The 72,089-nt window shown below is 40.5% G+C and overlaps 2 protein-coding genes and 1 long non-coding RNA gene across 4 annotated transcripts; all 3 read right to left on the bottom strand.

Annotated features, from left to right (window-relative positions):
* Positions 1-37,910: 37,910 nt before the first annotated feature.
* Positions 37,911-43,535, bottom strand: LOC146644112 (uncharacterized). Its single transcript, XM_085395408.1, has 3 exons — positions 43,349-43,535; positions 39,402-43,307; positions 37,911-38,934 (listed from the first exon to the last, which is right to left on the bottom strand). The coding sequence occupies exons 1-2, from the start codon at positions 43,533-43,535 to the stop codon at positions 40,099-40,101; spliced, it is 3,396 nt and encodes a 1,131-aa protein (XP_085251534.1). The 3' UTR covers positions 37,911-38,934; positions 39,402-40,098.
* Positions 43,277-46,942, bottom strand: LOC146644111 (uncharacterized). The gene is made up of 2 exons (XM_085396282.1): positions 46,723-46,942; positions 43,277-46,255 (listed from the first exon to the last, which is right to left on the bottom strand). Exon 2 carries the CDS (start codon positions 45,943-45,945, stop codon positions 44,455-44,457), a length of 1,491 nt encoding a protein of 496 aa, XP_085252408.1. The 5' UTR covers positions 45,946-46,255; positions 46,723-46,942; the 3' UTR covers positions 43,277-44,454.
* Positions 46,943-52,796: 5,854 nt separating this feature from the next.
* LOC146644110 (uncharacterized) lies at positions 52,797-57,360 on the bottom strand. 2 transcript variants are annotated; one of them, XR_014909414.1, is made up of 6 exons: positions 57,297-57,360; positions 56,493-56,561; positions 54,782-54,852; positions 54,626-54,663; positions 54,382-54,543; positions 52,797-53,851 (listed from the first exon to the last, which is right to left on the bottom strand). It is a non-coding gene; the product is annotated as an uncharacterized LOC146644110 (long non-coding RNA). The 2 variants fall into 2 exon arrangements; XR_014909413.1 differs by having other exon boundaries at positions 57,062-57,355.
* Between the last annotated feature and the right edge of the window lie 14,729 nt (positions 57,361-72,089).

Below are 72,089 nucleotides of genomic sequence, written 5' to 3'. Positions count from 1 at the left end.
CGACTGCACCACATTTTCTTGTTACTAACGGTAACAGCGTTGTAACTATAGGAATAGTAATTAGTTAGATTACTCGTTACTGAAAAAAGTAACGCCGTTACTTGTAATGCTGTTATTCCCATCACTGGTTTTCAGTGGGCAACCAAAGAAGTCGCTTGATGAAACACTTTTTCTCACTGAAAATGCAACATTCAGATGAGCAGAATTGACTTCTGTTATAAAGGAGAGTTAAAAGAACAAAAGCAAGAACTAAAACTTGCTGAGAGTAAAATTAAAAACAACAGCATATACTGAATAATCCTCCTTTCTGTATAATAATTATCATTGTTTATAAAATAAACATCTTGTTGTTTACTGTTTGATCTGAAACCAGTTATTGAGTCCTTAACATCCTCTGGAAGTTGTTTAACTGAAGTCGCAGAAAAAGAGAAGCAAGGGCTGTTTTCCTGTAGATAGGCCTCAGTCTGCTCTGTTGGTCATTAAAAAGTTCAAAGGACTTCTGTACTGGCTTCACGTTTCAGACCTGGTAGCTAGGTCTATCTTTATATTGTATTTGGGAATACTGAAGTCAGGAGAAGCTAGGAATGCAACAAATCTAACAAATATAATAAAAACACAAAAAAATACAACAAAAAACCCCAAACATGAACCATGACAGTGCATTGCTGTGGGTTGCTTTTATTTAAGAAATATTAATGACTTATTTTGTATTCTGTATATATTCTGGAATATTCCCTAAATGCATTTTCTTTGTATTATTTTGTAATAAAGTAAATTGTATCATCAGCATATTGTATTAGATAGTCTTGATAGATATAAGAACCCCTGTTGCTATACATCTTACTACTGTATAAAGATAGGAAAGTAAATTCAGGTACATGAGGTCAAGATATGTTAGTTTTCAACCTAGATTCAGAATAAGGGAAGACTTTTATATAGACTTTTAAATTATTCATAATATATTGTGAATATTAGTGTTGCAAATGTAAAAACAAAGAGTTAAAGTAGCTTTTGTTAGATTGTTATATTGCTGATGGAATGGATGCTTGCCAGCAGTGCTGCTTGTATAGTATGTGTTTTTGCTGTGGTTAAGCTTGAAGTGAGGCTGCTGAGCAGGCCCTCTTTGCCAGTTGTGCTTTGAGCAGCCGTTAGACAGTTGTCAGGGCACAGAGTGTGAAATTATCTCTCACTGTGGTGATTGTCCACTTGCTCTGTCCCATGCTCCACTGCAGCATCTAATTAGCATTTTACTGATGCCCTGTGCCACCACACAGATACTGTAGCAGCAATGAGAGTTTTACAGAGGGACGATTGTATCTTTGCAATACACATCACACACACATGCTTGCAACTACCAATAGCAACACACATATATAAAAAGGCCATAAAGCCATACTTTTGTTTTTTTTCCCCAACATGCTAACAAAACACAGCTGCTGTTTGATGTTGTAGGTACGCTACAGTAAATGATGGTGACTTCTATTACCAAAGCTGAGCTGACTCAAGTACTTCAGTTTTTGCACTGATGATCAAGTGTCACTAATGTAAAATGAAGCTCTCATAGTAAAGAAATAATAAAACATTTTCATATATCACACTACTGTCTTCTCCCTTGTCCGATAAGACTACAGTTTAAGCATTTATGAAAAGTTTTCTGTCCAGGGTAAAGCTTACTAAACATTTACTATTGTCCATCAGTATTTTTTTTTTTTTTTACAAGTGACAAGAAAATGGGTACTTCCCTTATAATCAAAGAGGCATATGACATTCTAATACATCATGCATGAGATGATTTTGCTTGAAGCACTTGCACAAAATTCTTCTGGCAAGCTGGTATTTAACTTTGTAATTAATTAGAATATTTTTTCTGGCATTAATGTAATCTTTGACATTTTGAAAAATTAATCATATTGTTGTTCGTGATTCACCAAGCAAAAAAGTAACCAGAATTATAAATGACTAAGTGAAATGTGAAACTAGGTACTAAACACATTATTTTATAATACCTTTAGTATGCCTAGTTTATTAAAAACATATGGAGAAGAATGGGAACAAACAAAACAGAACATTAGATTTTTAAGAGAAAATCTTACCTATGTAAATTTATTGGAGGTTATAACAGAGATTTTAAGCAGTAACCAAAAATGGAACACTTCACTGAAACACTGGACATTGCTGCATGGTTATTAGTGTGATGAACGAATAATAGTTCCAGGTAAGAGCAGCACAGTGGTGCAGTTGTTAGCACACAGCAAGAAAGTTCTGGGTTCAAAACAACCAGCCAGCTTGGGCCCTTTTTGTGGCGTTTTCATGGTTTGTGGTCTGATGCTACCAGACAGGAATGCTTTTTTATTTTTTTTGCCAGCATGTTTTTTTTTATATCCGTGTAGCTTGCCAAATAAAGGACTGAAACTTTGTTTCAGATGTATGCCAACTTTTTGAAACATGGTTGTGTTATATGTAATTAGTTTCCAGTTGAGACTGAAATGAATGGTAACTTAATTTTGTATTCACATCCTCACTGCCCCAGCCAGCTGTGAATGTTTTTATTCTGTTAAAAAGAAAACAGAGCCACTGCCCAGAGAGAACCCATGCAAGCACAGCATGGATTCTCTCTGGGAACTCTAGCTTCCTCCAGCAAAGACATGCACGAGAGGTTTATCACTGGTCGTAAATTGGTGTATCTTCTCTGTCACCCTGTGACAGCTAGGACAGGCTCCAGCACCTCTGTAACCCTGAACTGAACAACTGGTTAGAAAAATAAATGGATGGATAATTACTGTAAAAATTACAGCCTTCTCATTTGGAGACTTTAAAATATGTATAAATGATTTTGTGAAATTATTACTGGGAACTTATTCTTGTTTATGATATGATTGTGTAAACTATTTCAGTGTTTCTTTTATTAATTTTTATTGTAATTTTCATATGTTTGTCTAGTTTGTAAATGAGGTATGAAGTCTCATTGGGACTACTTGTATAAATAAAGGTTCAAAAACTCTGTGCTGTAATGTTAAGTAACTACAACAGGCAGCTACATATTAATACTTTTAGGCTAAAATTACAGACATTGTCTAGCAAAATGTAGGTGCTAATAAATGACAGTTTTATCTTAAGCAGGTTTTTTATATTTTACATTTGGTTACAATCTGTTTAGATATTTCCAGGACAGAGAGGAAAAAAAGGAAAAAATCGTGGATTTGTGTTCTTGTGAACAGAATTGAAGCAGCCACATTTGGCTGGGCAGTGGTGAGGTGAATACAAAATTAAGCTACAATTAGGTTTAATTTCAACTGGAAACTAAGTATATACATTCACAAGTTTCCGTTTTGTTTCTGAAAGTTGGAATACATCTGAAAAAAAGTTTCAGTCCTTTATATAGCCCTTTTTCAGGCTATATTGATATTAGAATGCATCTCACAAAATTTTAAACATCTGTCTGGTGGCATCAGACCACAAAGAGTTGCACAGTACCAGCAGAGCTACACATAGTCACACAGCGTAAACAATAGCAAGACAGAAAGATGACAAGAAATGGAAATAGAAACAGCAAAGAGGTACATGGGACGGACAGCGAAGGACGGGCAGAAACAGGGAGATGAATGTATATAGATTTAATGGAAGTGGAAATGAAGTTCAAGAACAGTGCATGCAGTGAGAAGTGAAATGGAAAAGGAATAGAAGAGCAAAGCTGTTGCAGAAAAAAGAGATGAGGAGAGGATGGTGCTGGATTAAAACAGTGAAAGGTGGGAAGAAAAGAGGGCGAGATAACAACATGCCAAGTAAAAGAAGACAAGACCACCTAAAGAAAGAATGGAATGGAAATTTTGATCACAGAAGAAGACGTTTGCACATAGTGGTCTTCTCAGTTGGGAAATGTCTTTAAAATGAATTTCTGACATAATGTCCTCTATTGACAATAATATATCCCTAACAAATCAAATTGTTAGCCTTAATGATTTTCAAAAGGTCATATTATAATGGTTTGTTATGAAATTAGTTGCTATCCTCTTGTATCTAAAGTCTGGATGTGTATGTGAATGTGATCACATGCATATGAGGTCTGTGAACATGCAGGATGTCGTGTTGTGTTGTGTTGTGTCAGGTAAAACCGAATGTCATAACTGACTAAAGAAAGCAGCGTGTGTTAATAATTCCAACCTTTTTCGCTTTATCTGGATTGAATTGCAGTACTCGTTTGTGTAGAATGAATAATGATACTGTGACACAATGATTTTACATTAAAAGTAGTCAACATATTTTCACAGTTAGCAGAATGAGAAAAACATTTTTGTGTTTTGTCAAGAGTTTTTACAGTCTGTCAATAAAGTCATGGTGTGGGTTTTGGGTTGTTCATTTCCTCTAGCTTTGTGTCCTATCACATGCTCTTCAAAGTCCATTTCAGCAGACCTGACAAGCAGTAGTGATGCATTAACACTGAATTTTGCTCACTCAGAAACCATTAGACAAACACAAGACAGAGTGATAGAGACACCAAGAAGCCTGGAGGACCAAAAAAATTTATGAATTCAGCCAACCGAGAACGACAGTAATATACTTTTTTTTTGGCCTTTGGGATCAAAGTATTTTTATGATTTTGTCTTCAACAAGATGTGTTGCTTAAGACAAGAGAAAATTGTGGACACTTGATAGCAGCGGCAAAGAGCTCAGTGGTTTAACGCATCCTCCATTCCGCTCTCTGCCGCTTCCCATTTTGCTAGCCCATAACTTGCATTTTCTTTTCTCCTCCTCCTTTTGCCTGGAATGCAAAAGGGTTGTTTGTGTTGCTAATGGCAACATCCTATTAAACGTTGGTGATGAAGAGACAGGTCAGGTAGGATCACAGTGACCGCACTTCTACTGGCCATTAATCTGGTCGGAAGCAAAGACCATAATGTGCAGAAAGCTAGTTCAAGAAATGAAAGCAGAACTTTCACAAACAAACAGCATTTGTCAGAGGAATACAGTTAATTAGGGGGCAGCCTTGCAACATTGTGCAAATCCCACAGGCTTCTATGCCTCATCCACAGATATTGGCCTTTGGTTACCATTTCTTTCTTGGCGAGAATAAGTGTTGGGGGGTGGGGGTGTGTGTGTGTGTGTGGGGGGGGGGGGGGGGGGGGGGGGGCTTGGTTGTTGTGCACAGTAAGCTTGATTGCCACAAAGTGATTTGGATAGTGCTGTTAATATCATTTCACGATGTGAAACTCTGTTGAGTCCTGCAATTTATTGTTTTCTTTTTTTGCTCATCTTCTTCTTCCCCCCCACACTGGAGATAGATGTCATGCAATTATTCTGAAATATGCAAACACGTGTTTGCTGCACGAGTCACATTCTCCAAATGTAGCCAAAACAAAGAACTTTGTCACTTAGTGCCATGGGAGTGCTTTGGACAACAAGCGAAGAGACTGAATATAGATGATTTATTTGCCTCTGTTAGTCATTTCTTACGCCTGGATTTGTGCTGCTGCGAATAACAGTGGACCCATTCTCATTCAAATACGTCAAATACTGCTGTTCTTGGAATAGGCACACCAGCTGTCCTTCTGTGACCTTGTTTATGGACATAATAACACATAATAACATAATTACAACTCCCAACACTCAACATTTTAAATATTCTTGTTGAGTGTCAATTTTGAGTGTGTTGGGCTAATATGAATAGGGACTGTTAAACCAGGTCATAGCCTTTTCCTTTAAACTAAGAAGTTAGTCATGTCTAAATCAAATCAGCAAGAGGTGAAAATGAAACTAGCTGACAACGGGCAAAACACAGATCTCCCAAATGAGACACATACTGTACACTTATGACTGGCAAACTTACCCTGCATTCATGTTCTGCCCTCCTGGTCAGATTTCCTGAGTCAGCTAATCATTCCAGTGACTTTGTTAACTTCGTGTTTTCAACAAATAATTACCTTTCTTGAATTGGTATTATAATTACTGCTGATAAAAAATCTTTTCTAACTAAGGCTTCAGTCACAAAGGCGTAGAGATTGGTTGGTTACAGCTTGGCAACGCCCAGTTGCCAGGAAGAAAATTGTAACGGTCGGTTGCGGGCTGTTGCCAGGTGAAATCGGTCATAAAGTGTTTGCTGCACCAAAAACCTTGTGATTGCTTTGGTCATCTGCTGTTGACACGGAAGCCACTGACTTGTCTGCAAACACTAACCATTACCCCATAAAACTTGAGAAACTGCAACGCAAACAGAGTAACAGAGAAAATTAGCCTTCAAAATAAAAGTTGCCCCTGAGCTGAAGTCAAATTTACTTTAAAGGCTAATGCTCTCCATTTCTGGTCCGTGTGACACTTTTCACAGTTCACCAATATTGCGCCTTGATGTTTATTATTGAGTGACTTGTATATATTAGTGCTATTTCTTGAATTTGTAAATCTGTAACATATTGTATTATTTAAATAGTTTAGTCTGTTACTGTCACTGTATTGGAGCTACTGCAACCCACATAATTTCCTTAGGGATTAGTTGCTGATTCTGTTTCTGAGACTGCCAGCAATCTCCAGCAACCACTCTCCAACTGGTCGCAGAATGGACATTTTTCCTGACCATTTCTGAGCCTGTGTGACATTGGAATAAATATTTTTCACCCATATCTGTTGGTCACCAGATGATCACCCACAAGGTCTCAAAGCTTGTGTGACTGAGGCCTAATCTAGTAATGGAAATCCTTGCTTTAAAATGTTTAAAAAAATGTATTTGCAATGTGTTAATCTACTCAAACTTCTCTTACAGTTGACCAAATATTAACCTTCATCTGACTAACTCAACCCAACTCAGCTTAAAAAAGTTGTATTTTCTGCCTGGGCGTCTATTGTCTCATGTAGTCTGGAAGATGAGTGGATGGTGGGGTGGGTGCAGTTTTCTCTGTGGTGGGGTTGGGTGGACTGTCCCGGGCTCTGTGGGGCCGGGGGGCGCTGCTGCGCTGGGCCCCGGTCTGGATGGGCCTGGGCCCCCTTTCCCTGGCGGGTCGCGGAGTATGGGAGTGCCTACTGGGCTCAGCGGGGGAGCTGGCCCCAGGGAGGGGTCGCCTGCCCCTCCCTTCCTTCCCTCCCCATCTCCAGCTGCCTCCCTCTTCCCGCTCCACCACAACCACCCACACATGTAGGGCCTTGGAGTAGGGGTATGTCACCAGGGTGCAGAGGAGGCTACCCCCCCCCCCCTCTGTCCCCTTCTGGCTGCCTCTGCCTCAATTTTATCCCACAACTTAGACATTCACATTACTCACCCTCTCATTACACATACATATAGGATCTTGGGGGTGGGCACGATACACGGAGTCCAAATTACCATCAGGGTGTACACCTCACCCCTGGCGTCGTTGCCCACCTCTCAATTTTGAATACACGTAGACATTGAGGGCTAGCAGGAGGGACTATGCGCTTACCTGCTGCTCTCTGGCAGGTAGCTCCATGCCCTCCTGGGTTTTAATTGCACCTTAGAACACACATGCATCAACACTACAATGAGCGGGTGGAGGGAGGTTTGGAGTCTTCTCTCACCCCCATTCTCTGCGGCCTGCTGGAGCGGGGGGGCTAGGAGGAGGAGTTGGCCGTCCGACTGCGGTCTGGAGTGTGGGGCCTCCCTGCTGCTGCGGAGTAGGGGCGGTCTGCCTCTCCCCACCGCAGGGAAAAGGGTAACACCACCTGGGTCTGGGTGCAGTTCCCCCCTCCAGGGGCATGGGTACCTAGACCCGGTTCGTAGAGTACGCTTGGGGAGTGTGATCGTGTGTACAGCGTCTCTTTATGTCTGTCTCCACGTTGGTTGAGTGTGGAGTAAGTGCATATGAGAGCATGAGGGTGGGAATGGATGTTTGTGTCTGTGTGTGCCTGTATGTCTGTGTCTATATGTCAGGTTGGGTGTCAGGCGCCACCTCTCTGGGGACATCTCAGGCCCTCCAAGGTTGGGAGGCCTATCTCCCCCTACCACCACTTCCCCTGTCAGTGGCGGACTCCCTCAGGTGTCGGTGCGTTGGTGGTTCTTTGTGTCTGGGGGTGGGCGTCCGGGTACACACCGGCTCACTCCTTGGCGGCCGCTTATCGGGGCCTGAAGCCTGGGGCTCGCTAGGGCCACTTCGGAGGTGGGGTGCCCCCGGCCTCTCGGCCTGGGGCTCGGTCACTCAGGCACAGCTGGCTGCCGGCGGAGCTCACGGGCGCGTCATTGCAACTCCCCCTGGCTTCTGCTCCGCGGCTGCTGAGTGAGCCCTCATCTGGGACTCTCCTCAGCTCTTACTGGGACAGTGGCGCGGCTGCCCCTCTGTTGGTCTTCCTTGGTCTCTTGTGTTCTGGGGGCCTCTGGATGTCTGGAGTTTTGATCTCCTCCATACCTGCTTCATACCCTGGAGGACGGGGCTATGGCTCCCCACACTCCCTAGCAGATCGTTACATGGAGAAACCTTTGGAATGCAAGCATGCTGATCCACACAGGTATGCACACAGGTGTACACACGGGTATTCACAGACACGGACTACAGCTTTCTTGGCTGCTGCCTCAAAGCACATTGTGCGCTGTCTATCTTGCGTGCTGCACAATATCGTTTATTACTTAGTATGTACTGATATGGGGCAGGGATAGCTCAGTAGGTAAAGTGGTCGCCCCATGATCGGAAGGTCGGCGGTTCGAATCCACTTAACGGCTACCCTGAGGTACCCCTGAGCAAGGTACCGTCCCTACACACTGCTCCCCGGGCGCCTGCTTAGTGGGCTGCCCACTGCTTCACTGAGTGAATGGGTCAAATGCAGAGAAAAACAAGTAATTTCCCCATGGGGATCAATAAAGTATCCATTATTATTATATCTACTGCTAGCTAGTTTATTGTGATGGTGCCGTTTTTTTTTTATTATGTTGCTCTTTGTTGTTTGCTTTCTCTTCTGTTTTTTTTTTTCTCCATACAGGTGACCCAGGTGTTTTGTTTTTTTGTTTGGTTTTTTTTTCTTTCTTCCCCCCCTTCTCACCTTCTCTTCTCCCCTTTGGTTTTCTTTCTCTCCCTCTCTTTCTTTCATTCTTTCTCCCTGTCCTATCCCCCAGTCATGTCTGTCCCGTTTGTAGCAACTGAAAATAAAATAAATTCATAATTATAATAAAGGTCAATCAAATGGACCAATATGGCAAGGCCATGATGATCCACTTGGTAAAATAAATCCGCTTGGCATCTTTCTTGGCCTTAAGACAACAATTCTGATGGCTAAAGATCCAAACGGGACACAAAAAAAAAAAAAAAAAAAAAAAGTTGTATTTTCTGATTTTCTGTTCTGAATTTTTTTTCACCACATGAATGCTGAGTTAATCCTCAGTTTCCTAATGTGGACTTTATTGCTTTTTAAAACAGGGCTTTTATCTGATGGCATCCAATATTGTTGCATCTGCCAAAGGACACCTTGTAACTATCTCTGCAATGCTAGCTTCATCCAACAACATGGCAGTAAGTAATGCCCTGGAATAGAAATGATAAAAAGAGAACTCAACCAGAAAACACTTTGGGTATTAAGATGAGGAAAAACTGGAATGTGCAACGTCTTTATCTCAGCGTGCATGATGCATTGTTTTTGAAGGGCATCTGCCCTTCTGCTAACATGACTGATGTAAACACGGTGATGTCTAAAACTAGCAATATAAAACATGCTTATATGCACTTGTCAAGCATTGTGATTGGCTCTGCATGGGCTCTTGGCATGGTGTGTATAGAAGGCTCAGGTCCATACTTTACAGCGTGACTCCAGGGATAGCTTGCATTCAACAAGCTTAATCCAAACGATGAATTGCTCTTTGATTTATGCATGTGTCAGACATAGGGCTCTTGGCACCACCGTACATGAACAAAGGTGGAAATTATGTGAGATGTAATTCATGAGGACAGAATGGACAGCCGTAAAGGGATCCTAGTGATGACTACTCAGTGGGGAGTAAGTAAAGGGACATGAGGTAACATATCTCCTTTAGTTGCTGCACTTTATCTCAAAGACATACAGTACACAAGGCTGTCCATATTTCCTGCGCAGAGAAGAAGGGAGGCTTTGGAGAGTGTTGTCAGCAAATGTAGCGACTCATGTGAAAAACTTTTTTGTTTAAGCATCCGTTATGCAAATCTCCTTTAACTGTCTATTAATCGAGACATAAGGGTATGGATCGGAAGAAAGTATAGTACACTGAGCATCAGCAACTTTGCCCTGCAAGGAATACACTTTGTTATGTTGAGGTTTTTTGGAGATCTCTTTTTGTCAGCATTCTTTTATTTTATTCTGTCTCATGAGCTTTATCTTAGTCTTTTGAACAAACAATATTGCATCCACTTTCCTTCTCTTTCCCACAAATTCTTACATTTTACGTATATGTATCATAGTGCAGCTCTGCAGCTTTTCTCTTCTTCTGTGGTCTTTGACCCCAGTGAGGCCAGCCGGCAGCCTCTCAGCACCATTGGATCCCCTGATATTCAGTCCCAGGAAGCTACACAGGAGTAAAGGAATGTATGCATCTGAATATGTATTCATAAATGTTAAAACACCGAGTGCTTTTTGCATTTAACATACTTAGATCAGTGAGACTCTCTCAGTGAGTCTGTATATATTTATATTTAAATGTATTTATTGCTCACATCTGCAACATCATCAATGATTCATATGGCTTTAAAAATGGATCTGAAATAATGCGTTTTCCAGTTTAATCTTGGGATTGCATGCCCACTTTCTCACTTGTGTAGCCCATCTACAAACATTTGCATCATAATACACCCAAACATGGAGAAAGCCGGAGAAGAAACTACCAATATTTACCCAGTCTCACTCATCTCTGCAAACATATAAACAAAAAGGAAAAAAAAGAGAAAGAAATGCAAATTAAACTCCACAAGAAACAATAAAAAACAAACAAACATATTTTAAGACAAGAATTGGCCGAGGGAGGAATTGGAAATGATCTTGGATTGCTATTCCACCCCCTCCTCGGAAAGGGGTCTCGCAGTGACGGATGAACTCATACATCACACACACCACAGTGCTGACAGCTGCCACTTTCACAGTTCAACTCCAACATCTCAGCTTCATTCACGTGACTGCATGTATGAACACATTCCAAGCAAGAGTACTCCTCTACTGACACGGAAACATAACCACACATGCACTTGCACATGTGCCCAAACTAGCAAAGTGTCTCATTTATCTGGCTCGGAATATTTATGGATGTACTGAATGAGCACGCAAGCATGCACTGTGCCTTCACACACAGTCAGAGGAATTCCTTTGGGTTAAATCAGAATCAGATATTGGGGGAAAAAAATCTTTATTAATCTCTACAGGGAAACTGTAGTTCAACATTTGTTCAACATTGGGGAAGTTGTAATATTATATCGGAATATAGTCAAAAAGCACTGACAAGAAAACAATGGGGTTTTGTACTAAGAGTGTGTGATGTTTTGTATCTGAGTTGCCAGAAAAAAGAAAGAGAAAAGATTAAAAAACAGCAAAGGTAAGTATAACAGGCTTTGCAGAAAAAAGTACTTTCCATTTTCTCAGCCTAGTGGGTCTGCAGGTGGGTAATAGTGTGCGGGGGGCTATAAAGGACCCTGTGGCACTGGCTGATGGTAGCTATGTTCAGTGTGACAACACCAGATTGACCCCATTCAGGTACCCCCATTACTCATACCACCTCTGCTGTGTTTTTTTTTTTTTTTTTTTGTCTGTCTGTCTGTCTGTATGGATGTAGGAAGCCCACTCTCTTTCCCCACGGCCATATATCAACTGGGGGAAGTGATCGGGGTGATGGGAGACAGTGTTGAAGCACGTGTTTAGCAGAATGCTGAACTTTTCTGGTTGTACCTGCATCAATTTCAGAAAACATATTTAGGCTTTCTTGTACTGATTTATGCATCTGACCAAAGAGTCTGAAATAAAGAACTGCTGTGTGTTTATCTTCACTGAAAAGTGGCTGCACAATAATATCTCTGATACAGCCTTCCAGCTACAGGGGCTAACACCAATCTGCACAGTTACAATAGAGGCACTGCAACACCAGGTAAGCACCACACTCACAGACTTTGTGGGGTTGTTTTTTTTTTTATTAACAAAGATTGCTGTGTTGATGTGCCAACATGAGTTAATCTTTGCTCAGCACAGTTTGACTCTTTAAATGATAGATTCTGCCCATTTTGTATACTAAGGAAACTACTGTGGTGCATGTCCCTCTGTGCTACTGTTAATGATGGCCCATCTTGATTGCTGTTTCACTGTGCCTGTGGATTTCAACCATGCCAGCCTGAAAACAGTGACTCCAAAGTTTTACCAACATGTGAACTTGCCACAAGGGTTGAAAACACGCTTGACCTATTTTACACCGATAATGGTGACTCACACAAAGCCATCCCTCTCCCACAGCTGGGTTAGTCAGTGCACCTTTGTGTCCTTCTTCTCTTAGCATACAGACCACTGCTCAAACGCTCCAAGCCAGTACAAAGTAGGATCAGGGTTGGGCTGAAAAGATTTACCACAGGCCTACAAGACTGCTGATAGGTTTGTAACATAAACCTATTCGCTGGAACGTTAAGGACAATCTGCTACGCAGCAAAAGCAAGACTCAAGGCACCAAAGTTCTCTGGTTACTCATGCATGAGGGAGACCTGGCTGGAGCCAAGCGTCGTTCCACCACTTGACCACTGTCAGACTCTCAGCCAGGTTTCCCCACAGCACTCCTTTTATTGTGGTTACATGAATATGCATAGGGTCATTAACATATAACATCTTACATAGGTATACATGTGAACAAAGAATACTGTGTGTGTGTGTGTGTGTGTGTGTGTGTGTGTGTGTGTGTGTGTGTGTGTGTGTGTGTGTGTGTGTGTCAAAGGTCATATAACGACATGAAAGCACGAAGGCAATCATCCTTGGTCAGGAAGAGGGTAGACTAGACCCCCCCGGTAAGGAAGTCCAGCAGTTCATCTAAACAGAAAAGCACTTAGACTAAAACAAATGTAGCTACGTTAATCCTACCATAAAATAATAAGACACGGTATGACCTCTCATGCTCCCAAAGTGCTGTCTAATACACACAAAGTTTGCAGACTATCAAGGATCAAAACCTCTACCAATCTACAACTAATTACAAAACTCCAAGCATATATAAGTAAATATTTCTAAGCATAAATGACAATCAACAATACAAATCTAACAACTGCTTTGAGAGATCAGACTGGAATGTTTTCAGGGAAGAAGCCACCTATGACCAGCACATCTGCATGGGGGACTACACAGACTCAGTGACTGGGTTCATAGTGCATCAGGGACATAACTGCAGTAAAGGCTGTAACCACAAATGCCAACCAGAAGCCTTGCTGACATCTACACTACATGGCCTGTGTCTTCCAGTTGGGAGATGAAGGGCTCCATAAATAGAAAAACTACTTTTTCTATTTATGGTCTTTAATTACTTTCATGAAGAGTAGATGGTGTCTTTTTGTGTGTAAAGGAGAGAAAAGAATGTGCCAAGAGCAAACAGTACTTAGTTATCTACCATGTGCTCAACAGTCTATAATGAAATCATAGCAGTAAAGAATCCCAGACCAAGCATGATGAACAAGCACCAAAGCTCCATTTTCAACAGATAACAAATGCAGGAATGAATGTTATGTATGGTCATTTGCCTGTACTCATTCCTACAGTGGAATCACTGCCAACCATTTTTCTGGGAAATGCTCTAGAGGCTGTTTTTCACTGACCTTGCTCTCAGCTTAAACAGGCTACTAAACAATAGCTGACATTTGGTATTTTAATATATCAGATAATGGACATATAGCAGTAGCCAGCAACTACACAGAATAACATAAAAGCAATGCAACACTTGCAACAGTTTAGAAAATGATTTGTTTATGGGGAGTGATGTATTACTTTTTGTAAAAACTGAAAAGGCTAATGCATATTAAATTATTTTACTGAGTAACACAGCCTATGGATAAGTTCAGCACAATACCTACAACTAATAAATAAAAGTAAAATTATGCAAAGTAAAAAAAAAGAAAAGGATATTTCTTGAGGTTAGTTTGGGATTTTGAGACTGTTGAGCTAAAGACAAATAAAAATCTGCTTAGAATCCAAATGAAGAAAACAGAAACAATATAAATAGAACAAAGTGTGTTTTTACTGCTCCTCCAGCCATCGCACAGACTTCTTAATTGTTCTTTCTTCTCTGTCTCTCTCTGTTTCAGTGTTCCCCACCTACCCTTCTACACATCTCAGAGCAGTCTTTTTGGTTTCACAAGTCCCTATATCACTCTGATCATAAGAAACTATACAGTTCATCTTCAGACCTAATCAGACTGAGGCACAGAGATGCATTAGACGTTTCATGCAGGTGTATGAATCACATCCTGGATGCACTTGTTGACATGTACATGGAAGAAATGTTATAGCCGTGGCAGCAGCACGGCTGTAGGAATGATGATGTTGGACTGTCTGAATATTTTTTTTTCATTGCTTTGATCTGAAACAACAGATGGAGGGGCAATGACATTTCTGTTGTAGAATGACACTGCCTCTGGTGTTATATACTGTGTCCTAGCAGGATGTCATATCTCAGGACCTTTAATTGACAATTTGAAGATTTCCCCCTGACAATGAAATGCAATCACTTTGGCGATCCCTAAACTCTGTAAATTTTAATTTGAACAATACTCACATCAAAGTGCCTCCTTTGTTGTTTGTTGTCTTTCAAGCCTATTCTTTTTGTCATCTCTTTCCCCTCAACCCGGTTGTGCCAGATGGCTACCCCTCCCTGGTTCTGCTGGAGGTCTCTTTTGTTAAATGGGAGCTCTTTTATGCTAATATTTTTTCTTTTTTAAATTAAATTTAAAATGAAGTAAACTTCTATTCTCGGAATTTACTCTTTCATGGGGAGCGCTCATGTATTAGTCCAGAATGAAAACAACCTGAGGTAGCTATAGCAAAACAAATGCTCACTGGGTTAAAAAAGTATATTTACTGGCAATTATGGCATTTGTTTGAAGTGGATGAGACATGGAGCTCCATTTTGGGATTTTTTAAAACGGATTTAATTGCTGTAAAATGGCTTTCTATATACATTGATGAAGCCACTTTATGTTAGTAATTCTCATATCAAACAAGCTTCCACAGAGTTTTTCTACAAGCCTCCATGAAGCGGCATGCTTTGAGCACCATACCCAGTTTGAATATTCGTGGTCTTTTGAATTTTTTAAATACATGTAGGTTTTGGTTATGATTTAATTATCCTCCTAACATCTGTTGTTATTATCTGGAAATCAGTGTCATTAAGGGCGAGCGCCCTGTCCAAAATCCTTGTACAACCAATCGGCATACATTATCAGAATGATATCATTTCATCAGAAAGTGTAAGAAAAATAAAAAGGACAGCCAATTTTATTCCTTCACTTCTAATATCATCACGATGTTTTGGTTATGTTGGGTTTTTTAGAGTTTTCTATGAGTTTTTAATTTTGTAATTATATTAAGGATTTTATGGTTGTACTTATTTGCTAGTTTGTGTTTAGTCTTTAGTTCTTGCTATGTTTGTTATCTGGTTTTCCTTAGTGTCTAGAGTACAATATATTACATTTCTTGTATTTTAGTTGACTGTAGCCTTGCTTATGTCTTCTTCATTCTTCTTGTCAAGAGTTCATCTCTGTTGGAGATCTCCTCTACATCTTTCTGATTCTATTTAAAGCCTCAGTTTTCATCTGTTCTTTGTTGATGCATACGGTGTCCTTATTGCTCTGCTAGCGTGTGCTCTTTGTGAGGTTATATTATTTTGCTACCACCTGGATCACTTGCATTGCCCCAATAAAGGTTTATTTGCTCCTGAAGTTGTTGGTCTCTGAAGCTCCCATTTGAGTCTGCAACCTGCAAACCTTTACAGATATATCCTAACATATAATCTTCAGTTTATCCTATTCAGGGTCACAGAGGTGCTTTAACCTATCACAGCTGTCACAAGGTGAATAGCAGGGTACATCCTGGATAGGTCACCAGACAACCATTCACATTCAGATTAAAACCTAAAGCCACTTTTGAATCATAAATGAATCCAACATGCATACATCCAACAGGTGAATTCAAGCCCAGGAGCTTCTTGCTGGGATGCAACAGTGGCAAACATTACACTACTTTACTGTAAAACTAAAATAAAAGCTACACATTTTTGTTGAAAAGCGCAGCAGAAAGATTTTAGCCATTTGGGCCATGGGATTAACAAGAAATGAGCATACTCATCATAGATTATACATCAGTGCACTGAGGTGTTAACCATTTCATTCAGAGCTTATTAGTACCATAACATTAATTTTTACCTCACTGCTTGCTGCATGTTGCTCTATTTTGAACTGCAATCTCACAAAGCTGATAGAATGACTAAAGACTTTTATTATTTTCAAACTACTATTTGGTGTTGGAGTAAAAGGGCTCAGTGTTGTCCCACTCTAGAGAGAAAAAAAAGAATATTCAAAGCAGAACATGTATATTATTAGTTAGGTTTGAATGCGATTATTCTCCTCGCAAGTTGTCTGTACAGCCTTTTAATGAAACAGCAAGTAAACGTGTACTTGTTTGTGTTATTTTGATGTCAAGAATGTGAAAAAGCCTTGAAGTGAAAGGAGCTGAATGTGAGCAGCAGTCTTGCGTTGTTAGAGCTGGATTTCAGAACAACTTGTCAGCTACAGTAAGTGACAGGGGAACAAGCAAAAGCTGTTATTGTTGTGGCTGTCAGACAGAAATTCGGGACAGCAAACCCATCCCTCTTTCAGACATTTATCTATTCCTTCAGCTGCTTGACTGAAACCCAAATAAACACCATTAGTATGACGGCTCTCAGTGCAGCACATAAAGAATTAATTAGCAGCCATTGCAAGTTAAAAAAAAAAATCTATAGTCGCCCTCCTACACTGCCTTGGTTGAGATGTCTAGTCACTGTCTTTCCAAGTTACCAGATTTGTGCTGTGGGAATCGTCCTTAATCTGAACTCTACACTGGCAAGTGGCTCACTTAAAAGTAAGTAATAAATATCTCAGGTGTGAGTGCGTGTGTGTGTGCGTGTGTGTGTGTATGAAATTGCTGTCAGAACGGACTTACAACAAACTAAATAATGACATCTCAACCCCACAGCAGAAGACATGATGACTGGTAAAAATGCTGTGATTTTTAGGATTTCAAAAGCTTGCCTTTTGGCACATGTTGTTTGGGAAACATTTCTTTTTGTTTTGTTTTTCTCTATTACATGTTTGTTTGTTTTTCCTGCCGTTTTTTTAACAAGCTGTGCATTGCTCACTTTATCTTGGAGAGAGTTAGAGGAGGTTTTACTGCTCTCTTTTTCTAGAAAATGTCGAGCTATTCCTGAGAATGCGTTTTAATCGTTTTACCAGTGCCTGCTACGATTTTGAAAGACCGCATTAACTTTGATACTTTCAGTGTCTTGCTTTCATCTAATGATGAATCAGATTTGCTCAGCAGAGCCAGTTAGCATAAACATACTCGTGGGTTATTCAACTCAATACAAACACTGCACAAAAAGCCTCAAAATCACGTCTAATGTTTTCTAAGCCTGTTTTAGCACTCCCCCCCCCCCCCCCCCCCCCCCCCCCCCCCTTTTTTTTTTTTCTGATCTCACATCAACCCCCTATCCCCTGTTTGGTTCCTGGTCCCTCCTGTATCACCCTATTTAAAAGACATACCTGGAATACCCCTGGCAGTAAATACGAATAAGATAAACAATCTTTATATTGCTCTCTATAATCTGAAGCCCCAGGAAGTTCGGGGTATGTCAAAAGTTTGTCAAAAGAAGGTGGCTTAATACTTTTTCATAATTACTGTGCTTCTCACATTCTGATGATCTGCCATTCAGACAGACTGGAATCAATAGGTGACGAGGTCACTCTTCCTGCCACCCAAATGAATTTCATTTTCTGCCTCATATACATAAAACCTCTTCTTTTTTGCATTCAGACCCCAACTGATTTTCAGCCACAAACATTAAGCCGCCATTAGCATACAGTGAACCAATATTGCTGCAGTTTTAAATATCACGTTAGCCACTCCGTGTCACTAAAAGCAAAGCCTCTACTGCTGATCAAAACTTTATTTCAAGTTTTTAGATGAACGACCAGTTTTCTGTAAGACAACCACTGACACGAGCTTCTTTCAAAACACATTGAATTAAAATCTTCATTGCCTTGTAGCTTTAAAGCAGGCAGTTTAAAGAGAACAAAGGGTTCTGAGCTGCAAGGATGGAATAACAATCTTTTTGTCCGAGGATTAAAGCCATTCATATTCAAAACCATTTAAATTAATGTTTTGCTGTTGTTATTCTTGTTGTTTTTTTGGTTTTTTTGTCTACTTTTGAACACTGATTGCCAAGCTTGGCATCGCTGCCTTCACCAAACCTAAATTGCATGACATGTGTTTTGAAATATAGCACTTAATATCAACAATGCAGGCAAGGGCATCTGCCACGTGTTCCTGCTATGAAGTAACCTTGTAGCAACCTTGAGTGTAACAGTATTTGTGTTGAGGGCAACAGTTAATTGCACTGTATCCATGGGGATACAGGACTGTTTCTATGTTCACAAGGCTCACATGTGCCTTACCGACTTCAGTGAAAGCTTTAGTACCATTACTAACTGGTTTTCCACCATCTTAGCCCTATCAAAACTAAGCTCCATGTGCCAGGCACCAACAGTTTCACTGAGAAGGTTCGTTACACATTGACTTGTTGGCCTCAGCATCATATCTGTCATGGTTCCAACGGTCTTCTCAGATCCTAAACCACCTTCTCTCCCCTGTTTGCCATCTTTCTGTTTTACATGTGGGTTAACTGTGCTTGCTTCTTCCCAGATATGGAAAGGTATAAGCAGACTAGTTTCCACTACTTGGCGCTTAGCTGCAGGATATAACCTCAGGCCTCCTTTCCAGTGTCAGATTGTTGAGTAGCAGTGAGATTAAAGCCTTTTTAGAAATTAAAGCTTGTTTTCTTGTTGCTGAGTAATGTTACATAGTTATTTGTCCTCATCTGTCGCAGATTTTGTCTTAGTGTGCCAGCCCAGCTTTCCTGTGGCCAAACCCGCTCAACCCACTCCCACACATGAATAAAAACCTGTGAAAGCTGAGGATGCTTGATTTGCACACAAAGCTGTGGAGAAACAATAAATTCCTACCTCACTTATCCTCACTTATGAGATACTATAAGAACTTACCTGTGGCTGGATCAGTAAAATCTGCAACCAGTGAAAACTGTGAACTTACCAGCCAAACTACCTTGTGATTTATGAGCTCAGCCCTGTGGAGAAAGACTTGAAATCCTTTGCTTGATCTCTGAAAAATCTGTGAATAACTACAAACACTCACACATGGTTAATCTAAAACGATTCATTAAAATATTTAAAAGTTTTCCTGCAAATTAGTACTTATAAACTCGCAATATCATCAAACATGAATCTTGATATTACGTTTTTTTCCAGCAACTGAATTTTGATTCATTCCTGTTTTGTTTGGGGTTTTTTTTTCAACTAACAGAAAGAAAAAAAAGAGAAATCAAATCTATACTATCAGCCAATAACATGAGGTTTTCCTAGCTAGTTAAATTATATACTGCAACTTTTCACTTGCGTCACTCATCCCTCCCCAGCCCTGCATTTGGTTCAAAACACAGTTACTAGCATAAAATTGTTTGCAAGCCCTATTCTTGCCTCCCTTCATGGGTTTCCAGTGACATTTAGAATTTGTTTTAGGAATTTATTAATCACACACAAAGCCCTCGCCTCGCCTCTGCTTATATAACAGAACTGCTGAGACCTTATTCCAGCAGCTGGCCTCTGCTCATCTGACGAGGGTGTTTTAAGTCTTCCCCACTCTAGTTTTAACCATGTAGCTCCTAATGGCCTTCCTCAGTCCATGCAGGTTAAAGCAGTGGTTTGTTTTGAAATGATGTATGTATGTAGTGTATGTTTTATGCCTAATTCTTTTAAAAGTGGGGATTTTATCCATTTCCCCTAATTTTTCATCCAATATATTGCCGCAGAGTTGCAGGATGCATACTATTACTATTAATCATGATGATTATTATACTATTACTTTTATATTATTACTGTAAATGATGCCGCTGCTCATGATTGCATTATATTATAATATATTAAGCTCTCTTGTGATACAATTGTCAAGAATGTCTGTTCCTGCTAAATTCCTACTATAACATATAATTTTCAAAAAAGTAAACTTGCCCTTTACTAATGAAATGGAAGCTTATACTACTCCAGTCTCCATTAACTTTGCCTTTACTCCCATTTATTCTTACAGGGAAGGTTTTTCAGATTTTGACTGAATTTTCTGAAAAAGCTGTGAAAGAAAAATGATTTGGCTCTAGGGTGGAAATATTTGTATACCCATGTAATGAGGGATAAAATGACGCTAACCAGTCTTTCCGCTTGACCGGACTACATAAGTGGTCCCCAATGCGTAGCCAGGATCCCTCAGGCAAGATCCTGTCCTTTTGATTTCACTCTTTTCAACTACAACAACAGAGAGACAACAAGAGCCAATTAATTAATTAAAACTGACACACCTTCTTACCTAAGTGCTTTATTTTTTCTCCACCGAATTTTATTTATTATTATTACTATTATTATTATTTTTTCACTTTAGGCTATCTCTAAATTGGTTAAGAAAAAGATGGAGTTACGGTGTGTGTTTGATAAGTCGAGCCTTGGTGGAAAAGAAAGTGTTCAAATGTTAAAAAGGGTGAATTTTATTGGTTCCTTCATGAATAATTTCCAACAGTGTTTACTGCATGTGATAAATTGGCTATTACTTTAGTAGGTAGACTGAAAATATCTCAGTAAAGAGTCCAGACTATACAAATCTGAATATATATTTGCAAAGGAAAAACATACAGTTCTATATACAGCCAAATCTGTTTTCTTCGATTGTTTGTAGACCTAAATACTCTACTACTGAGTTGCAAACACACACAGACACACATATACACATACAGTCGTCTGTCCTGGTAACATCCCATATCTGTATTTCTGATTAATACTAGCCTCTGGTCATCTATCAACATATGGCTGTCATTACCCCAATCGAACCCACACTCTGAAATGCATTTAGGGGGAAAAAAGAAAATCAGACTTTTTTTTCCTCATCGTCCCATCTGGTGACATGGATAATTAATCACCTAAGCTATGTGCCTCCGATCGTCATTATTTAGCCTGGGAGAAGAGGCTGACGCTCACTGTGTGTGTGTGTGTGTGTGTGTGTGTGTGTGTGTGTGTGTGTGTGTGTGTGTGTGTGTGTGTGTGTGTGTGTGTGTGTGGTTTGTTGCAGGGGGAGCAAGAGCTCGGTCTGGCTCACTGTTTCAGCTTGCTCATGGCAGCTTGTTTGCTGGGTTCCAAACACAAACATGATCAGATTAACAAACAGTATCGTTCAGGCAATCAGCCCCCCTGTGCTACACTCTAACAGTTCAACTAATGAGGGTTATGAAGAACAAAGTTGCTCTTTTTTTGTGCATTTTTCCTTCGGTTACTAAAAATGGGGGCTGCCTGGATTTTACAACCAGTAATGTAGGATATAACAAAACAAGGGTACAAAAATCTACAGAGTGGGCAAGATTTCAGCTATGCAGAGATTCTTGTTGCCAAGAAGTGTGGGATTTACTTATGCTGGAGCCTTGCCAGTACAGACTTTGCCCTCACTAAAAGTACTGCATGAATTTTCGGGGGAGTCACGAAGCTGGTTACTTTCAGCCCTGCATGAAGGTAATGGAAAATGTTCACATTGATTGTGCCTCCGCTTTGTTCATCGTTTCCTCTACACTTTATGTCAAATTTAAAGCTGCCAAAATGAGCTCTGCACCAAAGCTCTACCTCAAGGTGCTAACTATGTCTCACAAAGGCAACAAAGTGATAAAACAAAAAGAAATCTTTCTTTAGTTTTTTTGGTTGATTGTTTGTTTTCAAAAGAGTTCCATGCGATTAAACACACAATGAATTCAGGGGAAATTCAGAGCAGATAATTTGAAAGTGGACCTATTGTGCTATGCCTCTGTTTGATATAACTCAGAGCAGATAGCGTTAATATGGCTGATTTGAGAGACCCAACCAATCAGAATAAAGTCGATTGACTGGAAAAATGAGTTAAAATATCTTGTTTCAGACCGAAGAATGAGTTCAAGAATAAAAGAGTGTGTATTTGACTGTACCAAAAGGCAAAGATAAGAATGGGGCATTGGGTTAATGTTTAAACAAACACAATGTAAAATACGAGCCCTTCGGAACCACTGTATTTTAGAATCCTGTGTAAGAATGGTGTCCTGCACAGCCATCCTGTAGCTGTGAATCAATTACTTGCTGCTTACAAGTGGAAAAGTTTTCAAATAAAACACAAGCAATGCCTCGAGGCACTGAGGTCTTCACGCTTTATTATGTGGCTTATTTGTAGAGAAAGGTGTACCCACAAATAATTTGTTAGTGTGGAACAAAGAAGAAATGACAAACAAAAGAAACAAATTCGTTCCAGCTTTTTTACCAGAAGAGTAACACATAATAAATACATTATGATCTAGGTCCTTTGTCATTGTATCCTTGTTGACCAGTACATGTGAACTTGAATCTTGGCAAACAGGATAAATATTTGTAAATATGGGCCTTCCATGGGAATTTCAGAATCAGACATACCATACTGTATGTGGCATTCCTGAGAGCATTCCTGCCTTCTTGCAGTATCTGTACACGTACAGCTACAGAGGTGAGTAGTTATTTTTATTATACTATAATATTTTATTATACTATACTACCTCATCGTACTAGGAATAACAGTGGTACGATGAGGAGGGGAGGGGTAGTAAATGTGTGTAACTGGTGCCCTTCTAGTGAAATGCTGTGAGGTCACAACAAAGGAGGCACACAGAAACTACACAGAGCGTCACATTCACCTTCAGCTCTAATGAAGAAATTCACTTGTAACACACACACACACACGTGTTGAAGTAAGCAATTTTTTTCTTTTTTTAACTTATACCCAGCACAATTCCAAAATGTAAGCAAAGAAAAACAGTGGACATGATAGAATAGATCCGCTGTCCACCATAAATCGGGCGATCGTGGCTCAAGAGTTGGGAGTTTGCCTTGTAATCGGAAGGTTGCCGATTCGAGCCCTGGCTTGGACAGTCTCGGTCGTTGTGTCCTTGGGCAAGACATCCGTTGCCTACTGGTGGTGGTCAGAGGGCCCGGTGGCACCAGTGTCCGGCAGCCTCGCCTCTGTCAGTGTGTGAATGGGTGGATGACTGGATATGTAAAGCGCTTTGGGGTCCTTAGGGACTAGTAAAGCGCTATATAAATACAGGCCATTTACCATAAAAAAAAAATCCTACAATATACAAATTTTTTAATTTGATTTAACTTCAACTTTAATATGAATCACTTTAAATAACAAAAAAGCTGTAGACATAATTTTAATGGTGATGAGATATTGTCGTCGTCCCACAGGGAGGGTGGATGGCGTGGACACCCAAGTTTTTGAATGTGAGAACTTCAGAATGAGGCGATGTGGGATTTTGAAATTCACACCTCGACCTCAAGGTCACTGAAATATACTTGTGTAGCGCTCTACTCTAACTGAGCACTCAGAGACCTTTTTACTCATTCACATACATGTCGACATTCATAAGCACTTCTTTTAAGTGCTTTTCTAACATTCACTCCCACATTCACACGGATCAGGGGCAACTCAGGGTTCAGTATCTCCTCCAAGGATACTTTGACATGCAGTAGCTGGGGAATCTACCCACCAACCTTCTGATCAGTACATGACCCACTCTACTTCCTGAGCCAGGAAGTAGTAGGAAATAAAACAAAAACAGCAGTGAAAACAAAACCAGAGATAAGAAAAATCATAATTCAGTCATTATCAATAGACACAAATTAAATCAAATTTAGTACAAATATTGCAGAACTTGGGACTCTTTGTATTTATGGTGACAAATTAAATCATTAGACTGCAACTTACCCATATGAATCGCAAAAGTAAGTTCATGCAACAATTTTCTTAAAGCATTGGGAATTTCTGTCTTCTAGTTGTTGCATCCAGACTTTTCCTACTGTCACATGTCAAAATCTGCTCCTTGAAACTGCCTCTTTTATATAGCAACACATTGACAACAGAGGCAGAAAACAAAGATCTAACAATGAAACTTTGTGTTAATATGTAATTAATATTCATAGCTATAGGGGCTGGTGTGATCTGTACTTCTAATAAGCTAAATGTTACACTCTAATCGCTAACTAAATGTCATCTAGGACTTGGGCTACTGTAATATAATTCTATGCTGATGGTGTATCGGTGCTTCAGGTGTAAACAGATAAACTTTGTTTATATTTTTTTCAAGACCTTTCCCAATTGGCCCTCTTCAATGTTTCCCAAGAATTACCAGGGTTAAAATTACAGCTCTTTTGATTTCAGGGCTAATTTAATTGGCCTCTTTAAAATATCAACTGGCTGCAACAAATGGTCCAAAACTGTCACAGAGCCCCTGCAGAATTAACCAGCCAACACTCCCCTTTTGCTCATTTAAGCCTGGATGGAGGCATTACAGCCACAATTTTCAATTTTGATCATGAGCGCACTGGCCAGTGTTCTTGCATGACACATTAACCAGCCTTTACAGATCAACAGTCGAACAAATGAAATGGAAAATACACCATTCTTGGAAGTACAAAAAAATCCTGACACACAAGAATGGAAAGGACTGGGATGTATTCACAGAACCCTTCAAACACCATCCTCCACTGGCTTGCGCTGATTTCACTGTAATGAAATCATAACATGCTCTGTAATCTGAACTTTATTGCACTACGTCAGGGTGAAAGAATGAGTGTGAGACGAAGCAGCAGAAGGGGTACTTTTGTACAGTTTATTGCCATTCTGATCTTCCGGGGTACAGTTTGGGATCTGTTAACCCCTGTTTTGACTACAGACAATGAATATGAAAGGAGACGATGACCAAATGGATCAAGAATGGTATATTTTACTTATCCATATGTGCTTGATGGGTGAATTGTTTCAGCATAGACTTTTTGTACAGTCAAATAAAAAAAACACAGCATTTCAGTTGTAAGGTTTTATGTGTCAGGACCAGTGATGGGCTCGTTACTCAAATTCATTAATGTTGTTAAGGGTAATGCAGTATGTTACTTAATTACTCGTCTAAGAAAGTGATTCCTTTTACTCTGTAAATTGACCTGAAAGATAATTATCACTTTGTCTTGTATTTAACACACCAACAAAAATCCCTATCCAAATGAGGATACACAGGAATTTTCTTGTATATAGATAGAAAGCATACAACACAAAGATCAAAGATGAAAACCAACCTATAGAGACTATAAAGCAATGGCCACAGTGATTCTACTGAAACATGAATAAGCAGACATGAAGGCTGCTCATAAATAACTTTGTTACCTGTTGATGTTCAGGGTCTGGCTGCTGGGCTGGGGTCAGCACACACTCAGCTTTATCATCACTCTGGGTTCTTGGCTAGCTTTGTGTTAGCATGCTGCCTTTGCACATCCTTGCAGTTGTGTTAGCAGTGTGTTAGCAGTGTAATGGGATTGTTTCTGTCCTGGATGCAGTTTGCACTTTACCATCACGTTTTTGTTATTTTGTGCAATAAAAATAAAATTGATGTGTTATGGCCCTGGGTCATTTGACCCAGCATTTGAGTTTTCTTGTGTTTTTGTCATTTTGTATTATGGTTTATGTTTAAGTCCATTTGGTTAGTTTGGAGTTTATTCTATAGTGCCAAGGTTGTTCTGTTTAACTTTTGATTATTAGATTACCTCTTGTGTCTTCACCCTCTGTCTCTTTCTGTGTGTCTGTGTTTATATTTGTCATGAGTTGCTGTGTCCTGCTTTCCTCCTTGTGTTTCATTCTGTTCCCCCCTGCATGTCACGTTTATCCATGTTTCCCTAGTCCAGCACTTACAGGCTGGCTAAGTGACGCCCATGTCAGGAGGGGCTAGTGCAGGGGTCAGCAACCTTTAACACCCAAAGAGCCATTTGGACCCGGTTTCCACGCAAAAGAAAACACTGAGAGCCGCAAATACTTTTTGACATCTAAAATGAAGATAACACTGAATATATTGTTTTTTATTTTTATGCTTTGTGTGAACAACTAAGGTGTGTCGCTTATGAAATCCATGAAGTGCTACAAAGAAAATTACTTTTTATTTATATAATTAACACATTTTGAACTCTTAAAGAAATATAACAAAAGGAAAGACACCCAGCTGAACTAAATGTAGCAAACAAAAACTGTTGTGAGCCGCCACCCTCATATCGCCTTTGTGCTTTTGGAGCCTTGACGTGACTTTTAAAAAATAACTGGGAAAAAAAGAACTATGCCGCTAAAAGAAAGAAAAATATATATTTGCAAAATTCTGCCTAAATATGTATTTTAGCTGGTTAATGTGTGTGGCGGGTCTGCAGCACCGGTGCAGGGGAGGCGAACGCACCTGAGCGGCACCCGCAATCACGCGTCGCCCGCAATCACGCGTCGCCCGCAATCACGCGTCGCCCGCAATCACGCATCTGTATCTGTGCCATCTCTGCTGTTGTGTTGGTATGTGTCGGGCTGTGAGTTGAAAAGCTACAGCCGGCTGTATGCGTACAGCAACCGTGTGTGAAAAGTGGCCTATAAAGAAACATCGTCATGGAAAAATCGTCGGGTCTGCCGTGATATCTTTAAAATGGGACTTCTGCTCCTGAACCTCTGTGCACAGCGTCTGCAAATCGGGGCTGTACGAAGTCACTTTCATCTTTAAGCAGGACTGTAAGCTGTCATCTGTGAGGCGTGAGCGGTGTTTGATTTTAACATAGTTCTCATTGGAGAATAGCTGCTTGATCCGAAGATCCATAATTGGCCTACCTGGGGTTGAAAGTCTCAATAAATGCACGGCCTTTTGGCGGGTACACCGGCTTCCGCGAGTGTGACACTTATTTTGAGCGATGAAAAAATGATAGAATATAATTTTATTTTTATATTTCAATATCACAATAATCTTCCAATTTAGGACTACAAGTTAAAAAAGAACTAACATAAATGTCAAAGGAGCTTGCAAAGAAAAGCGTCTGGACTTCTTTAAGTTACTTGAAGACGTTTCACCTCTCATCCGAGAAGCTTCTTCAGTTCTAAGGTCAAATGGTGGAGAGTCCCAGATATAAACCTAGTGGGAGTGACCCCCCACAGAGGGACAAAAGGACCCCCTGATGATCCTCTAATCGCCTGAGCCAAGGTGTGAAACTGGGTGTGGGTCCCAATCAGCCAGAGTTTCGGGTGAGTTCATTGTGAAACCTGGCCCCACCTTATCATGCGAATTCCTGGGATCAGATGGCCCAGGATGTGAGAGGAAGTTAAGGCGTCTGGGAAGGGATCTCAAAACTGGATTATAGATGGCAGAGAGTTGGTGTCGTAAACCACCGCCTCTGTTCAAAGATGGTCGCTCACAGTGGACATAGATGGATTCTTTCACTCCTCTTTCAAACCATCTGTCCTCTCTGTCCAAAATGTGCAGCAGTCCATCTGCATCTTAAGGATAAAGGACACTCTTTCGAGGATGCCAATGTTCACATTTTTTTTGAGAACCTTCACAGACAAACTAACATAAATAAAATACGCTTCAGCTAAATACTTCTAATTTATTTTCCCAAACCACGCGGAGCCTCACTATAAGGACTAAAGAGCCGCATGCAGGTTGCCGACCCCTGCCCTAGTCAGTCATATCTCTGTGTCTGTCTGCGCCTCCTTTTGTGTGTTCCCTTTACGTCCTGTTTTACTTTGGTAGTCTCCTGTCTGTGTGCACCATGTTTCACTTTGCTTCTCTTACTTTGAAGGTACCTCGTCTCACATGTTATGTTTAGCTTTGCATCCTGTGTCTGGTTATGTGTAATTTGCCTCAGTTGTGTTCCCCATGCGTTTCCTGTTCCCTCGTCCCTCGTCCCTCGTTTTGTATTTTTTATTTGTTCAGCAAATAAAGCTGTGTTTTAAGTTTAAGTCCCGTCTCTGTGAGTCTACATATGGGTCCTCTCCTACCTGCACACAGCCGGATCGTGACATGATGTCCATATCTCCCCTGTAAACACCCACACAGGAAAAGAAACCAGCTGACTGTAGTTTGAGTGCATAGCAAGGAAAAAGCTTGTTTGGTGTGTTTTGGTAAATGGCCTGCATTTGTATAGCGCTTTTCTAGTCCATAGGACCCCAAAGCGCTTTACACTACATTCAGTCATCCACCCATCCACACACACATTCACACACTGGCGATAGCAAGCTACATTGTAGCCACAGCTGCCCTGGGGCGCACTGACAGAGGCGCCCCAGGGCAGCTGTTCTCTATCCACCAGGCATGCAGATAACTGAAGAATCTTTGTAACGTCAATGATATAATATGATTACCCAAACTTGATTGGGACAGACAAAAATCATCTGGGTCTTATCAGACCTTAAAATCACTGAAATAACAGCTCCTGACACTGCTCCTGCATTTGCATTAAATTTTTATTAATTAAATAATAACATGGTGCAATATATCACACTATGTTACAATATGTTCTATGACCCTGATGAGAATCAGGTGGATTTCTTTTATAATCTACTGATACATAACACCATAAAATTGAAAAATGTACTTTTTACCGTGGCTATTTATACTGTATTTCCCAGGTTTAAAATGATGCAGGCAAGCTGTGTGTTGATGGTGGTTCAAACCATCAGTGACTGATTAAGCAGACTATTAAGCAGAGCCCGTTATTTTAAACCTGTTAACCTACCAAATTGCTTTCTGTGCCCTAAAATTGTAGAAAAAGGCCAGTTGGAGCTGAGTCAGCTCTTCACAGTCATTATAAAATTACAAAACATTTCACATGAGATTCTATTTTAGAGGATAGCGTGACCATGTTTCAAGACAGAATTAGAATGCATGGTTTATTTTGGCATGAAGATAACTTTAACAGGAATGCGATTATCTTTCTCAGATACTATCAGTGAGCCACTGTTTTGGCTTAAAAAATGAACTTTGTTAATTCACCTCTTCCTTCTAGTTTTACTTGCTTTGAGCATCATTAAGATTGAGTTCATATTATTCTTAGCACAAGTGTTTGGTTTGCTTTGGTATTTGTCACACTTGCCTAATTTTTGTCTTCCATCTGTGTAAGTGGTTTGGATGATTTTTCATGTGGTGTCAAAAAAAGTATTTGGAGGGTTTAAGCTATCAGCTACTCTCTAATGTGATTCCATGCTCGCATACAAATACACAGATACACAACATACCTATGTGGGCTAGGTATCCAAAATAGTTGTAAAGCACATCCATGTGCCAAGAAAAAGAAGAAGTGAAAGAGTAGGCTGGTTGACTCAGCAATGCTGGCAACATCTATTCTGACCACGTGATTCTATAAATGATAGGATAGATGTGTTTTGATGACTACATGAATGTAAAAATGTTGGTTCAGAGGTACTCTGATGGCGTGCAGATTTCACCAGGCTCTGTCAAACTAATTGATCTTTGCAAGTTAAAATATGTCTAATCCCTATGGCAACCTGCGTGCAGATTAGTAGCCAAATTAGTGACATTCCTGCAGAGATGACATTTAGGTGAACTAGGTGATCTGTCGCTTATGTCAGTCTCATATGGCTAATTATTAAACCCAGGACTTGGGTGACCCCTTTAGTTTTCCCTCCATCACTTCTTTTGGTTCTGAATGCTGTTTGTGTTTTGTGCTAAATACCAAATATTCAGTGTTTAAAGGGAGACAGGTAAGGTATCATTTGATCAAATGATAATCCTAAGTGAGCCTAGTTGGTGTTGTTTTTTGAACATCTGCGTGTTTATTTATTTAAATTTATTCTTCATTTTACATGGGATTAGAGTTTAATGTATTGTTTGTAAATGCAGCCACAAAATTTGATGCAATAATGCCATCTGGACTATAATGAACGTTCAAATAGCCTTTCGGCCTTGTTGTCTGTTCTGTCTCTCCCAGAGATTTTCTCTCCTTTTTTTTAAATGACACTGTAAATGATGAAATCTACAAGTTCAGTGGTCCTCACTATCTTCATAATTATGGGCATTTTTTTTCTATGTGTTGCTGGCATCATATTTAAATAGAGCACATCTTATTAATTTGCTTTTGTACTGTCTCTAGCAGTTTCCATATGGTTTAAATGATTTACAAGTAATTTAGAAACAGACGTGTAGACGCTTGTTTCTCTGACCTCCATTCATAGTGGGAATTATTTTTCAACTTTAACTGTCTTGCTAATCAAAAGACAAAAAATATAAAATAAAATTGGGCAGTAGACATATTTATTTTTATTACTGCAAATGTGAAACTTTAAACATTTGGTGACATCCAAATCTAACCTTAATATGGAGTAACCATGCAATGCTGAGAGATACCACTTGAAGCTAGTTGTAGCTCATTTAACAAAATTGCATTAGCATGTGGGTGTCTGCACGTGTGTGTGTGTGTGTGTGTGTGTGTGTGTGTGTGTGTGTGTGTGTGTGTGTGTGTGTGTGTGTGATTTGTACATCTGTATCATGCATAGGGATGGGTATTGTAAACCGGTTCTTGTTGAGGTTCCCACTGTTTCAATTCCTTGGAATTGTTTGCCATTTTTGCAAATGATTCCCTTATCGATTCCAGTCGCCCCGAATGACGTCACCACGTTGCGGAACGTCGTTTACCTGGCAGGAAACACGGCGCCTAAGCGGCTCAAACGCTAAAAAGTTTGGTTATACTTTACGAGAACGGATGACAACAGGGCAACTTGCAATACTTGCAAAGTAGATATTTCATTTAAGGGAGGAAACACTACGAATATGCAAAAGCATTTGCTCACAAAACACGCGATGACCTTAAATGAAAGTCGTGTTTTTAATTCCACTCTGGACTCGTGAATCTCAACCCAGCAGCAGCGGTCAGGTTCGCACGTGCTCTCCCGTTAATGCGGCAGGTAAATAATCAACTAACAGTGCATATTATGTTAGCGCGATCTGCCTTATTACAAACCTGCCATTACTGTGCATTTAGGTGACCACGATGAGAGAGACAGACAGAGTCAGGCTGGCGCTCGCTGGCAGTTCTCGCTACAGTCTACCGGTAGCGTCTCCTTTCAGGCCTGGATAGAAAAATGTCACCAAGCAGTGACTAAGTTTGTGGTAAAAGGCTTGCACCCATTTGCCACAGCAGATGCCCTCGATTTTCGGTAAGTGAATGTGTCTAATTGTAGGCAGGGACATTACTGGATATTCTTGTGTAATTGCTACAGAATAATTTATGTTATACTTTGTTATTGCTGCAGAAGAATATTTATTTTATTATTTTACATTTACAATTTTTTTCCCCGGGGACCCTGTGACACCCCATTGAAGAGCCGTAGGCTGGATCTCTTAAGATCTCACTGTTGGGTTTGTAAGGCCATGCTACTCCTAAATTTCTATCTTGTTCAAAGAGAAGATATAAAACAAAGTTCTAAGCTAATCGACCTTAGTGTTCTCCTTTTTTTTTAAAAGAATCGATAAGAGAATCGATAAGGAATCGACTCGTTAAACAGAATCGAAAATGGAATCGGAATCGTGAAAATCTTATCAATACCCATCCCTAATCATGCTTGTTCTTCTTTAGTCGTCTTGATGAATATGCTGTTGCCAATTACTCATAATAAAGAAGCACTACCTTTTCCGCCTACACAGCACCTCTCCCCCTTTCTTTCAATTTCTGTCTGCGTTCTCTGCCTTTTCCTGCAGTTGGGTATCATTGCCAAGGACGCGCTTGCAATTGCATGAAGGGTATCACTGAGGCTGGTTATTGACAATTTTTGAAAATGACGACTCCACACTAAAAGTCAGCTCTATGTGCTTGCATGTGCACAAAGATTGCAGTTCAGATCATCACGGGACAGCATCCTGTAATTTGTCTTCCACACTCAGGGTAACATAGCTGTTTGTGAAGCTGTCAAAGTAATGATTCTTTATCTCTGTTGATAATGATATATGTTCCTCTTGACAAGTTGTGTGTAAAATGCTGTTTTGAATGTATGGGTGTGCGCCATAAGGAAAAGAAAAGAGATGAAAGGTTCAGAGGAAAGAAATATAATGGTGTTTAAAAGTTGTATGAAAGATATTTTTTGTTGTTGTTGTTTTGTCACGTTCGTAGGGGAGGTTTCATCATGCCAGATTGTGGCAAATACCTGGTAAATTACAGTAACTAGGGCACTTCAGTAGCAACAATGAAGACAGAGAAGAATTAACAAGATGAGAGCCTCGTGGTGTTCTGGAGCCTATTCTTGCTACACGTTTTTCCAATCTCTTAGCATGTTGGTACCATAAAACAAACATGACATTTTTGTTATAAGACTTTTGCTTTTAAAAAATGCTATAAAAATGGGTCCTGCAGGATTTATGGTGCATAAATTGTTTATTGTATTGAGTTCAGATCTGGTTCTTTTTGAAGAATCCATGATTCTGCCATTAGGAAATGTGCTGAGAGGCTTGGGGAAGCAGTGGTAAGAATGTACTAAAGTTGAAGTAATGTAGGGTATCCCATGTGGCCTGTAATATTTCTGAGTTTCACTCCCAACTTCTCACATACTGATGCTTGGTCCGGAAATGTCGGCACCACTCTGTAAGCACCAGCTCGAAATGTGTAGGGTTGGCTGATAGACTTCAGTAGAAGTTCCTGAGTGTATCAGTGATCATAGCCAAGTGTTCACTGCAGATGTATATCTTGTTTTCGTGGTAATGAAGAAGATAACAACCCCTTCTGACTCCCAAGTCACCTTCCATTAATGTTTGACAGCTGTAGGCTTCACATTATAACAAACTAGCAACTGCCTTAATATCTTTCTTCCATGTTCTGGTTAGTCCGATAAGAGGTCAGCTGGGGTCTCTCAAAGTGAGAAATAGATGTGATGTGTTCCTGGAAAAGGTTCTCTCTTGGTGTCATCAGTGCTGTGTGATGTGCAAACATATTAACCAAGGAAATGCCAGAGTAGCTTCTCGCTTGCACTTAAGCATGTTTTCAGGGTAGTGAAGAGGTGTATTTTATCCCAAGCCATGGACTTTCACCCAGCCAAACAGCAACCGAAATGTTAAAATCCAAAAACAAAAGACTATTCGGATTAGGCTCTTGTCAGGAAAGTAGTGTGATTATGCCACCATTCATCCCAACTCCTTTCCAAAGACGAATTTTGTAGGCGTTTTTGTTTCTCATATTGGAAATCAGTTAGATAACTTAACAGCAAAATGTAATCAAAAGCCGTTTCTAACCAAGCTTCAGTTTGTCATGAGTGCAGTGAAAATGTGCTGTTTCAGATGGGAGACAGTTGGCTAATGTCTAGACAATCTTTTTAAAAACATTAAAACCAAGCCAAATAGTTTTGGGTCCTGAACCTGAATAAGTTGCTTATAAAAAAATAATAATAATATTAATGCATGTATAGAATCACTATTTAAAAACAGCTTAAAAAGGCTGAATTGCCCTCATAAAGAAGCATAAACATCTTCTTCCCCTGCTGGTTACTAATCATGCAGTTACAATGACGCATGTGCAGGTGCAAAGTTTCACAACATTACAGGGTCATTAGGGATCAACTCAGAGATATAACACAAGAGGGATAAATGACTCATCCAACCAGAGGACATTAGCAAACACCATGCTAATTCATATTATACAGCAAGCCAAAAAGAAAAAAAGAAAGAAAGAAGCACAAAGCACAATCAGCTTAATCTTTACTACATTAGTACTTAGATTTCACTGCCACAACACAGTTAACACAGTCATGAGTTATTTTATTACAACACCATTTCTTTTAGCTTTATGCTTTGTTGATTCTTCTGTTACAAAACAGATAATAACAAGTCATCTTGGCACTATGATATTCTCCAACAGATTTCTATTAAGGATTTCTGTGTTCTATGTGATGCCATTATAATATTTCTGGAAATGACAATTAAGATAACATCCTGCACAGCTGGCAGCAATCCAGTAGAGGCACACTATCCGGAATATTAGGTAGAATAAAATGTACTGTATCAAAATACCATCCCTTCATATATGAGCTCCTGTTTTTTTGTTTTTCCCCAGAGTTCATATAAAATGTGTTGCAGTATAGAAAATACATATCTTTCATTGTCTTTTTTTGCACTTCCATCAGATTTGTCTGCAATGCAGTGGCACAAACTTTGAGAGAAATAAGTGTCACTGTATAAGATAAAATGCATCAAAGAGCAACCTTGGCTAAAGCTGTATAGCTCCAATTTTCCAACCTAACTGAACATTTCAACCCACTTAAAAAAAAGCAAAAGAAAAAAAAGTCCTACTTCTAAAATTACATTACATCCTCAAGCAGATGGCATCCATATTTATAAGACCTTTGTGACAAAAGTCACCAAGAAGGTAGAAGCAGAAACAAGGGATGCCATGGACAAAAGGTCAGCATGGTGTAAACCTTATTTTAAAAGATCCCACTACACTGCTGACACCCAAGATTATATAGCAAATATAATAAGTATCAAAAATCTTATAAAGTCTTGTTTATCTTTAAGAACAATAGCCAATCCCAAAGGACGCTGTGAATAAGATGGATGGCTTCACGTTTGGTAAGAAATGGCCAAATTACCATCTAAATGACTCTGTAGTGGTAATTAAGATGATAACAATAGCAGCTGTGATCAATGAGATAATACTTCCAATTATAAACATGACATCTCATGGAGAAATAATGGGGATCATGTACTGCAGTTAGCTGTTATGATGTCCTTTTGAGAATTGGATAATTAGAAAACGCACGGGTCAATGACAACGCTGCTGAGGACAAATCCATATATCAAACTAAACAAAACAAGCAAATAACAGATTAAGCTGTACTTATTGTTGTCGCGTCGAGCTCAGGATGATATTTAATGACAGCTTAATCCAGCAGCTGCACTTTGAGGGGAAATTCCTGCAAACAGCTATCGTTGTCGGTGTATGGAACAAGCACTTTTCTAGCTTCTGACGAAGTCCTTAGATCTCTCTTTTAATCTGTGGTGCATACTTTCAGAGCTGTGCCCGAGGTGGTTCCTCACCAGAGGGGGAAGTGTGATTGACTAAAGCCTATCAGTGAGCGGTGTAACCTGAGCCTGTTCACCGCTGCAGAAAGGGGAGTGTTCAACAGCAGGCCAGATAACACAGGCGAGCCACTCAATAGCTTTGTCTAACTGGCTAGCATTCAGGCCTGTGAACCCTGTCCAACTCAATCTGCTGCTATTGTTACAATGAGAATACGACAGCAGCTTTGTGAGAGTCTCCAGTGTTATATGGACATCCGCTCTCCATCTCTTTTTTTCCGCTTCTGCTCTCCTTCTCTCTTCACGCCATCTTTCTTTTTATGCTATAACCCTCTAATTCTGTGCAGCATGAGAACTCTCTTCTCTGTCCTCCGTCCCTCATTACCTCATTTTCTGCTCCTCTTCCTTTCTTCCCGAGCGCTATGCCCTATTGCTCTCTGTCCTCCTCTCCTCCTCTGTGTTTTTATGTCACTTTCTCGCAGACACCTGGTCTCCTTTCCCTGACTAGTGAATCATTTTGCTCTTCTTATGTTTGAGGGAGCACCAACACTGACAGCAAACATGAAAGTTTACTTATCCGGACACAAACAGCTTGGAGGCACAAACAGAAATCATCGTCCTCATAATATGCCCATGTCTCCTGGGTGGGGTTTAAAACCACAGCAAAGAGGGATTATCTTTTTTTTTTCTTTCCAGAAAGGCTTTAACAAGGTTTACTAGTGTGGGTTGTTAGAGCAGTGGCTAGTCAGTTTGTAGTCATCTTTAAAGATTTAAGCTGCACGCGGTCAGATTTTTATGTAAAAATAAACATTTTTGACAGCCTAAATCTTAAAGCGGGACAGCAAAAACAAGGAGTGTACCACAGCCCCAACCGAGACCCTGCTGTAAAGCCAAACAAAGGAAACTATTACATCTGTGACTACTGTGTTATTTATGAGTATCCTAAGTGGCAGAGGTCCTAAGGTAGGTACCAAGATGCAAGCAATGAAATGCAAGGCTGTTGAAATACAGATGTACATGGGAATATTACTTTACTATAATATGGACAAGAAACTTTTACAGCTGTGCATACCACGTCAAAAAAGAAAAAAAAAAACACACAATACAGAACATAGAGAAATAAATAGGTATTGAGAGTGATACATAAATGTGAAAAAAAGAACGTTTCACTAGCTGGAATTTAGAATTAAATAATGCAGCACCTGTTAGGGAGAGTATAATTCTTTGTAGCTAAAATACATACAGTCATAAAGTTGGTGTTTTCAATAGAGCGCAGATATAAGGACAGAGTCACTAAATTTGTGTGTGACTGTCTTCTGCGAGCAGGTTGTGGGTTATCACTGCCTCTATAACAGCTGAGCAATTTTAGTTTTTGACCATCAGAGAGATGAAATCTTATAAAAGGCTAAACTCTCATTTTTGTAAAACACAGTCAAAGGTGTGTTTCATAGTTAAGACTTCCTATTAGGCTTAAAGATAGGATTCAGCTGATGTTAGAGTTTAAAACTGCCTTTGATGGTCAGACTTGGGAATGTTTATTATTGTTAGTGAATAAGCACACTTGTGTGTTTGCATCCCCCTCCCTCTGCACACAGAGTGTAGCAGGCAGGAGTCACTATATGGAAAACAACCTTTAGCCAAAATAAGAGCTGCTCATTCATATAACCTTGAACTTCTCATTGCATTTACTTGAGTTAGGGCCAGCATTGATGTTGATGTTGTTTCCATGTACAAAGAAGTCTTGCCAAAATGTCTTACAAAACAAGAAATATCCATCAGATTATTACAATAAACAAATATGGGGTTCTTTTTACTAATTTGGTGACTAAGTGGCAGTCTGTAGTTAGTGGTGAACTGGTAAATATTACAACTGCGTCTTCTCTGCTCCTTCATTTCAACATTGTAAGCTGTGCGATGCAAGTCTTTTAGTGTGAAGTCAACTCAGTAGGATGAGAAATGTACCCTGGAGCAGGATTTTCTTTCTTGTTAGTCTTTTTTCAATTTCTTTTTTCTTCCATTTAGTTTTAATAGATTAAAAAACAAAAAAAAAAAAACAGAATTTAAAACAGTTCTTTGAGTCAAACTGTCCTTTGCTAGAAAGTCCAGGTGACTTTCAAGATATATACCAAGTTGAAACTGAGGTTGCATCTCGACACTGACACAGCTTGCATTTTGGAACTATTTTCTAACCATAATTAGATGTTGAGAAAACATCTAATTATGTTGCCGGGGAGTGGGAAGTGGTGAAGTGGATCCGATAAACAGTTGTTTGAGACGTTCATAGCACTATAGATAGCAGCAGTGAATAGCGATGAGGAGTTGCCAGAAGAGCAGAGACCCTTGTTCTGGTCAATAATAGAACTTAATGATATATTTAGGTTGTCTTCTTTTAAGTGTGTATCCATGTATATATTTTGCAGAAACAAATACCAGAAAACCTTGTTAAAATGCCATTCACAGAGCTATGTAATAGTATAGCAAGTCCATAAAGATGCTAAACACAAATGTGCTGATTTTAATTATTAAGTCGTATATAATAAATTATGTATACACATAAAGTGATTGTTTGAATGGGAAGAACTGAATGAATTATCTTTAGAAATGCCATTCTGACTCAAGGCTTTAGGCAAAGAAGAGTAAAAAGGGAGAGGGTCTGGTGGAAAGAATAATGGGGTTTTTTCTGTGTCTGGTAATATATACCATTACAATGGTGGATGCTCTTAATAAATAACAGTTTGTGCAAGTAAATTTTCCAACTGCTTTTTCTCCTTGTGGTTCTTGGAGCCATTTCTAAACAACTGCAGATTCTACATGAGTACAAGTAATCTGCCAACACCAACCCTGCCTACCAAAAGGGTCTGAGCAGGCTTTACTTTCTACGAGGGCTCAGATCCTTCAATGTATGCAGCAGGCTGCTCTATATGTTTTGTGAGCATCATCTTGTTTGCTGTGGGGTGCTGGGGTTCAGGCATCAAAGCAAAGTACGCAAACAGACTGAAGAAACTCATCGGGAAGGCCAAGTGTGTTTTTGGCATGAAGCTTGCCACCCTGAAGGAGGTGATCAGTGACAGAATGCTGGCAAGACTGCTGGCAATCATGGACAATGACTCCCAGCCCCTCCATAACACACTGGACAATCTGAAGAGCAGTTTCAGCAATAGCAATAGGTTCCTTCAACATTGCTGTCTGAGGGAACGTTACAGGCCATTCCTTTCCACTGCTATCAGACTCTTTAATTCATCCACTTGGATGTGGAACAGTATTAATCACACCTCAATGCACCCTGTCACTTTTGTACACCACAACATATTTGCACATGCACTTGTCCTTTTATATTTATATTTAAACCTATATCTCTATATTTTTCTATGTATCTGTCATAACTCTGTTTCTACACTCATTTTATATGAGTGCTTGTTGTTTGTTGTATAGTTGCTGCTATAACAACAAAATTTTCCTCTGGGATTTATAAAGTTTCTCTGATTTTGATTCTGAATTTGGATGTGTCACCACTTTACCAAGGTCTGGAAGAAGACCCAGGGTGTCACCTTCAGATAAGAGGAAATTGGTTAGGATGTTCACAACTATCTTAGTCTCAGGAGTGAGAGTAAGGACTTTCAGATCTTAGAACAGTGAACCAACTGTGAAGCATGGTGGCTGTCAAGCTCTCTAAGTTTGTGCAGCTTCCCCGCTTGAAAGGGATTGATGCATCTACCACAGGTGTTTAACTGGGTTTCACTCAATGACCAGGCAGATCTTTTGTTTTCCTTTTCTTTAATCTTCTTTTCGGCCACAGTCAGCCATAGGTGAAAAACCTTTAAATACAAACCAAAAAACCAAAATACAAATTATGTTTGTTATCACACATCTGCAAATATTGTAAACAATCCCAAACACATTTTCTTTTTTAAACACATCAATGCAGTGCGCAAGCTTTGTAGTACAATATTTACTTGAGTATTTTTAAATGCTCAAATTATGTAATTCACTAGCAATTGTACATACACCTTGAGAAATACTGCTTTCTATTAAAGTGCTAAATTAAATAATCAATCTGCATTAGAACTTGAGCAATAACAATAGTATTTATAACCAGCTTCTCTTAACCATATGCAAGCATTAACAGTCTTCCATATGCAGACCAACAATAAACAATGGTGCCGCTCGTAAACAGGCGACCAACTCACGGCACAGTGCTAATGCTACGTAAGCTAGCGGCAGCCGCGATTCTTTAGCAACTCGCTTCAAAGTCTTTTACCATAGTCAGCAACCATTCCCTTACCGGCTGCCTCCCTGGCTTTGTAGATACTTCAGTTCCACACAATATTCATGTTGGCAACAACTTATTGAAAGAATTATGCTGGGCTTTTCCCGAAAGTGGCAACTTCCTGTTGCTCCCCAGTTCGCCTTCTTTTTCCTTCCCGACAGAAACCCAGACACAAGATTAGTTCCGCCCTCCAGTCTGTCACGTTTACTTTTTCCCTCAGGGCTCTCCACCTCCTACTCGGTTTGACTTGACACCTCCCACTCGATCTTCCCTTGGAACACAGGAGATCGCCAAGTTCACAAGCAAACCGCAGTTTAACTCATCCCATTTAAGCATGACACTGACGACTTGGTCCCATTTTGCTCCTCCACAGGTAACAGAACAACTAGACGTCTGACGTCTCTATGAAGGATGGTAGCTTGAGCCACTGGAGTCGCTCCTCTTGAACTAGAGCTTAAGTCCTCCGCCCTCAAGGACTTAGCCACAGAACCACTGTAACTTGGGCATACCCGGACATTGATGTCCCTCACAATACCCTTTTTGTCTGGATTAGTGCTGACAACTATGCCCATTTTGAAGTGCCCTCTCAGCGCATTCTGATCACTTAACCAGACGACATCTCCAACAGTGACATTTCTGTGTGCAGTGTGCCACTTGCTCCTTACAAACAAATTAGGGCCAGCAAGTTGGCTCCAGGACCTCCAAAACTTGCTCACGTCTGCCTGGATTGCTTGAAGTCTCTTATAGGGGTAAACGGAAAAGTCAAACATCTTGAAGTCCCCACTTTGAGATGCTCGACCAAGCAAAAGACTGTTGGGTGTGACATGCAACCTTCCCGACTCTGTACTCTGGCATCAATCGGGCGCTCATTTGCAAGGTTAGCTGCCACATGAAGAGCTGTCTGGAACTCACTGTAACTTAGCCCAGACTCCCTTCCAAGACTCTGGAGTGCTCTCTTCACAATGCGCACAGCAGCCTCAGCAGCTCCATTTCTATGTGGGGAATCAGCCGGATTTACTTTCCACATCCACTCTGTTCCATTCTTTGCTGCAGTCTCCTCCAAGACAAACTTATTCTGACTTTCCAAGAATCCGTAAAGTTCCTTCAAGACAGACTTTGCTCCTACGAAATTAGTACCTGGGTCTGACCAGATCTTTCTTGGATGTCCTCTAATTGCTGTAAATCTCTGGTAAGCCATTAAGAAGCCTTCAGTCGACAAGGAATTTACTAACTCCGTGTGAATCGCTCTGCTGGCCATACAACAGAATACAACCCCCCAAACCTTTATCATGACTCTTTTCTTGATGTCATCCTTCACTTGGTAGGGTCCAAAGAGATCCACTGTTGTGAACTCAAAAGGTAAAGCAGGTTGAGTTCTTTCCGGAGGTAAGTCGCCCATTATTTGCCGGCAACTCTGTGCTTTTGCTTTCCGGCAAACCACACAACCATCCACAACTTTTTGAGCAATCCTTCTCCCTCTTATGACCCACGCTTTCTTCCTCATTCTGAGCAGGGTCCCAGCAACTCCCTCATGACTCTCATTGTGGGCCTCCCGAGCCAACAGTGTAGAGATCCAAGCATCATAAGCCAAGATGGGAACACTAACCTGGTCTTTCTTAAAAGCTTGCACTCGGCCGCCACAAACAAAGAGCCCAGAGCTTGGGTCTTTGTATACAACCAGTCTATCTGTAGTAGTTCTTGGGAAGACAGCGCTGTCTTGTGCTGCAAGGAAGATGTCTCTTAGGGCATCTTCACGTTCCTTCACCGAAATTACTCCTACCAACGGGACTGCCTCCCACTTTGGGTCATTAGCAGCTGGATGTCCCCCAAGAAACTTTCTAGCTGCTCTCCAAGTCCAAGCAACTGATCTAACTAATCGAGTTAGGTCACTGAACCGCTTGACATCTACAAGGTTCTTGATGACTGACCCCGCAGGTGGCCTTCGCTGCTCTCCCTGGGCCTCAGCAGCCCGACTTCGCTTTTCTTCTTGCCCTTTTATCTCGGCCCTTGTCAAGGCAGCGACAAACGCCTTTCTTTGCAGCTTATTGACGTTTTCTTTGGCAGTGGCGGCTAACTCTTTAGCTGACCTGACTGGCCACTCGCACACCGGCAAACTCAAGAACTTTGGACCATTTTGCCATTCTGAGTCTTCATCTAGATCCCTGGGACTAGCTCCTCTTGTAACTACATCCGCAATGTTCTGAGGGCCAGGAACCCACCACCAATCTTGAATCCTTGTGCTGCTCTGTATTTCTCCAATCCTATTTGCAAAAAAGGTCTGGTACCCATAGCTCTCCCGCTGTATTGCCCCAATGACGGTTTGGCTATCGACAAAGTGATACCACCTCTCAACCTGAATCCGGCTTTGCGCCTCAAAGTATTTCTTTAGGCGTGAGCCAAACACTGCCCCACACAGCTCTGCTTTGACAACATCCCCTTTGTGGTCCAATGGTGTTAACTTAGCTTTGGACTCCACCAACCTGATGATTGGGCCCTGATCTGAATTCCACCTTAAGTACAACACTGCCCCATAGGCTTGCTCACTTCCATCGGAGAAAGTAATTGCCCAGGGTTCTTCGGTGAAGCACGGGGGAGTTAGCGCCCTTGCAAATGTGACTTTGCTGAGCTGGGCATACTCCTCAAAAAGCCTAATGGCGTCCTCCCTCAGGGCATCTGAGAGCGCCATATCCCAAGTGTCCTTGACCAAGCAGCTTTCTACTTTTGTCTCTTGGAATGCCCTGCGAACTAAGATTGCTCCTTTTTGCTTTGCAGGAGTGACCAAACCGACTGGGTCATACAACCCTGACACTTGGCTGAGAAGCTCTCTTCGCGTCAGTGGGTTTGGCGTGTGGGTCTTAATCTGCTCCTGGGCAAGGTCTTGGCCAACTCGCATCTTTTTCTTCCTCTTGGAGAAGTTGATTGCTACCATGACATGAAGCTTGTCTTCTTCCACTATGTAACCCAGACCAAGAGCTTTGTTTTCTTCGTCACGCATTTGGTTTGGTAGGACAATGGTTTTCATTCTTGTTTTCTCACCCTCGTCATTGCGCTTCCTCCTCCCACTTTGACCAGACAAGACCCAAGGTTTCAGCTCAAATCCTCCAGCCTTTAGGATCTGCTCAATGTTCTCCGTAATGACTTTTAGTTGGTTCATGTCATTGTGAGAGGTAAGGATGTCGTCGACATAGCTGTCTTGCTGGAGTACACGACGTTCCTCCTTGAGGTGGGAAAAGGTAGAAAGGCTGGCAGTTTCACGCATTGCCAGCTGTGCAATGCATCCTGCCGGTTTATCTCCAATGTTCACCCTTGTGATGGCATATTCCTCTAGCTCGTCATCCTCAGAGTCCCGCCAGAGGAACCTATGCAGATGCATCTCTTTGTCTTCTAACCAAACTGAATTGTACATCTTTTTTATGTCACCAAGGGCTCCGTACACTCCGCCCCTGAATCTGAGGAGAACTGCTCGAATCTGGTTGAGGACATCTGGACCCTTTATTAGCAGGTCGTTCAAGCTCACACCTCTAAACCTCTGGCTGCTATTCCACACAAGCCTCACTGGAGTTGTAACAGAGTGGGGATTCGGAGCAATGAGGTGGCTCACGTACCACACTGGCCCATCCCAGTTACTGATCATGTCCTTGGACAACTTGACTGCGGCTCCACGCTCCACCATGTCATGCACCTGAGCGGCATAAGCAGCTTTCCATTCAGGCTCCTTGGCCAATTGTTTCTCTGTCCGGAGGAATGTGCTCTCAACTCCTTTTTTGTTATCTGGTAAGGATACTGGATCTTCAGCCCAAGGATATCTGGTATGCCAGTGTGGCTCGTCGCTGTGGCCATCACCCGTGACATAGGTGAGTCCTTCTCTTATTATTTCAAGCTCTCTCTCTCCTCGGCCAGTGTCATTTCTTTCCCACCTGGCTGGCAATTTCCGCAACGACAACCCCCACACTTTGGCTCACATGCAGCACCAATACTATCCCACTTCCACCACTCTAAGAATCCTCGACTGGTGGTTGAGGTACTTGACCTCTGAAGCTTAGCAGGAACATGCTTCCTTGTTGAAGACTGGTCCGAGGCCTCGCCAATGAGCTCCTCATACTTGACAGCTGCTGCTCTCATTGACCTGGCAAAGTGTGTCTTGGACATGTGGGCAGAGACAGTAAGCTCCTCGAAGAGCTCAGGGTGAGTTCCCCCAACTGTCTTTCCAAGTGGCCCATCCCATAACACAAGGTCACCGATGACTCTGCTCCTCTGAGGCGTTAGCCGACCTTCTTTATGACTTATAAGCAGATGAATGTCTTTCGGTCTTACAAGATCGTTGAGTGGTATATCCGGAAAGAACCTTTGTAGCTGACTCGGTGTGACATGTTTGTGGACTTCTGCTATGCTGTCGAGTCCATAGCAGACCAGTTGGTGTGACCTAAGGGTGCCTCTAGGCGTTCTGACTCGGATCTTTAAAAGATACCGCCTTGTTCTCACGTGCGTTTTCATTGCCCCTACTCCATGAACAACCAGAGTGATTTCTTCACTTCTTAGGTTAAGACTGCTTGCAGCCCTGTGGGTTATATAGTTGGTGTCAGAAGCCAGGTCAATTAATGTCCCAATCTTTTGCCCAGCATTAGCTGTGACCTCAAGGAGCATCATGATTACTGGCAGCTCTCGAAGCCCACCTTCAAATAGGAGGCTTGGCTGCTCCTTGGTGGTGCTGCATGTCCTAGATGCAGTGTTTGAAAACGCATCCCTGCATTCTCTTGCCAGTTCAGGTGACAGTTTTCTGAGGAACTCCTCCTGATCCTCTGTACATTTCCTGCTGACCTTTCCTCCCTCTGGATCAGATCTATTTTGCTTCCCTGCTGCACTTCCCTTCCTCACCTCAGCATTAGGGCATAGGTAGTAATGGTGCTCCGCAGCGTGTGCTTCTTTGCAGCCTGGGTTTTTGCACAGATAAGTGGGTTTGCAGTATGACCCTTTGTCATGAACGTCGAGACAACTCCAGCATGCGCCTAGTTTCTTAATTGCGGCCTTCTTTTCTGCAAGCTTTTTTTTTTTTTTTTTTTTTTTTTTTCTAAATGACATCAGAAACAGCAGTATGCGACATTACGTGATGGCAGAGCTTCAGTTCATCCTTTGTCATTTTTTTTTTTTTTTTTTTCTTTTCTGCAAGCTTTAATGTCTTAAATTGCCTGCAGAAGTAGAGTTTCTTTTTATGCTTTCCATCACCGCAGACCACACACCCTTCATCACTACCTGATTTGGTGAATTTGGTTCTGGAATGTTTCAGCTCCACTCTTTCTCGCTTACTTGGCTCTTCCTCTCTCAGATGATCAAGCTGTTCATATATGGTTTCTTGCTCTTTGAGGAATTCCAGAAGACTATCAAATCGTTTTTCTGGGGTGACCGTGTTTCTACTGTCAGCAACATAAATAAGCCACTCCTTTTTGAGTGTTTCCGGAAGTTTACTTTCGATTGACTTTGTCACCAGTGGGTTTTTTATGGCCCCCGTGTCACCAAGGTCAACCAGGTCTTGAAGTGCCTTCTCCACAGCTTGAATTAATTCCACTATTTTTCTTGGCTGGTGGCTCTTGACAGCTGGCATTCTCTGTAACTCCTCCACTATTTCAATAGCAATTGATGTTTGATTGCCGAACCGATTCTCCAAAACACGAAAGATGTCGTCTGCAGTGTTGTAAGTGGTGAGTCGAAGTTCTCTCGTTATTTTCTCATCCACACTATCAAGTAGCTGAAACTTTTTGATCTCTTTCGAACCAGATGGCTCCGCCTGCCCCTGAAGAACCTCCCATTCCTTCTTCCATCTGTGGAAGTCTCGTTTATTTCCAAGAAACTTAGGAAGTGCTGTTGGTTTCAGCTTGATGATTGGCATGGGGCAGCTGGAGGTAACTGGCAATGATGACAGGTGATCAGCATCCTCCTTTATTCTCATCTCCAGAAAGTCAGCTTTTCTGGAAACCAGCCTGGGGACGCAGAGTTCCAGCTTCTGTATATTGCTTTGAAGATCTCTCCGAATACCTGATGGGATCCAATGCTTCCACTTGCTATACCTCTCCTTTGCCACTCCCACCAGTTCTTTCAGGTGGCCAAGAACGAAATCATACACTTCATAATTACCGTCAGGCGTAATGGCAGCAACATGTTCACACTCAGCCTCTGCTGCCTGTAGTGCTGTGGACAATTCTGCACTTCCAAAGTTGGCCCAGAGAGCCTCTCTGACTAGGGTTTTTATTTCCTTCAGTTTTAACTCACATTCACTTGCAGTCTTTGCTAAGTCGGCTCTCTGCTGTTCTGTCAGCACAGCTGCTTCACTTGTGTCAGGCTTTGCCTCTAGCTCTGTAATGAAACCGGCCTCTAGATCATCATTGGCCTCCATGACTTTCTCTGCTTCCATCGTCAGTCTATTGAAACTGTCTTTGAGTTCTTCTTCAGTCATATCCTCATGCGTCCTCGTAATGCTATTAACCAGACGAGAGAATGATCTCTTGGCTGTTGCCCTCACTCCTTTGAGTTGTTCAACTGACTTTCCAGCAGCTTGGTCTGCCATTTTTGTGTGCTCAGGCTTGAACTGGGGTTTATTTACTAATGGGAATGGCACATGCAACTTGAGGGATTCTCCGAATTTCCTCTTTGCACTAATTATTCCCTTATCCCAGGACTCCAGGTCATTTTTCCCAGATTTGATTTCCCGGTTTTTCACTGTCAAGCTCTCTAAGTTTGTGCAGCTTCCCCGCTTGAAAGGGATTGATGCATCTACCACAGGTGTTTAACTGGGTTTCACTCAATGACCAGGCAGATCTTTTGTTTTCCTTTTCTTTAATCTTCTTTTCGGCCACAGTCAGCCATAGGTGAAAAACCTTTAAATACAAACCAAAAAACCAAAATACAAATTATGTTTGTTATCACACATCTGCAAATATTGTAAACAATCCCAAACACATTTTCTTTTTTAAACACATCAATGCAGTGCGCAAGCTTTGTAGTACAATATTTACTTGAGTATTTTTAAATGCTCAAATTATGTAATTCACTAGCAATTGTACATACACCTTGAGAAATACTGCTTTCTATTAAAGTGCTAAATTAAATAATCAATCTGCATTAGAACTTGAGCAATAACAATAGTATTTATAACCAGCTTCTCTTAACCATATGCAAGCATTAACAGTCTTCCATATGCAGACCAACAATAAACAATGGTGCCGCTCGTAAACAGGCGACCAACTCACGGCACAGTGCTAATGCTACGTAAGCTAGCGGCAGCCGCGATTCTTTAGCAACTCGCTTCAAAGTCTTTTACCATAGTCAGCAACCATTCCCTTACCGGCTGCCTCCCTGGCTTTGTAGGTACTTCAGTTCCACACAATATTCATGTTGGGAACAACTTATTGAAAGAATTATGCTGGGCTTTTCCCGAAAGTGGCAACTTCCTGTTGCTCCCCAGTTCGCCTTCTTTTTCCTTCCCGACAGAAACCCAGACACAAGATTAGTTCCGCCCTCCAGTCTGTCACGTTTACTTTTTTTCCTCAGGGCTCTCCACCTCCTACTCGGTTTGACTTGACAGTGGTGATAACATCATGGACTGTGGTGTTTTTTTCTGCGAGTGGTTCCGGTACATAGCACAAAGTGGATAGAATAATGAATGAATGCCATCTCCAAATTCTTTAACTTCACTACAAATCAGCAGGTGCTGTAAATGGTTGAAACTTGGGCACAGTTGGTTGTTTCAACATAACAATGATCTCAAACTAAATCCACCAAGAAGAGTGATCAAATATCCGCCCACTATTATGCCAGAAGTGTTTGGTTGATGTGTCACTTACTAAGGGACATTTACCCAAATATTAGTAAGGGGAATGGGTATATATTTAAACTTCTATGTATACTCTTCCGTGTGGATTATTATTATTTTTAAACACTTTGAAGATCCTGGCAAAAGAGCAGTGTAAAGAAATCATTAAAATCCCAAAATTACCACGACATTCACAAAGAGTCCATTTACATACAGTTGAGAAGTAGGTATCGAAATGTAAAATAAAGATAGATTATTTTCATATCTGACACTGAGCAGAGGAAAAGTAAAAGCAGAGTTGCATCACTTCAGAGAATGCTAATGCAAAACCAGACAAATGCCAAACAAAGTCTGTGAACCACCTGAGGTTGGAAGTCACTCAAACAAGTGAGATAAACAGACAGCGGGAGTGATAGATGCAAGCCTTGTGAGTGTGAAGCTACAAAGCAGAACAAAGGATTTGGTATGCATTAGATGGGCGGTCAAAGAGTTGCCCATGTACTTTTTAACCTGTCCTCTTCTTCAGCCACTGGCATTATCATTCAGTCTCACCATACAGTCAATAATACCAAGACAACATCACTCAGACTGAAATCATCTGTTTGATATGCGCTGGGAGGCCTTTGTGCCTCATCACATTTTCTGTCTGATGTCCAGTGCTGCTCATTAAGAGAATTCATCACGTCCCGTCCCCATCCTGTCCTGCACTCTCATCTTTTCAAAGAAAGTAAACAACGCTCTGTCCTCCATCTTCTCTTAGCACATCCCTGCATCCCTTGCCTAAAAGGTCTTCTACCGGATGCATTTATCCAGCTGATCAATTTCTGATCTGAAAGGCCATTTAAAATCTTGTGATTTGCACTCGAGCTTCACATTGCAAGTTGCCACTTCTCGTTTGTGTCAGATGTACTCTTAACACACCCTTCTTTTTTTTGCAGTGAACATTAGTTCTCATCACTTTGTGGGTTTCCATTAATCATATTCTGTTGTTGTGAGTAAGAGACAACCTTGTGAGCCCCAGATGGCCACTCTGTAATGGTTCTAATTAAGCCTGTCATGGCATTTTAGCTTCCCTGCATTTCACTTTCCTGCTCAGAATCTTATCCAAAGCTATTCCTCTTTTTACTCCTCTCTGGTAGATGCTCTTCCCCTCACCTTACCTTTCTGCTTCTCCTTTTCCTCTTCACACCCCTGACCACCACCACCTTGTAACTGTAAATGAAGCACTACTTGCAAAAAGCTGGCAGTGTATCTGGAAAGGATGCGAGGAAGTGAGTGAGAGGAGCCGGCTGACACCGAGGTGGCCTCCACTGGCACAGATACTAACTACCTCCCCAGCCATTTAAAATCCCCAACACAACTCAGGTAATTAAATTAACAAGTTTGACAGCATGTACTTTTGATGCATGGCAGAGTTATGCTCTTAAGGTATTTCACCATCACCACAACTTTTATTCCCCACAGTACATCACATTTATATCCCCCTGCTATTTTATCTCACCTTGGTGGGAAGTTTCAGACATGGCGATATTGCATCTTTCCTCGACTTAACTCAATGCACTAATTAAAAATCTGGTATATAAAAGATCATATGTGGCGATGTTCTCTGATTTGATTCAATGTCAACTAATGCTATAATTAGCAAATTGACTGTTCATAACATACAGCCCATTAATTAAGTAATTATATATGCAAATTAGGTTTTTTGTTTTGTTTTTTTGAGTTTAAAAAAACAAAACAAAATATGCATCTTTTAAAGCCCATTTTTCCTAAATCTGTGTGATGGAGTGGATTTTCCATAAGCCGTTATCTAACAACAGCATTTACATTTTGGTGTCAGGGTCAGCGCGATCTATTGATCCGTGTACGCTACTGAATCGACTCTTAACACTTCTCATTGATGCGGCGAGAGAGACGGCGGAGGAGAAAAGGAGTAAAGGAGCGCCACCTGAGAAAAGACAAATGTCGGCAGGAGGGAGACGCAGGTTACAAAAAAGAAGGCAACAAAAAGAATGCAATAAAGATATGCAGATGCGGAACTTTATTGCAATTGGCTTTGTCTAAACTCACCGTACCCTTGGCTGTCCCCAGAATTAAAGATCATTTTTAATCACTTTGATAATGGAAGCTTCTTTTTTTGTTAAGAGGAAGCTCTGATAGATATAAGAGTTTATGGGAGTTGACAAGGGACATTGCGCTGAGGGCATTAGAACTGGCAGCTTGTCAAACAGCCTACTGGAAAAATAGAAGCCAGTCAAGAGAGGAATACAGAGGCAGAGAGGGAGAGAGGGAGAGATAGCTTGTGAGGGCAGGTCACCAGACAGGACGACTTTCCACTTTACCTTCTTTCCACTCTTTATCCTCCACCACGTCATCTTCCCATCGTTGCTTAATTACAATATAGGACTTGGGAGAGGTGCCGGGCACTCTCATTAAGAAACAACAAATCGCCAGGACACAAGAAACTTAATTAGCTTGGGACCGGAGATTGTTCTGTTGTAGTACAAGGACAATTTGTACTTCTTAACGAGATCTTTGGCCTCACAGTAAGGAATTCGGAGTCACTTTAAAGTCTGATGTAGGGCATTGGGGAAACTTAAGATTCCCTTGTTCTACTTCTATCTATTGGCAAAGACTCATATGTGGAAATGACCTCTCTTACTTCATTGAATATCTGCTTTCTGGTTCTCTTTTTGTGAACAGAAGAGGTGCTTTCCCATTTTGTTCCAGGTGCTGATACCATGCTTGCGTGCCTGTGTGATAGTTTGGATTTTTAATAACTGGCTTCCCTTATGGTGTCTGACTTATTTAATTAACTGCACTCATTTCCCATATCTCTCTCTGTGAGTTCTGGACTGATGATGCTCCTTCATATCGCAGCAAATGTTCCATGGCCCTTTAATTCTTGCGTGCCATATTCCATCCCCATCCTCTCATTTATGTCATGCATTTATCATTGTAATCACAAGGTTTGCCCAAAAGCAGAATAACTGATCACATGGGGTTTATACAGACCTGGCCTTAATCGGAAAAGGCCCCACAGTAGAGCCATGTGGGGTACCAATGTGATGATTATCTTAATTAAAGTCTGTGTCATTAGGAAATATGCACAAACAAGCAATAACGGAGAATACAAAACTCACCGACAGTCACTTCCACAGCAAGCCAAAACTGCTTGCCACCCCAACTCTCCTCATAAGCCTCGGCAGCAGCAATCAGATTTTTGAGTCAATAATGTGCTCTCATAAGAGGGAAGAAAATAAGAAAATAAAATGGTAGATGCAATATTACAAATGGAATTTCGCCCGTGCTTTGGGATTTGTCAATAATTGTCGATATTTTCTAATCTCTCGCAATGACTTGGAAGGCGCGTATCGGAAAAGCGTTTTTGGTATGCAAATCAGAGTGCTATTGTCATCCAAGATGGATGGGCTCAGGAGATGGGCTGAAGAATGTCAGAGAGAAATGGGGTGCAGTGAAATTTCTCACCCCTGCTCACCTCGCCTCCCTCCACTTCTCTCCAGTTCTTTTAGCTTATCGCTTTCCCTGCCTCTGCCAGCCCTTACCTCTTACCTACTCCCAATAAAATACGCCCTACTATTGTCCTCCATTTACTAACTCTTTCGTGTTGGTGCATGACCTCCTTCTCTTTTTGCTCCCCCCTCTCCTCAGATCTCTGTGCTTGTTCGCGGTTTTACACAACAGAGATCTGTCCTTTCCCTCTTTTCCCCTTTAGGCCATGTGCAGGTCATTGCCATTTTTACAGCCCACAGAATAGCCCCTCTTTTCAGAATACAAAAGGCTTTCTAATTTGTAGGCTGTGCTTTTATTTAATTATCTGGGTGGAGGTATTTTCTGCTGGTGCTGCAGAACGCTTTTTCTCTAAGTTTCCATTTCTTCATTACAGGCCTGTTGTAATTTACGACATCACTCTAATTCACACAGTAATTTGATGAACCCCAAATTAACCTGGCTGGCTACTATTTTCCCCACTAGCTCATTTTGCTTCTCACTCCATTGTTTCAATAATTAAGAAACATCAATGTCCATGAGCTGGATCAAACATCAGGAGCCAGTGTCATTCAACGTCTGGGATCACTGGAGAACAGCGGATGCATATTAAGGACGGGGATGACAGGTGAATTACAGTCGATTGAGATCTGGTAATCACATCTCCTGCCTGTAGTTCCGTCACACTAGCCTCATCTGCTTGGGAAAGAGGATTCTTGTGAGGTCAGGGGTGGGGGCTGAGGACTGTAAGTCAGCTCCGTTACACTGCAGAGAAGTGCTCTTTGAATTTGTCTTCACCTTAACTTTTTAATGTCTACATCATGTTATTATAGGATGCCCTCTTCCTCCATTTCCCGCCACATCAGCCTGAGCTAAGGTGTAATTGTGTTTTTGAGCAGATGGTTAAGTATCTGAGCTACCAGTATAATATGCTCATCCTATCATTTAACGATTTGTCACGCAATCAGCAGTGGTCGTTTGGAGCATAAAACCAATGAGACCAAGACTATTAGAAGACTTTTTACTTAAGCAAGGGAGTCGTACCCTGGCTGCCATGTGTGACACAGTCACACTCGTGTCACTGCTTTGATCAGGACACTGACCATAATTGATCTTCTTTGAGAAGTTGTCAAGTGGTTCTTATTTGACAAGCCAATTGTTCCACTCCCTGCCTCTCTGTGATAGTGGGCATTACTCATATCACTGTTGCCAGCTTGACTAGGACATCAGACTGGTGAGTAGAGACCAATTTGGTGGTATCAGGCATTCGGTGGCACACAATAACATCCACACATTAACAGGCGCGGGGTGAATAATACACTTGTTTGATCACTTTCTGTTAGTAATCCTGTGCAACGGTTGCCTCCGACGTGTGCTGTATGTGAAACGATGGCCTAAGCTTCTCAGTGAACGGTCAAGTGGGTCCAGTCCCCAACCCCCCTCCTGTCAGTGTGTAAAAGGATCAATCATTATGGAATGCAATTCACAGTGTAAGTGCTGCAGCCTCTGAGCTTAGCGTGATATGATATTTTCTCTAAATTGAAAAGGATTTGCTTCATCGTCCTCATTTATCTAACGTTACGCTTAATGCAAACAGTTTAAAAGAGCAAAAGCTTGGTGAAGGAGGAATCACTAAAAGGGTCATTTTTTATTTGATATTTGTCAAGATATACATCTTATCTAAAAGACTCGTGGGAGACTCATGCAGTCTGTATACTGCACTGTAAAACCTGACAAGTTAAGTTAACTCAAATGATTTGGGGAAACCGATTGCACCAATTGATTCAAGTTTTATAACTTAAACAGTTTGGGGTTATTTAAGTACTTTATTAGAGTCCCAAGAACCCAAAGCAAATATGATAATGTAACTCAAATGCATTATGTTTATTTACTCATTGTATTTAGTATGTTTCAACTTAAACCATTAAATTTCTTGTACTAAGATGCTGTATTTATTCAAACTTATTTAAAGTGTTACATGCTCATATTCAAATTAAGTTAAATTAACTTAAATAGTTGTATTTAAACAACTTAATCCAATTGGGGAAACCGATTGCACCAAATGGTTCAAGTACTATTAACACAAAACCAAGCTATTATTCTTTCCATTCAGTTTTTATTAACTTTAACTGCAGAGAAAATACAGAATGAATACAACCATACTTTCAGTCATAACCTATGACTGCTAAAGCCATTATCAAATAACAAATAATTAGGCATTTTAAAACTTGCACTTTTAGGGAATTTTGAATGTTTTTTGTAGCATTTTGAAAATCGATTAAATGTACAAAACACAAATTTAGTCATGTAGACCTGATACATAGGTGTACATCATAAAAAAAACAATAGTCTAGAGGCAATTAGAGCCATAACAATCACAATTTTAAGTAACATTTAGTATAATAATGAAATCACATGCACTACAGCAATGCAACTATAGAAAACAGCTGAACTAAGGATGTCACTAACAAAAAGTATTCTCAAAGGTATTTGTGGCTTCGCAACAGTTTTGCCCAGACCTCGAGTGAACTGGCACTCATCACACAATTAAAAAATAAAGCATGAAAGTATACTGTACATATTGACTAATTATCAGTTATCTCGCAAAAGATTTCCATGTAACTAAAATATGTTTTTAGAAATAAGCTTAAGATTACACACTATGTGAAGATTTTTTTCAATCACAAACAAAACGTCAAATATGGATTTTCTCCTTATTCTTAGCTTTCTCCACATTGCCTTTTAGAAAGCTAATTACCCAGAACAAATAAAACTATTGAAGCCATTCACAGATAACTGAAAAAGCACGAATATAGTGACCAGTGAAAAACAAACATCATCTGCACAAGCTCATTTTTTAGTGTCTGCAATTTTGGTTTTAGTTGCTTTCTCTCATCGTCTAGCTTCAGCAACACTACTTGAATGAACTCAAAAAAGCCAGTATACTTCATAGGATAGCTCAGATGCAGAGCATAGATTAGCCCAAACAAAGACACCAGGGCATCAGTCCATGAGTGATGAGTCATAACAAACCGATCTTCAAGTTCTATGAACACTTGGCGTGGTGAGAAAGGAACTCCTCCAGGCACCTCCTCTTCATCGACATCAGCAACCAGAGCAATTCTATGGCTTCATAGAACTCAATTTCACCCTAAGATATAATACAGAGTGCACAATTATTCATCTGTAATATCTCTGTTAAAAGCATAAATACAAATGTTCAGGCACCTTTCTTCAGTTTTTCAAATTCTATATATCATAACATGTTTTAAGTTGACAGTGAAGGTTCATTTTTCATTCATCCAGGTAGTCAAATCAAGGATGAAAGAAGTTTATAAGTCATTCAACTTCACGTCTTCAACTTTCAACCCAAGTCCAGATGACTTATAAACTCCTTTCAACCTTTTTTAAATTCAAATGTGCAAATTATTGTAATACCAAAGTACCTTGCATGTTTTGAAAATCTCTGAGGTACATTGGTAGGCCGGCCAGAACTGCTGTTCTAGTTGCATAGATGTCGTTTGTGTCCTTATATATATATATATATATATATATATATATATATATATATATATATATATATATATATATATATATATATATATATATATATATATATACAAACACATAACAATGGCAACTGCCAAGCAAGCAGAATAATAATTAGTATCTTTTAAATACCTGTTTTCCATATGCCGACAAAAGCTGCTCCATCCTTTCACCGACCCGTCCAGTTTTCCTCTTTTTGTAAAGTCCAGTCAGCTGAGGAGCATAATCATCCAGCGCAGCATAAAACACATGTGGCAGATTCTGATTGGTGATCCGATGAAATTCAAAGTAGAGCTGAAGAGAATTCCAAAAATATTATAAGCAAAACACAGCATACTATATGAGCAGCAAATGTTATATACATAGTTGTACTTACCTGTGTCTCATGAAAGAGTGCTGGCCATGGTCCCTCGCCTGGCAAAATTTGAGGTTATTGGATGAGGGCGATTAACTTTGTCAGAATGTTGGTATGGAAAGTGCAGAATTGCTCTGTTTAAGTCTTCTAAGTTAAAATATCTCTTAGAAATCAAACCTTTAAACAATGTGCCAACTCCACTGAAATGACACCTTCAAACAGGTCGTGTAGGAAGTCAGGTGGGAAGCCTGTGACAGGATGAAAGAAAGAGAGATGGTCAGAAGGAACACAGGTGTTTTTAACACCATAGTTTTCCTTAATGTCATCATTCTGAAGCTCTTGCACAATAATTATCATGAGCATCTTTTGTTCTCATTACATAATTCCCTGTAACAGCATTTTCTGTTTGCATTTCTGTTTGGGTGGCATGACAAAACCTACAGAAATATGTAGACCTGAAACTCTCATTGAAACCAGCAAGTCCATGGGCAGAAGGTTGTCTGCCACAACAGAGTAGACAGTGCCTCTAAGACATTCACCAAGAGTCTCAATGTAGGCACCTACTTCTTCAAGAGTTTTCAGGTCATTTAAGAGTGGTGACAGCATTTCCTTACACCCAAACTGGCGTACATCATTGGAATTGCACAGCAGAGCAAGCTGGGTGCAGTGTAGAGCAGAACAAGATTTAACTGGAAAGTTTTCCAGTGTCCAATAAACTGCAAAGACTTTATGTATTTTCTTTGAGGTACCAAGTGGGTTTGTGATCAAAATCATCCACATAAAGTATCATTGACAATTTCTGTCCCTCTTGTGACAGTAGAACATTTTCCTGGTAGTAGGATCCATCACAAAATGACATGAAATGTCCAGGAATCTGTGTGGGTGCTTGTTTAATTTCTTCAAGCACATCATTTTTTTTCAACAACAATTGCAAAGATGTGAGAATAGGCACATACATATAAGTGTGCTTTGACGATTCAATTAAATACTCCACAGGTTTGACATATGGAAAATTTTCTTCATAATATGATTTCCTCCTCTTTGCTGTAGATAGTGGTCCTTCAGATGTGACACATTTATGTAAAACATTACTATCAGAAACTGCCTGACAAATCTCATCCACCAGTTTGTCCGTATATGTACAGTTGTGCTTTTTCAGTATATCTACAACTGATTTTCTAACCAAAGGTTGTGATAACAAAAACAACTGATCAATATGCTCAATAATCTCCTGTGTTGCTCTCTGGGACACATGGAGAAAGGTCTGCATTTTCAAGAAAAATCCAGCCAGATTGTATTGCAACTGCTCTTCTAAACCCTCAATTCCACTGATTTCACTGGTGGATGCCACTTGATTGTCATCTGATGACTCTATTGAATCAAGCTGCATGTCATCTTTTTGTTCTACATTTATAACACTTTGCACAATGCCTTCATCGTAACTTGTTGAATTTTGGTGGTCTCTGCATTTGTGGGCATTGAAGGTTGAGTAGACATTGGTTTTAAAATTGCAGTTCTTGAAAGGACATGGAACAGTTTCTTTTCGTTTTAAATGCCCCCTCAGATGGATAAACATTTGGCTTTCAATAAATGGCTGCTTAAAATTACACATAGAGCAACAAAATCCATAATTATTCAAATCTGGATAAGAACCGTCTTTTCTTTGCGTGGGAGTGTGCATTGTTGACATGTGTATCTTTAATGAATTAAATGTATTAAATGTACACATGCATGTGTTGTAGAGACGGGGTAAGGGTGAAATTGTGGAGTACTGACCATGGTTGAGCCGATAATGCTTCAACAACATGACTTTTATGGCAGTAGAAAAACTAGACAAACTACACAACTTGCAATTCCACATTTTGATACCAAATCGTTTTAAAATCACCTTTACTGGTTGTCTTTAGTGCAGTGCTGGATGATCTCTCGGCATGCTACTGCTCCTTCAATCGTCAGACTGTAATAACACAAAAGCCATGAGGACAGAAAGCTAGCAGAACAGTTTTTACTTTTACTTCACTTAAAAACAGTCAATCTGAATAACACAAGCTTGGAAAACAGTAAGATTTATTCTTGCACTACAGTTCATTTTCAATTCAGGTTGGTCAACTACTCTATACGTTATAAAATAATAAAGCAATTTTACACAAGTGAAGTACACAATAGGCTAACCCTTGGAAAGTACAGAGTCAGAAACGTTTAGGTTTGGTGCAGTGCAGCTTTGAAAAGGTAAATTATTTCGCGACTAAAATGCCACTAACCATCATATTCAAAATTTGTGAAGGCGAACTTGTCCGTTAAACTCTTAAAATTAACACTAAATAAATTTTCTACTATTTTCACTGTGTCAAAAGTAGGCTACATTTGAACTTGATAAAGGTCAGAGTCAGAAAAGCGTAAACACTGATTTTACCAAAGGTTTTGTGGCATGCAGTTTGCAAAAATCAGACTACTTACCAACTATTGATTGAAACAAGCCACCAACCGTTAATTTTTTAAATTGTGAAGGCAGACTCCATACAGCGCTAGGCGGGAATTGTGTGCTGGCAAGCTAAGTTACGAGCTACTACAACAAAGTAGTCTGATAAATTACAACGAAGTACAACTAAAACAAAGCAGTCTGATAAATGTACGTTTTGTATGCTAGAAGTAAGCATTAACAAAAAAACATAAAAATAACTTTATCTTGTACTTTCCACTCTCTTGACGAGGCTCCTGTCTCATGGCCGACAAGTCCAGGCAAAACACTGGGGGCGGGGCTGTGGATGATGACTAATACAAATGAATTAGCACAACTTAAACAGTTTAAAGCAACAGTACTTAAAACGTTACAAAAACATAATGTGTACTTATTACAATAAAGTTATTATATCATATGTATACTTTTGGGTCTACCTAACACACTTCATGAAAGTTACTTTAACTATTTTTCAGAACTGAGTAAGAACAACTTACTTCTTTTAGTAAGATGCACTGTTGGGTTTTACAGTGTGCAGTCACGGTGATTCATCGACTATCTTGCTGATAATTTTTTTTGTGGATGTCTGAATCTTGTGGGATAATTTCCACTGGACTTTTTTTTTACTAGATATATTTTATGCGCTATATTTGTTAAACAAAGAACCACCTCTGTCTTTAGGGGCTACTCAGCAGTCATGTGTAGCTGCATTTTTATTTGGGAGGTATCGTTTCTTAAATAATGTAATGGGTTTTCGATTTGACACAGTCCATTTTAATTATGGGAGAATTATCTTAAGTAGCCCCAAAAGACAAAATCTAAATGGAGGTCTTAAATTAGGCAAATGGGAGAGCAAATTAAATGGTTCTTGACTTCTCACTAGCCATTATCCACACTGACGCTGCCACTCTACAAATATCAATCCTTGACCCTGGATTACACCCTCATCACACCGTTCGCTCATCCCTCCTCATGCTGTTCGACAATCATTCACTAAAATTTAATTTTGTGGAGAGACTTCATGGGCTGTACATCTTGTTTTTTCCATGAATCCAAGAGCAAAGTGTGTCTGTGATTGTTTTTGAGTGTGACATAATTTGCTAGTTGGCTTCCAATTGATTTTCCTATGATAAACCTCATCTCTAACCCCCTTGCCTCTATCTAATGTGCTTTCTTTCAGGTTTATTGACCAGGACACCTTTCCCAAAAGAGCATCTTATCATTTAAGCAATTGATCAGAGGTCAGGGGTCAAAATGAAATTATCTGGAGTGTATTAAATTAGCAGTGTGACCTAAAGGATGTGAACCATCTGGTGGTTTCTGCTGGTGTATTAACAAGGTAGACGTGTGGGCAGTCTGGGTCAGCGGGGTAATTGGATTACAAAGGAACACACATTGTCAACATTATGTCTACATGGAGCCTCAATGGGATGTTCTGCTCAAGGGCAGCATAAACTGCCTTTCTCAGCTCATTGAGGCAATGTTCAAATGCGTGTGAGTGCCTTTTCCCACGTTGTCTGGTCCATGAGGATCTAAAGGATGTAAACATAAGGAAAATACTTTCCCATATCCACTTATTTGTTCCATTTTAGCACAGGGAGTCACCATCACTAGATGGCACTGTCCCCGCTTTCCCTAAGAAGCCACTCTGGCAGGTGAAGAGCATCCCTATGGTCTTAAAAGGCTTCTTTATCTTGTTCTGCATTTTCCCATCCAAGCAAATCTTCTGTGAAAACCAAGAGCGGGGTAGATCAAATGTTTGTAAGTAAGGGTGCTTGCAAATGTTTGATTCTATGTTATCAGATCACAGTAAAGGGCCTTTGGAATTAGAGGATTTAAGATAATAATACTCAATTTCCATAACAATAAAGCAAGCAACAACACTTAGAGGACAAACGTGTGACTTTTTTTAAAAAAGTGGGTATAGGAGTGTGTGTGTGTGTGTGTGTGTGTGTGTGTGTGTTTTGGGTGGGGTGTGGCTTAAGTTGATCCACCCAGCAACAAATAAACATGATTATTAAATTTGACCATTTTCTGGAGTCATGAGATGCAAACCAAAACATCTGCTATGTAGTAACACAACAAACAGCAGCCCAGACAAGCAGAGAGGTGTGAGTAAAGAAACCACAGGGAAAGAGAGAGAGAGAGAGGGGATGGGATGATGGCGGCGGCGGTGGTGGTGTGGATCACTGCTTATGTCACAAACAACCTTTTGCTTTGCCTGACATCACGGGGGACTCACTATCTGCATGGCTGGAAGGCACACGGGGAGAGAGGGAGAGCAAACAATGCACACCTCGGTGCTCCATGGTGCTTTGTCATGTTTGAGCAATACACCGCACCTGCTCCACTCTTGTGAGGCATGAAAGAGATAAATAGCAAGAGAGGGGATGTTTACAAGGACATCTCCAAACAAGCAGGTGACTTCCCCCCCCCCCCCCCCCCCCTACTATAGAAAGCATCTGCCAGCCATACTCTTGAGGACTTTTGGAGATGTACAAGCTGGTCATTTTCACTTGAATTCCCGAACACTACAGAAATCCAATTTCCCTCACAAGATCCATACCACTAGAGTGTTGCGGGGCGAGGGGCTTAGAAACTTAAAATATTATTTCTTGAAAAGTTGTTGAGTGTGATGGTGGATTAGCTTGATGTTGTGAAGTTTTTCCTCTTTAATGGCTTAGCGTGGAGCAGCACCTAGCATAAATCAGGTACACGGCGCAACGTTTCACGCAATTTATAGATTTTCATGCACCGTACACAAATCTCTGTCTGTCAGATTCAAGAAAATAGTGAGACATGTGTCCACGCGTGAAGATAAAACAACTGCAAATTTCACACGCCACTGATATGTTCCTCATACACTGCATACATGGATATTCTCACCTAACTGTTTATACCAGTCTGCCGACCAGACTGCACACACAGCATTTTACTCATTCACACACATACATCTCTGTCCTCCTTTGGGATTATCATGCTTGACGCCTATCAGACTGAATGGCTGGTTTCACACTGACAGAGTGAAACGCTCTGTCTCAGTCTGCTTCTGAGAAACACTGAATCTCTCTCCACCCTGCTCTCACACTCCAATCCCTTTTTCCCGCTCTGTGTATGTAAATCTCTGCCTAAGTGTTAGTGCAGCTCAGAGAGGGAGAGAGTGAGCTAGGAAGGCAGAGGCTGTGAGGGGGAGAGAAAATGGGTATTGCTTATGTAAAAGAAGCCAAATTCAGGTCAGACTGTGGATTCTTCATTAAGTATGTTTCTCTTGATTTGCATATGGGCTTAAGTAGGTTTTATAACAGAATGGTAGATCTAATGCATGTCAAAGATCAGCACTATACTGATTGTTCATTTGACAATTTAAATTAATTGAACTCCGATGGATCCACCACCTGAAGGTGAAGCCATAGAGGTCAGAGCAGAGTGGATCAGGCAGCGGTCAAAGACAGAGAGCTTGGAAGCCTCTCCCTTACAGAAACTGACATGGATTGTTACCTTTCTGGTGGGCAAGGAGCCTGAGCTCCTCCTGAGGCCGAATGGTACCGCCTACAGCTGGGCTTGCCTCAGTGCACACCTTGGGTTGTGGAACCAGTCTGCTGAAGAGGGGTCGCACACTGTTCCACTCTGGAGTTGCTGCTGGTAAGAGTTGTCAGGTTGGAGTGGGTATACTTATACCACTGTCAATGGTGTCTGCAGACTGGGGGTTTCCCCAGTAGAATAGAAGGTTGCTTTCCTGTGCTGTGTTACCCGAACTCGAAGATATTGAGGAGGAAAACAAAACAACACTGGTCCCAAAGAGTCTGGTCAAACAATGATTTTATTGAACACACGTGCGGGAAGATGGATACACAATTAGCATAGATCTCCACCCAAAAATACACAAGCAATTGCTTTTATAATGTCAGGGTTTGACGCCCCTTCTCGCGTTTTCCAAGAACATTATTTGCATCTCAAGAACATTATTAGCATTTTTTACAGACAATGGTCAATTTTAAGAGATAAACACACACACTGAAGTTCCCCTCTCTAGCATCTTCATCCAAATATGGCGATGAATCCAAGCCCTGAAGATCCCCAGGGACTTGTCTTCTTTTTGACACATCTTCTGTCACCTGTTACTAAGCAAACTCAAACGCCACAGGTTGTTGAATAGTTTCAGGCCTTTGCTCAAGCCCGTTTCTAGATTATATGCACTATATGTGTTTTGTAAGCGTGTAGGCAGTTTTAACCTTCTATAGCTCCAAGTCACTTACACAATAGATCGCCCGGACATCGCGCCAAACGAGGCTTATGACCTTCCCTTAATTGACTGAGCTTTAACTCTTTAATAAGCACAAAATGTAATGTGTGTATACAATTATTATGACTGCCCCTTTAATAAAAGGTTAATGTAAAGCCAGCAGGTTTAATAACCATCTTAATTCAATGTCAATGCTGTAGATTATATTGTTAATGCAATGTTAATGCTGCAGGATATATTGTAGCTGTAAAATAATTTCTTTAATTCCACAGCTGTCATCTGTGCATGTGTACAGTGCAATGCTTCAGAGCACCCACTCTTCCTGGATTCACTGAGTGGGTTGCATCAAAGTACCCCATCTGGGGACTCCATTGTCCATTCTCCATTGCCAAGGGAACCCTAATGTGTGCAAAGGCAGTGTTACCTGGAGGGGTGTGACCAAGAGCAAAACCAGACCTGAAACTTACACTTTGTCCATAATGAGCACCGTCTTCGGACATCACCATAATTTCACATGGCACCAGAATTGAAGGCAGTGGCACTCCACCACCACCTGTAAATGCCTTCACTTCAGGTTAAAAAGCAGATAAATAAAAATGTAAATAAATACATACAATAGTGCCTACCATAAATTTAGAGTTAAAGAGTCTTTAAAAGGGGACTAGTGGCTAATGTTTATAATGTAACTATTTAATGTTACTATTCAGGCTGACACTTTGTCCCTTTTTTCTGTCTTCCTGAGGCAAACACAATGACTGCCCTTTAGTTTACCTCTCAGACCTTCAGCTGATTTCCTCACACTCCCGTTTAACACCCTGTTATCACAAGGGAGGTCCTCAATTAAAAAAAAAAAACTGTTCTGGGCTTTCTCTAGGTGTCCACGTCCTTATTTACGTGGGCAGAATCCATCCAGCATTGTTGCCTTTCTCATATTCTATAAGACAGTAAAATTATATTTGCATTTCTTCCCCCCAGACGTGGCACAGCAGCAAATGTAGCACCACTAAGGGAACAACACTGAAATCTGATCAAGGTTGGGAACGTGAAATGCAGGCATCATATGGATCCCAGATGGAAGTTTTAATGTGCTCGTGGGGCTTTTTTGTGACAAATATAATTGCTGTCACACTGAATTAGTACAGCATCATAAAGCATCTTCACCTGATTTCCTCACAGGAATGTCGGCTGCCTCCTTCGAGTGCAGGTGTGACTTAAAAGCTGCCCTCTTGGAAACTCTCCAGCATGTATTTATGTTGGTGAGATGGGGTATAACTGTGTTTATGATGCTATAAAGTCCTTTTGGCCAAAGCCCTTGCTGCCCACAGCGTGTCTTTAGGTCCATCATAAAGCTGGAATGAGCTGTGCCCTTGGAAAGGCACTGTCAATACAAGTGTCTATGTGTGCACCCTCTTGTACATGTTAAGCTGATAGTTACAGGGGCTCCAGTTCCAGCAGCTAGCTTTATGGTTCAAAGCACGCAGGGTTGTGTGCATACAAAGCCACTTAAGTTACAGTGAACATGCCTTTGCCTCCCATAGCCTTGTTTTAGTTTGCTTACACCAGCAACCCATTAAATGCCTTCTATACCAGCATGATGACTCTGATGGGTGAGGCATAGTTTGTCTACAAGACTGTTCTTTAGTCCTACTTAATTATAGCAGATAACAAAATACAAAAGATTCCAGCGGTGAACTGTACCGTTCCTGCTTCGAAAATTAAAATTAAAACCATTACTTGAAAACCATGGTAGTGGCTGTAGCCATGTCTAACAGATAATGGTTGTTTTGAACATACAGAGCTTACAGATGGAAAGGAACAGTCTGTGTTATGCTGCAGGGTAGACTGAAGTAATTCATTTTTATTTTCCCAGTTACATAATTGGTATCCATTATAGACAACACGGGCATTATTCCTTCCAGTAACAGCCTTCTTCCAGACCCAGTGGTTATTTGCTGCTCTAAATACAACTTTTGGCTGAAATATAATTTTAGGAGTAACTTAAATAATTGTGTGCTAACAGGGCTTCTTTTAAATATTTACACTCCCAGCTTACTTTTAATGTCAAAATAAAACACAACAAAGTTAATGTGAGTTAATGTGCAAGTTTTTATTTGTCTTTACCAGATAAGACACAGCGTCTACTGCTTTAATTGTTTCCCCCTTACCCTCTATTACACGGTAGATCAGCAGCAAAAAGACTTTGCGGCTGTCAGAAAGCGTATGCATCTCCAAGATAGCATTTCAGGTTAATGACTGCGCATAGACCACAAGCCCCAGAGTGCACACAGGAGGCACCATGTCAAAGAGCATTTTAATGTGCGAAAGGGAGCAAACACACGGACACAGAGCAGTACGGAGGGGCAAGTAAAATGAAAGAAAACAAGTGGCATCCTGCTAATGTCAAGCACACTAACAACTGTCAAAAGGATTAATTGGACTCCTACGCATCTTCTCAAGCATTTTGTTGGGGAAGTGGGCGTCTACGTGCATGCGCGTCTGCACACACCGCCATGCAAGAAACCAACAGCGAGAACCATCAATCCAAATAGTCTGTCTGGATGTGTGTGTAGGTGTGTGTCACAGCGTTCTCATGTAATGTACGTCAGGCTTGCTGCAAGCAGTCAGTTTCAGGTTGGTCTCATTACCAAGGTAATTCCTCCAGAGCAACAGCTCCGTAATGGCAGGAGATGGTAATGATCCTTTAATAGCCCTCCTCATTGCCCACTGGCCAGATCCTAAAACCCGATTTGCCTACTGTGCTCCCACTGAGCTGGGAAGATGAATAGAAAACTAACCATCATTATATCTGCCATAGAATCAAATCAGAACACCCATAATCTACTTCTTGGCTCTGTTCTTTTTGGTCTTAAATTTTAAACAGTCCCTTGCTCAGTCTATACATTCCTCCCCGAGCGTTCTCTCTTACTTTCCCTCCAGACTTATGTCTCTCTTGCACTCTTCCCTCCCTTCCCTCTCGTTTTTCTTGTGATTTGACTCTTTGTATCAAGGCTCAGTTTTCCATTCCTATACTTCAAAAGGCGTCAGTAGATTGGACTCTTTTATAGGCATTTGGAGGTAATGAGGGATGACACAATGTGAGCTGAGAAAGCAGAGCAACCAAACCAAACCAGTTCCAGCCTCACTCAGCAGTGCATGAGTAACAGGCTAGATGTGGAGTTAGGCTAAGAAGCAAAGGGTCTCTGTAAATGTGAGCGTTTCTGAGTGCATGCGGACGGGTCTCAAAAGGCCCAATTCAATGCTTGGGATTGATAAGGATTTCGTTATCGCACTTCAAAGTTTCAAAGAAAACAATGATGAACAAATGAGTGTGCATGTGTGGGCGTGTGCGTATCTGTCACCCTTGTTATCTGAAGTGAGAAAATCGAGAATAAGACCAAAACTCTGCACTAATCTCCTCCACATATGTTTGGGTTTTTCACATATCCTTGATAAGATTTATGGGGATTAGTTTGTTCCCCAAAATAGTCAAGAGTGTTTAAAAATGGTGGTCTCGAGGTTCCTTTAATCTCTGAGCCATCAGCATTGTTGACATGACAGGCAGACATACTCGAGGAGAGCATTGTTTTGCTTGAATTGGGAAAAGTCTGTGTCTAGGAATTGTGCTTATTTCGTTTTACAAGCACAAAATAATTGGGATTAAAAAAAAAACACATGCCAGGAGGACCATCCAGATCAGCTCGTGTACATTTGTTAGTTATGTGGTCATCCCAGGGGACAGCCTCCCAGGGCTGAGGTTGTGTTAAAAAAATATGCTGTATTTATTGGCCACTTGAGACTGGCTTGAAAAGTCAAACCCCACAGATTCTCATGTGAAAATGGCCATTTTAACAGCATTAAAGGGCATGTTTACAGCGTAGTTAAAAAAAAAAAAAGAGAGATAAGGAAAAAAAACATCTCTATAGCTTACCTTTATAACAGCTTTCAGTGGGATACAACTTATCCCTTTGGATGCTGTTAAGGCTTCAAGTTAGCAACACAGATGTTTTGATTCATAGATAGGGTGTTGGCAACAGCCATCTGAAGGTTATCTCAGCTAATTCGAGTCACTCAACTGGACCACTCCACTGTGTTTGTGCTGTTTGTTCCTTTTGAGGGATTTTTAATGGCATTACCCCCAAAATGTTGATTCTGTTCATCTGGACGTAGCGTTTTCAGTGGGAGAAACATTTCGTCACTCATCCAAGTGACTTCTTCAGTCTCTGACTGCAGGTTTCTCCAACCTTATAAACAGCACATTTGCATAATGACTGAAAATAGCACCACTGAATGAACAATGGGCTGTGAGGTCAGTTTCATAGTTTCAAAAACAGAATAATGTCTGCATATCCCCTGCTGAGAAGCTCCACCATCTCTTCCTCACTGCGCACAAACTGAAATCATCTGATTGTAACCCAAGTACGTGGGGAAAATGAGGCACATTTTACTTAATTTTTTCTATCCACCTATCCAGCATATAGTTAAAGGACATTTGTAACGTAAATATTGACAAAATTGAAACTATAACGTGATAACTGAATTACTTGTTGCTGAAAAAGTAATGTGATTACAGTAATCCATTTATTTGTAAAATGTTAGACTGGCTGTGATGTATCAACTGGCCAAGAAATTCTACATTTGTATTCGTTTTTTGCTTAGAACTAATATACATGTATTTGTGTCTTTATCAAACTTGCTAGCTGCTAGCTGAAAAGTGAGCTCTCGACCTTCTCATCCAAGTACTGATCAATCAATCTGATATCAATACCAACACTGGTATTGACATCAGATTGCTACTAGTGCAATAGGATTGATGCTTTCATTCTATCTGTTCTCTTCATATCAAGTCTCGTCAGGTCACAGGGGGTTTTTTTCTGTTTATGTTTAGACTTTTTCTCGTTATCTTTGCGTTTTCGTGTTCAGTTCCATGTTCATGTCTTAGTTTTCATAGTTAGTCATAGTTTTTCCCAGTTTAGGTTTCAGTTTAGTTTCACTCTTGTTTCACCTCGCTTTGTTTTTCGGTTTTTTGTATCAGCTGCAATAAAGGCTCACTTTTTGTTTAAACACGAGTTTTATCCTGTCTTCTTTCTCTCTCCCCAACTGGTGGCAGCAGATGGCCGCTCCTCCATGAGCCTGGCTCTGCCGGAGTTTTCTTCCTGTTAAAAGGAAGTTTTTCCTTCCCACTCTCGCCAAAGTGCTTACTCATAGGTGGTCATATGATTATTGGGGTTTTCTTTGTATGTATTATTGTAGGGTCTACCTTACAATATAAAGCGCCTTGAGGCGACTGTTGTTGTGATTTGGCGCTACATGAACTAAATTGAATTTCTCCAGTGTTTGCGGTTTGGGTCCACACCTCAAACACACCGGCTACTCTTCCATGACAAATTTCAATTTTAAGTCTCCAAAAAAACCCAGTTTAAAAATATGGTTGAAAAGCTGAAAGATTTGTTTTGTTGTATTAACCAACTATTGTTGAAAATACAAAAAAAAAAAACATGTTAATTTATTGATCTTTAAAAAGTGTTCAGAATTCATAAACTGATGATGATTCATCTCATTATCCACACACTACTCTCCACTGCATAAGCTGCCTTTATATGTTAAAAATATCAGTATTGCTACTGCTATCTCCAATATTGTCCCTGTAGTCACTTGGTATTGGATCAATACCAAAATTTGTAGTATCACACAGCACTATCCTTTATATACATTTTATACTTACTCTCTCTCTTTTGCAAGCTCCCTCCATCAGGGTGTTCATCTAAATAATTCAGCCCATAACCAGGCCACTCTTTAATCAAATGTCAGTATATCCCCTCACTGACGAGTGCTCTACACATTATCATAATCATCCGTATCTCCAGACTTGCCAGCTGCTAAAGTCTTGGGACACTTTTCCCTTTATTACTTAAATGATGCCTTGCACGTTGTCTGATATATTTATGGCTTCACTGGTGCCACTGCCTTTTAACTTTAGCTCTGTACATCTTTTTAAAGATTCAGTATAACACCAGCTTCGATGTAAGTTAAACTGACCTTGAAAAGTTACATAGTAACCTTGCAGCATAAGCATAATAGCCAAATATATAAGTTGTATCCCCTTAAAAATACTATAAAGACATACATTTTTTAAATAGTACATGGGTGTATTTTAGTTTTTACAAATTAACAACAAAAACATTTTATACACAGCTACACAACATCATGGAAGTCAGAGTTCAAGCTGATGAGTGATGCTGTGGCTGTTCCACTTGAAAATTTTTTTCCATGCAACTGCATATATTTCTTCAGGACAAATGCAGTCACGCTACATTTAAATGCAGTCCAGGGTCGAGCCCAATGTCCACAATCACAGAAATGTAGACTTTGAGGTGGCGTTGCGCTTGTCTGTCAGGGTTTAGGACAGTCCCTTTGTCAAATTGTCAAGTGCATGAGGAATCTGCTGCAGAGCCATCTTGAGCCCTTAATCACACTTTAAGTAAGTCTGCATTTCCGCAGGAAATTGCCCACAGTTCAGTTCTATGTCCATATGATGTTACCAGGGGTTACCAGTGGAAGCCCCATGTACTGGCTATGAGAAAACCAGATGCATTAAAACAAAAAAGACATCCAACTGTGACACATCCATATCACAATTCTTAGCACATTCCCTAAAATGATGGTGTTTTGTAAAGTAAACTGAGTACCTATTTGACAGTTACTTTGCAAGTTACTGTCAATCAGTAAGGCAAAAGCCTGGAAGACATAAATCAGGCGAACAGTTCCCTGGCCCTGAAGAAGGCAAAAGATGGAAAATAATAATGGTAACAAAACCAAATTACTATGAGTGTTCTGACACCGTCAAGGTAAGATCAAGTGCAATGTTGCAAATCTCTATTTACACCATTTTCAGCCATCATAAACAGAGTGAGAAACTGCTGTGAAGCACACGACTGACACCATTTTGGCCTTTGATGGTTTAGGCCTTAGTGTTGGACTTATGTGTATCCAAGCTTTGTCAGTTACTTGCTTCTTTTGTAGTTCTTTGCTCATTTCTGTGTTGTTTGCACCCTGCTTTTTTATTTAGTCCATTTTTTTGCCATGTTTGTTTTTTCTAAATACTTCTGCATGTGTCAATTTAAACTGTTGAAGATACAGTGCAGTTATAAGGGCTACTGTATATATCAGTATTAATAGAATAGAAAAAGAATAGAAAATAATATAATCATGTGCCTGATATGTTTTATACTTGCTTTCTAACATGAATGATATGGATCACCTAATTTTGGTCACTGAAGAATTGTGATTGACGAATATGCCAAAATTGTTTACCTTGAAATAAGAAAGCCTAAATCTCATATCATTATCTACACAGCTTTCAGTTAATTGCACAGATTCTATTGCAGCTGAGAAAGCTTCCTATGCAGTGATCAAAAAACTTCCCTCCAAATAGAGTGACTTTGAAGAGAGATATGTTGTTATTTCCAGTCATATTCCAACTGTAGAGGAGTGTTTTAGTATAATAGCTCAGACTGTTATTATTTGCTTCTTTTTCTTTCTGATTTCTGCTTTTGGAAGACACTGATTGGCTGCATAGACTATGTGTATTTTTGTTTCTATTATAGTTACTGTACTCTGCAGTACAAGTCTTGCTTGTAAAGCACTGCTTACAGATACAGCTAGCCTGCTAACGAGATAAAACAGCACAAAATTCACCATGGCTATGCTGCCTGAGGCAAGGAGGAAGCTGTGATGGAATTCAAATCTTATCAGTCTTCTCTGTAGGAAATACCGTGCACATAGGGTATGCAGACAGGTCGGATGAAGTGATTTGTCAGGGGCAACATCTCCTGGAAACAGATTTGTTTGAGAGTGTCAATGTGCAATCTGTTGCGCACGTCTGAATGGGCGTGTGCATCCATGCTTGTGTGTGCGTGCGTGCACACGCTTGGAAAGAACGGTGTTCCGCAGTTTCACCACAGTTGCTTGGCAGCTTCTTTCTACTTTTAATTAGAGAAAAAGCATCTGCAACAAGGGTCACAACTGAAGGAGTGAGAGAGAGTGGAGAGTTTTTGCATTGTAAACTAACCCTGCCCATTCAGCTGAAAGAAATAGAGCAACCCTTGAAGGTTGGGTTTTACCTTATTTGGCAGTAGACGAATAAAAAATAATAAAAAAAGCAAAAAAATCACAGCTTGACAACTCACTCACAGCATGGACTATTTACCCTTTATTCCTCACTCCGTAAGGTGACTTCTCACCATTTGAGCTTTTAAATAAAGAGTTTTCTTGACTATAAATATAAAAGCCTAGCGCACTGGAGAGAGGAAAACCATAGCTTATGAAAAAATAATAGTGGAAATGTGTAGGTAAAAGTTCAGGTAAAACATTCATGGGCCAAAAAAGAGCTACCATTAGAGATAGTGACCTGTTTGCCAGCAGAGGTTGAAGGCTTGTTGTGCTATTTATGAGCATGTTGTTTGTGGCGTGGGAACCAAGAACCCATGAAATGTATTATTTACGCCAACTATACGATTTTCCAATTACTGATATGACAGTGGAGTTTGGTGCACCATCAGTTTTCACCTTTGAGTACTGCTTTAGTTTCTCTCTCCTTGAGAAGAAGCATTCATCTGCTATAGGCTTATGCTTTTGTTTTCCTCGGTGGCTTATTTGCAGCATGAGCGCAATGCTTCCTTTTTGTTCTCTGATGTGCAAAATTAAACACAGTGGAGTTGCAAAGACAGTGTTAGCGTCATTAGCAGCAGAATAATTACCAGGCATAGTGAGCTACTCTGGTCTTTAGCAGCAATATAACAACTAGTCTGCTGTTGTGGTGTGTTTTTTTTTTTGTTTTGTTTTTTTGTAATTCACCCACCTGGATGAGTTATTTCCCACCTCCTGTTTGCAACTTTTTGTTTTTCCTCTCTTCATGCTATTTTTTTTAGTCTCGAAATTCTTTAGTCTCCTGCAATTTTTCGCTGTATGTCATCTAGTCTGGGAAAATTCTCTCTGTGTCATCCTCCTTCTCTATTTCATTGTCTCTTCCTTTCTCTGCTCCCCACTGTCCACTCTCATTGTCTGCTCACTACTCTGTAACTATTTTCATGTTTTAGGCATACAAATTGGATGACATGTGATGAATTGTGGATTAAAGTGAATGTCAATCACCTTCTTTTTCATCTTCTCTCCTCCAGGCAACGTTCTCCAGTGGTTTTACGTACCTGCAGGGATTTACCATCTCTATCTCGCTTGTCTCTCTTCCATAACCTTGTTCACAGATACAGCAACACATGCTAATTGCATTCTTCAGGTAACTTTAGCCCACACACCAAGTCCATTTTTGACCCATCTTCATGAAACTGGCCCCTCTCACATTTTTACTCCACCCAATTTGACTCTTCTCAAGATCCACATCTTATTTGCCTGTCTCCTTACAAAGTCACTACCTGCCCATAGCCCCCTGTGCTTCCCTCCTTCACTTCCTACCTTGTTATACCTAAGACCTGTGAAAACTAGAAGGCGAAAATCTCTCCTCTTTTTATGTGATAAAATCACACAGAGCTGCGGCTGAAGCCAAAGCCACTAAGCTTGTAAGGGGAAGACGGCTTAGAGAAGGAGAGAGATTGGCAGAATGAGTCAAAAAAGAAGTGGTAAATAAAAGGCAAGGACCTCTTTTTTCCTGTTTGCAGCTTAGAAAGCAGACTAAAGAAATGGCAGATCACATAAACTGACCTCTAAATGGCTACCAATTTCATTAGCAACCAAGTGAAGGTAGTGTTTATTCAATGGCTTGAAAGACTGATCTTATTAAACAGTTTGGACCCTGTTTTGTGAGTCAAAGTGCAGACTCAGGCAGATTTTCTTTGGTAATAATGTGTCACTAGGGCACTAGAAGAGGTTGAATCAAGCATCTGTGGGAGTGTCTGAAGCTGGCATCAATCACGGCCAATCAAATCAGCACTTCCTTTTTAAATATTAAAGCACGCTCCACCAAAATGTGCTGACATTTTCATAACACACAAGAGACACCAGACAGTCTGCCGATAAGATGAAACTGATCTCAGGTGGAAGTCCAAACAATGCCTCAAATATTAATAATATGCCCATTCTAATAGTGCAGTATCAGAGGCTGGTTGCGGAAGAACAACTTGAAATATATTCAGCCATCTGTTCTAGCTCAAACTCTAAACCCTTGAATTCATGAACATTTTGTAAACAGGATTTTGGTCTTTCTGCAGAAAAAAGAAAAAAGAAAAAACATGCTGCTTTTTTGTGTGCATGTTTGATTGATGGGAACAGGTTGTTCTGACTGAGTTTAGCTCTTCCACTTCTGATAAGTTGTGCTATATAAATTTGGAATGCTGAACATTTTGGTAAAGGGTAAACTACTGAGGTTTTTGCACTTGTTTGAAAGAGTTGGCATAATTCGTGATTTGCAAGTCTTATTTAACGTTTCACATTGTATGGGCCTTAATAATAGTGCGGCATCCTGAGAACATCCTGTACATGCACCATTTACAGTGCAAACTATAAACCTGCTTTTACCGTTGCTTACCTAATTATCCCTACTGGATTGAAGGGTGAAAGGTAGATAATTGAATTAACCATATAGAGGTTCCTCACATGACATCATGTGTACATTGCTTGAGAACTGTCCTGCATATTGGACATGATACAATTACCTGTTTCCTGAAAGTAGCAGGGTCTTACTCGGTGACATCAACTGCAAAGTCAGTAATTCACCAAAAACCTCAATGTGATTGCTTTGGTTGGAGATTGTCCCAGGACAGTGTTTGTAGTGT

The sequence above is a fragment of the Rhamphochromis longiceps genome, linkage group LG22, assembly GCF_057381845.1.
Source record: "Rhamphochromis longiceps isolate RC_006_pf linkage group LG22, R_longiceps_female_GT1.1, whole genome shotgun sequence".
Classification (NCBI taxonomy): Eukaryota; Metazoa; Chordata; class Actinopteri; order Cichliformes; family Cichlidae; genus Rhamphochromis; species Rhamphochromis longiceps.
The sequence above is the reverse complement of the archived record's forward strand: the minus strand, read 5'-3'. Positions and strand labels throughout refer to the sequence as shown.

Excerpts from the sequence above, each read along its gene's own strand:
- LOC146644112 (XM_085395408.1), bottom strand. The coding sequence starts at position 43,535 with ATGTCCAAGACACACTTTGCCAGGTCAATGAGAGCAGCAGCTGTCAAG. Across the intron at positions 43,308-43,348 it reads GGATAGTATTGGTGCTGCAT|CCAGGTGGGAAAGAAATGAC; the intron begins GTGAGCCAAAGT and ends GGAAATTGCCAG.
- LOC146644111 (XM_085396282.1), bottom strand. The coding sequence starts at position 45,945 with ATGGCAGACCAAGCTGCTGGAAAGTCAGTTGAACAACTCAAAGGAGTG.